The sequence below is a fragment of the Calliopsis andreniformis genome, unplaced genomic scaffold, assembly GCF_051401765.1.
Source record: "Calliopsis andreniformis isolate RMS-2024a unplaced genomic scaffold, iyCalAndr_principal scaffold0106, whole genome shotgun sequence".
NCBI lineage: Eukaryota > Metazoa > Arthropoda > Insecta > Hymenoptera > Andrenidae > Calliopsis > Calliopsis andreniformis.
The window spans coordinates 248,386-320,474 of NW_027480515.1; positions in this window are offsets into that span (position 1 = coordinate 248,386).

The window sequence follows — 72,089 nt, forward strand, 5'->3', positions numbered from 1 at the left end:
AGATTGAGGATTGTGGACTGAGTGTTGAGGGTTGTGTGATGAGGATTGATGTTTGTGTATAGATATTTGAAGATTGAAGATTGAGGATTGGGTATAGAAAACTGAGAATTCAGGATCTTCTATTGAGTATTGAGAATTTTGGATTGATGGCTGAGGGTTGTGTGTTGAATATTGAGGATTGACGGATTAAGTTTTGAAGAATGAGGACTGAGGACAGAGGATTGAGTATTGAGGATTGAGGATTGAAGATTGAGTATTGATGAGTGAAGATTGCGGTATGATTATTGAGGGTTGAGGTTTGAGGACGAGGACTGAGGGTTGAGGATTGAGGTTTGAGGACAGAGGATTGAGGACTGAGGATTGAGAATTGATAATTGAGGATTGAGGATTGAAGATTTAGGATTGGGTTTTGAGGATTGAAGATTGAGGATTGAGGTTGAGGATTGAGGATTGAGGATGAGGGCTGAGGGTTGAGGATTGAGGTTTGAGGACTGAGGTCTGAGGATTGAGTATTGAGAATTGAGGATTGAGGATTGAGTATTGAAGGTTGAGGATTGGGTATTGAGGATTGAAGAATGAGGATTGAGGATTGAGGATCCAGGATTGTGGATTGAATATTGAGTATTGAGGATTGAAGACTGACGATTGAGTATTGAGGATTGAGGATTGAGGATTGAGAATTGAGGACTGATGAATGAGTATTGATGGTTGAAGATTGAGGATTGAGGATTGAGGATTGAGGATTGAGGATTGAAGATTGAGGATTGTGGACTGAGTGTTGAGGGTTGTGTGATGAGGATTGATGTTTGTGTATAGATATTTGAAGATTGCAGATTGAGCATTGAGTATTGAAAACTGTGAATTTGATGATATTCTATTGAGGATTGAGAATTGACAGCTGATTGTTGAGGACTGAGGGCTGAAGATTGAGGATTCAGGATTGAGAATTCAGAATTGAGGATTGAGGACTGAGGACTGAGGATTGAAGATTGAGTATTGAGGATTGAAAATTGAGGATTAAGGATGGAGGATTGGGGATTGAGGATCTAGGACTGAAAATTGATTATAGAGGATCGAAGATTGAGGATTGAGGATTGAGGATTGAGAATTGAGAATTGAGGATAAGGACTGAGGGTTGAGGATTGAGGTTTGAGGAATGAGGATTGAGGATTGAGTGTTGAGGATTGAAGATTGAGTATTGATGATTGAAGATTGAGGATTGAGGACTGAGGGTTGAGGATTGAGGACGAGGACTGACAGTTGAGGATTGTGGTTTGAGGATTGAGGATTGAGGATTGAAGATTGAGGATTGGGTATTGAGGATTGAAGAATGAGGATTGAGTATTGAGGATTGAGGATTGAGGATTGAAGATTGAGTATTGAGGATTGAAGATGGTGGATTGAAGATTGATGATTGAGGATTGAGTGTTGAGGATTGAGGATTGAATATTGAGGATTGGGGACTGCGTGTTGAGGGTTGAGTGATGAGAGTTGATGTCTGTCGATAGAGATTTGCAGATTAGAAGATTGCAGATTGAGTGTTGAGTAGTGAAAACTGTGAATTGAGGATATTCTATTGAGGATTGAGGATTGGCAACTGATTGTTGAGGACTGAGGGCTGAAGATTGAGGATTCAGGATTGAGGATTCAGAATTGTGGTTTGAGGACTGAGGATTGAGGATTGAAGATTGAGTATTGAGGATTGAAGATTGAGGAGTGAGGTTGAGGATTGAGGATTAAGGATGAGGGCTGAGGGTTGAGGACTGATGATTGAGCATTGAGGATTGAAGATTGAGGATTGAGGATTGAGGATTGAGGATTGAGGATTGAGGACTGAGGATTGAGGATTGAATATTGAGGATTGGGGATTGAGGATTGAGGATTGAGTACTGAGGATTGAGGACTGAGGATTGAGCATTGAGGATTGAAGATTGAGGACTGGGGATTGAGGATTGAAGATTGAGGATAAAGGATTGAGGATTAGGGATTGGGGATCTAGGATTGGAGATTGATTATTGGGAATTCAAGATTGAGGGTTGAGGATTGAGGGTTGAAAGTTGAGAGTTGAGGATGGGGACTTAGGGTTGATGATTGAGGTTTGTGATACGAGGATTGAGGATTGAGGATTGAGGACTGAGGATTGACGATTGAGTATTGAAGATTGCGGATTGATGACTGAGGATTGAGGATTGAGAATTGATGATTGCGGATTGAGGATTGAAGGTTGAGTATTCAGGATTGAATACTGAGGATTGAGGATTGAGGATTCAGGATTGAAGGTTGAGTATTGTGGATTGATGATTGAGGATTGAGGATTGACGATTGAGGTTTGAGGATTGAGGTTTGAGGATTGACGATGAGGGCTGAGGGTTGAGGATTGAGGTTTGATGTCTGAGGTCTGAAGATTGAGGATTGAGAGTTGAGGATTGTGGATTGAGGATTGAGGATTGAAGATTGAGGATTGGGTATTGAGGATTGAAGAATGAGGATTGAGGATTGAGGATTGAGGATTGGGGACTGAGGATTGAATTTTCAGGATTGAGGATTGAGGATTGAGGATTGAGGATTGAGGATTGAAGATTCAGCATTGAGGATCGAGGATGGAGAATTGGGGATTGAGGATTGAACATTGAGGACTGAGTGTTGAGTGTTGAGTGATGAGAATTGATGACTGTGGATAGAGATTTGAAGATTGCAGATTGAGTATTGAGTATTGAAAACTGTGAATTGAGGATATTCTATTGAGGATTGAGGATTGGCAACTGATTGTTGAGGACAGAGGGCTGAAGTTTGAGGATTCAGGATTGAGGATTCAGAATTGGGGTTTGAGGACTGAGGATTGAGGATTGGAGATTGAGTATTGAGGATTGAAGATTGAGGATTGAGGATTGAAGATTGAGGATTGGGGACTGAGTGTTGAGTGTTGTGTGATGAGTATTGATGTTTGTGGATAGATATTTGAAGATTGCAGATTGAGCATTGAGTATTGAAAACTGTGAATTGATGATATTCTATTGAGGATTGAGAATTGACAACTGATTGTTGAGGACTGAGGGCTGAAGATTGAGGATTCAGGATTGACAATTCAGAATTGATGATTGAGGACTGAGGACTGAGGATTGAAGATTGAGGATTGAGGATTGAGGATTGAGGATTAAGGATTGAGGATTGAAGATTGATGATTGGGTATTGCGGATTGAACGTTGAGGATTGAGGATTGAGGATTGAGGACTGAGGATTGATTACTGAAGATTGAATGTTGATGATTGAAGATTGAGGATTGAGGATTGAGGGCTGTGGATTGAGCACGAGGACTGACGGTTGAGTATTGATGTTTGAGGTCTGAGGTTTGAGGATTGAGGATTGAGAATTGGGGATTGAGGATTGAGGATTGAAGATTGCGGATTGGGTATTGGGGATTGAAGAATGAGGATTGAGGATTGAGGAATGAGGATTGAGGATTGAAGATTGTGTATTGAGGATTGAAGATCGAGGATTGAGGATTGAGGGCTGAGGATTGAGGATTGAGTAATGAGGATTGAGGATTGAGGATTGAGGATTGAGGATTGAAGATTGAAGATTGAGGATTGGGGACTGAGTGTTGAGGGTTGTGTGATGAGAATTGATGTTTGTGGATAGGTATTTGAAGATTGCAGATTGAGCATTGAGTATTGAAAACTGTGAATTGATGATATTCTATAGAGGGTTGAGAATTGACAACTGATTGTTGAGGACTTAGGGCTGAAGATTGAGGATTCCGGATTGAGAATTCAGAATTGAGGATTGCGGACTGAGGACTGAGGATTGAAGATTGAGTATTGCGGATTGGAGATTGAGGATTAAGGATTGAGGATTGGGGATTGAGGATCTAGGATTGAAAATTGATTATTGAGGATTGAAGATTGAGGATTGGGGATTGAGGATTGAGAATTGAGAATTGAGGATAAGGACTGAGGGTTGAGGATTGAGGTTTGAGGAATGTGGATTGAGGATTGAGGATTGTGGATTGAAGATTGAGTATTGATGATTGAAGATTGAGGATTGAGGATTGAGTATTGAGGGTTGAAGATTGAGTATTGAGGATTGAAGATTGAGGATTGAGGATCCAGGATGAGGGCTGAAGGTTGAGGATTGAGGTTTGAGGACTGAGGACTGAGGATGGAGGGTTGAGAATTAAGGATTGAGGATTGAGTATTGAAGATTGAGGATTGGGTATTGAGGATTGAAGAATGAGGATCGAGGATTGAGTATTGAGGACTGAGGATTGAAGATTGAGTATTGAGGATTGAAGACTGACGATTGAGGCTTGAGGATTGAGGATTGAGGATTGAGGATAGAGGATTGAGGATTGATGATTGAGTATTGAGGATTGAAGATTGAGGATTGAGGATTGAGGACTGAGGATTGAGGATTGAGGATTGAAGATTGAGGATTGGGGACTGAGTCTTGAGGGTTGAGTTATGAGACTTGATGTTTGTGGATAGAGGTTTAAAGATTGCTGATTGAGTATTGAGTATTGAAAACCGTGAATTGATGGTATTCTATTGTGGATTGTGAATTGACAACTGATTGTTGAGGACTTAGGTCTGAAGATTGAGGATTCAGGATTGAGGATTCAGGATTGAGGTTTGAGGACTGAGGATTGAGGATTGAGGATTGAGGATTGAGGATTGAGGATTGAGGATTGACAATTGAGGATTGAATATTGAGGATTGGGTATTGCGGATTGAAGATTGAGGATTAAGGATTGAGGATTGGGGATTGAGGATCTAGGACTGAATATTGATTATTGAGGATTAAAGATTGAGGATTGAGGATTGAGGATTGAGAATTGACAATTGAGGATAAGGACTGAGGGTTGAGGATTGAAGGTTGAATATTGAGGATTGAAGATTGAGGATTGAGGTTTGAGGACTGAGGATTGAGGATTGAAGATTGAGTATTGAGGATTGAAGATTGAGGGTTGAGGTTGAGGATTGAGGATTGAGGATGAGGGCTGAGGGTTGAGGATTGATGATTGAGTATTGATGATTGAAGATTGAGGTTTGAGGATTGAGGATTGAGGATTGAGGATTGAAGATTGAGGATTGGGGACTGAGTGTTGAGGGTTGTGTGATGAGAATTGATGTTTGTGGATAGAGGTTTAAAGATTGCTGATTGAGTATTGAGTATTGAAAACTGTGAATTGATGATATTCTATTGAGGATTGAGGATTGTCACCTGATTGTTGAGGACTGAGGGCTGAAGATTGAGGATTCAGGATTGAGGATTCAGAATTGAGGATTGAGGTTTGAGGAATAAGGATTGAGGATTGAGGATTGAGGATTGAAGATTGAGTATTGATGATTGAAGATTGAGGATTGAAGTTTGATGTTTGAGGATGATGGCTGAGGTTTGAGGTTTGAGGTTTGAGTAGTGAATCCTGAGAATTCAGGATGTTCTATTGAGTATTCAGAATTGAGGATTGATGCTTTAGTATTGAGGATTCAGGATTGAGGATTGAGGATTGAGTATTGAAGATTGAGGATTGATGATTGAGGATTTAGGATTGAGGATTGAGGATTGAGGATTGAGGATTGAAAATTGAGTATTGAGGATTGAAGGTTGCGGACTGAGGAATAAGGATTGAGGATTGAGGATGAGGGCTGAGGGTTGAGGATTGAGGTTTGAGGACTGAGGACTGAGGATTGAGGATTGAGAATTGAGGATTGAGGATTGAGGATTGAAGATTGAGTATTGAAGATTGAGGATTGATGACTGAGGATTGAGGATTGAGGATTGATGATTGCGGATTGAGGATTGAAGATTGAGTATTGAGGATTGAATATTGAGGATTGAGGATTGAGGATTGAGTATTGATGATTGAAGATTGAGGATTGAGGTTTGATGTTTGAGGATGATGGCTGAGGTTTGAGGTTTGAGCTTTGAGTATTGAATCCTGAGAATTCAGGATGTTCTATTGAGTATTCAGAATTGAGGATTGATGCTTTAGTATTGAGGATTCAGGATTGAGGATTGAGGATTGAGGATTGGGTATTGAGGATTGAAGAATGAGGATTGAGGATTGAGGATTGAGGATTGAGGATTCATGATTGAGTATTGAGTACTGAAGATTGAGGATTGAGGATTGAGGGTTGAGGATTGAGGATTGAGGATTGAGGATTGAGGATTGAGGATTGAGGATTGAAGATTGATTATTGAGGATTGAAGATTGAGGATTGAGTATTGAGGATAGAGGATTGAGGATTGAATATTGAGGATTGGGGATTGAGAATTGAGGATTGAGGACTCAGGATTGAGGATTGAGGATTGAGCGTTGAGGATTGAAGATTGAGGACCGGGGATTGAGGATTGAAGATTGAGTATTCAGGATTGAGGATTAGGGATTGGGGATCTAGGATTGGAGATTGATTATTGAGGATTGAAGATTGAGGGTTGAGTATTGAGGGTTGAGAATTGAGAATTGAGGATGGGGACTGAGGGTTGAGGATTGAGGTTTGAGGACTGAGGACTGAGGATTGAGGATTGAGAATTGAGGATTGAGGATTGAGGATTGAAGATTGAGGATTGGGTATTGAGGATTGAAGTATGAGGATTGAGGATTGAGGATTGAGGATTGAGGATTCATGATTGAGTATTGAGTACTGAAGATTGAGGATTGAGGATTGAGGGTTGAGGATTGAGGATTGAGGATTGAGGATTGAGGATTGAGGATTGAGGATTGAAGATTGATTATTGAGAATTGAAGATTGAGGATTGAGTATTGAGGATAGAGGATTGAGGATTGAATATTGAGGATTGGGGATTGAGAATTGAGGATTGAGGACTGAGGATTGAGGATTGAGGATTGAGCGTTGAGGATTGAAGATTGAGGACCGGGGATTGAGGATTGAAGATTGAGTATTCAGGATTGAGGATTAGGGATTGGGGATCTAGGATTGGAGATTGATTATTGAGGATTGAAGATTGAGGGTTGAGTATTGAGGGTTGAGAATTGAGAATTGAGGATGGGGACTGAGGGTTGAGGATTGAGGTTTGAGATACGAGGATCGAGGATTGAGGATTGAGGACTGAGGATTGACGATTGAGTATTGAAGATTGAGGATTGATGACTGAGGATTGAGGATTGAGGATTGATGATTGCGGAATGAGGATTGAAGATTGAGTATTGAGGATTGAATATTGTGGATTGAGGATTGAGGGTTGAGGATTGAGGATTGAGAATTGACGATTGAGGATTGAAGATCGAGTATTGAGGATTGAGAATTGAGGATTGAAAATTGAGGACTGAGTATTGAGGGCTGAGAGATGAGAATTGATGTTTGTGGACGGAGATTTGAAGATTGAAGATTGAGGATTGAGTATTGAAAACTGAGAATTCAGGATATTCAACTGAGTATTGAGAATTGAGGATTGACGGTTGAGTATTGAGGATTGATGGTTGAGGGTTGTGTGTTGAATATTGAGGATTGGCGGGTTGAGTATTGAAGATTGAGGACTGAGGACTGGGGATTGAGTATTGATGATTGAGGATTGAGTATTGAGGATTGAAGATTGAAGATTGAGTATTGATGATTGAAGATTGCGGACTGATTATTGAGGGTTGAGGATTGATGACGAGGACTGAGGTCTGAGGATTGAGAACTGAGGATTGAGGATTGAGGACTGGGCATTGAGGATTGAAGATTGAGGACTGGGTATTGAGGATTGAAGATTGAGGATTAAGGATTGAGAATTGGGGATTGGGGATCTAGGATTGGAGATTGATTATTGAGGATTGAAGATTGAGGGTTGAGGATTGAAAATTGAGTATTGAGGATTGAAGGTGGAGGACTGAGGAATAAGGACTGATGATTGAGGATGAGGGCTGAGGGTTGAGGGTTGAGGTTTGAAGATTGAGGATTGGGGACTGAGTGTTGAGGGTTGAGTGATGAGAATTAATGTTTGTGGATAGAGATTTGAAGATTGCAGATTGAGTATCGAGTATTGAAAACTGTGAATTGAGGATATTCTATTGAGGATTGAGGATTGACAATTGATTGTCGAAGACTGAGGGCTGAAGATTGAGGATTCAGGATTGAGGATTCAGAATTGGGATTTGAGGACTGAGGACTGAGGATTGAAGATTGAGTATTGAGGATTGAAGATTGAGGATTGAGGTTGAGGATTGATGACTGAGGATTGAGGATTGAGGATTGATGATTGCGGATTGAGGACTGAAGATTGAGTATTGAGGATTGAATATTGAGGATTGAGGATTGAGTATTGAGGATTGAAGATTGGGTATTGAGGATTGAAGAATGAGGATTGAGGATTGAGGATTGAGGAATGGGGACCGAGGATTGAAGGTTGAGGGTTGAGGATTGGGTATTGAGCATTGAAGAATGAGTATTGAGTATTGAGGATTGATGATTGAGTATTGAGGATTGAAGGTTGAGGGTTGAGGATTGAGGATAGAGGATTGAGGATGATGGCTGAGGTTTGAGGTTTGAAATTTGAGTATTTAATCCTGAGTATTCGGGATGTTCTATTGAGGATTGAGGATTGAGGGTTGAGGGTTGATGATTGAGGATTGAAGATTGAGTATTGTGGATTGAAGATTGTGGATTGAGGATTGAGGATTGAGGATTGAGGATTGAAGATTGAGGATTGGGGATTGAGGATTGACGATTGAGGATTGAGTATTGAGGATTCAGAATTGAGGATTGAGGATTCAAGATTGAGTATTGAGGATTGAAGGTTGAGGATGGAGGGTTGAGGATTGAAGATTGAGGACTTAGTGTTGAGGGTTGAGTGATGGGAATTGATGTTTGTGGATTGAGATTTGAAGATCGAAGAATGGGGTTGAGTATTGAAAGCTGTGAATTGAGGATATTCTATTGAGGATTGAGGATTGACAATTGATTGTTGAGGACTGAGGGCTAAAGATTGAGGATTCAGGATTGAGGATTCGGGATTGAGGCTTAAGGACTGACGACTGAGGGTTGAGGATTGAGGTTCGAGGATTGACGCTTGAGGATTGGGGGTTGAGGATGGAGGATTGAAAAGAGTGGACTGAGTGTTGAGGATTGAGTGTTGAGAATTGATGTTTGATGATTGAGATTTGATTATTGAATATTGTGCATTGAGTATTGAACCATGAGAATTCAGGATACTCTATTGAGTATTGAGAATTGAGGATTGACGGTTGAGTATTGAGGATTGGTCGTTGAGGGTTGTGTGTTGAATATTGGGGATTGAGGATTGATGATTGAGGATTGAAGATTGAGGATTGAATATTGAGTATTGATAATTGAAGATTGAGGATTGAGGATTGAGTGTTGAGGATTGAGGAAGAGGACTGACGGTTGAGGATTGAGGTTTGAGGATTGAGGATTGAGGATTGAGGACTAGGGATTGAGGATTTAGGATTGAGCATTGAGGATTGAAGATTGCGGACTGGGGATTGAGGATTGAAGATTGACGATTGAGGATTTTGTATTGAGGATTGAGGATTGATCGTTGAGGGCTGAGCCTTGAGGGTTGAGTGATGAGAATTGATGTTTGTGGATACAGGTTTGAAGATTGCAGATTGAGTAATGAGTATTGAAAACTGTGAACTGAGGATATCCTATTGAGGATTCAGGGTTGACAACTGATTGTTGAGGACTGAGGGCTGAAGATTGAGGAATCAGGATTGAGGATTCAGAATTGAGGTTTGAGGACTGAGGATTGAGGATTGAAGATTGAGTATCGAGGATTGAAGATTGAGGATTGAGGATTGAGGATTGAGGATTGAGGATGAGGGCTGAGGGTTGAGTATTGAGGTTTGAGTACTGAGGACTGAGGATTGAGGATTGAGAATTGAGGATTGAGGATAGAGTGTTGAAGATTGAGGATTGGGTATTGAGGATTGAAGAACGAGGATTGAGGATTGAGGGTTGAGGATTGAGGATTGAAGATTGAGTATTGAGGTTTGAAGACTGACGATTGAGGGTTGAGGATTGAGGATTGAGGATTGAGGATTGAGGATTGATGATTGAGTATTGAGGATTGAGGATTGCGCATTGAGGATTGAGGATTGAGTATTGAGGGCTGAGGATTGAAGATTGAGGGTTGAGGATTGAGGATTAAAGATTGAGTATTGAGGATTGAAGATTGAGGATTGAGGATTGAGGATTGAGGATTGAGGATTGAGGATTGAGGATGAGGGCTGAGGGTTGAGGATTGAGGTTTAAGCACTGAGGACTGAGGATTGAGGATTGAGAATTGAGGATTGAGGATTGAGGATTGAAGATTGAGGATTGGGTATTTAGGATTGACGAATGAGGATTGAGGATTGAGGATTGAGGATTGAGGATTGAAGATTGAGTATTGAGGATTGAAGATTGACGATTGAGGATTGTGCATTGAAGATTGAGGATTGAACATTGAGGACTGAGTGTCGACGGTTGTGTGATGAGAATTGATGTTTGTGGATAGAGGATTGAAGATTGCAGATTGAGTATTGAGTATTGAAAGCTGTGAATTGAGGATATTCTATTGAGGATTGAGGATTGTCAACTGATTGTTGAGGACTGAGTGCTGAAGATTGAGGATTCAGGATTGAGGATTCAGGATTGAGGTTTGAGGACTGAGGATTGAGGATTGAAGATTGAGTATCGAGGATTGAAGATTGAGGATTGAGGATTGAGGATTGAGGATTGAGGATGAGGGCTGAGGGTTGAGTATTGAGGTTTGAGTACTGAGGACTGAGGATTGAGGATTGAGAATTGAGGATTGAGGATAGAGTGTTGAAGATTGAGGATTGGGTATTGAGGATTGAAGAACGAGGATTGAGGATTGAGGGTTGAGGATTGAGGATTGAAGATTGAGTATTGAGGTTTGAAGACTGACGATTGAGGGTTGAGGATTGAGGATTGAGGATTGAGGATTGAGGATTGATGATTGAGTATTGAGGATTGAGGATTGCGCATTGAGGATTGAGGATTGAGTATTGAGGGCTGAGGATTGAAGATTGAGGGTTGAGGATTGAGGATTAAAGATTGAGTATTGAGGATTGAAGATTGAGGATTGAGGATTGAGGATTGAGGATTGAGGATTGAGGATTGAGGATGAGGGCTGAGGGTTGAGGATTGAGGTTTAAGCACTGAGGACTGAGGATTGAGGATTGAGAATTGAGGATTGAGGATTGAGGATTGAAGATTGAGGATTGGGTATTTAGGATTGACGAATGAGGATTGAGGATTGAGGATTGAGGATTGAGGATTGAAGATTGAGTATTGAGGATTGAAGATTGACGATTGAGGATTGTGCATTGAAGATTGAGGATTGAACATTGAGGACTGAGTGTCGACGGTTGTGTGATGAGAATTGATGTTTGTGGATAGAGGATTGAAGATTGCAGATTGAGTATTGAGTATTGAAAGCTGTGAATTGAGGATATTCTATTGAGGATTGAGGATTGTCAACTGATTGTTGAGGACTGAGTGCTGAAGATTGAGGATTCAGGATTGAGGATTCAGGATTGAGGTTTGAGGACTGAGGGTTGAGGATTGAGGATTGAGGATTGAGGATTGACGACTGAGTATTGAAGATTGGGTATTGCGGATTGAACATTGGGGATTGGGTATTGAGGAATGAAGATTGAGTATTGATGATTGAAGATTGAGGATTGGGTATTTAGGGTTGACGAATGAGGATTGAGGATTGAGGATTGAGGATTGAGGATTGAAGATTGATTATTGAGGATTGAGCATTGAGTATTGAAGATTGAGGGTTGGGTATTGAGGATTGAAGGATGAGGCTTGAGGATTGAGGATTGAGGATTGAGGATTGAAGATTGAGTATTGAGGTTTGAAGACAGACGATTGAGGATTGAGGATTGAGGATTGAGGATTGAGGATTGAGGATTGATGATTGAGTATTGAGGATTGAAGATTGAGGATTGAGGATTGAGGATTGAGGATTGAAGATTGAGGATTGGGGACTGAGTGTTGAGGGTTGAGTGATGAGAATTGATGTTTGTGGATAGTGATTTAAAGATTGCAGATTGAGTATTGAGTACTGAAAACTGTGAATTGATGATATTCTATTGAGGATTGAGAATTGACAACTGATTGTTGAGGACTGAGTGCTGAAGATTGAGGATTCAGGATTGAGGATTCAGGATTGAGGTTTGAGGACTGAGGGTTGAGGATTGAGGATTGAGGATTGAGGATTGACGACTGAGTATTGAAGATTGGGTATTGCGGATTGAACATTGGGGATTGGGTATTGAGGAATGAAGATTGAGGATTGAGGATTGAGGATTGAGGATTGAGGATTGAAAATTGATTATTGAGGATTGAAGATTGAGGATTGAGGATTGAGGGTTGTGGACTGACGACGAGGACTCAGGGTTGAGTACTGATGTTTGAGGTCTGAGGATTGGGGATTGCTGATTGAGAATTGAGGATTGAGCATTGAGGATTGAAGATTGAGTATTGGGTATTGAGGATTGAAGAATGAGGATTGAGGATTGAGGATTGAGGATTGAGGGTTGAAGATTGAGTATTGGGGATTGAAGATTGAGAATTGAGGATTGAGGATTGAGGATTGAGGATTGAGGATTGAAGGTTGAGGATTGGGGATTGGGGATTGACGATTGAGTATTGAGGATTGAGGATCGAGAATTGAGGATTGAGGATTCAAGATTGAGTATTGAGGATTGAAGGTTGAGGATGGAGGGTTGAGGATTGAAGATTGAGGACTTAGTGTTGAGGGTTGAGTGATGGGAATTGATGTTTGTGGATTGAGATTTGAAGATCGAAGAATGGGGTTGAGTATTGAAAGCTGTGAATTGAGGATATTCTATTGAGGATTGAGGATTGACAATTGATTGTTGAGGACTGAGGGCTAAAGATTGAGGATTCAGGATTGAGGATTCGGGATTGAGGCTTAAGGACTGACGACTGAGGGTTGAGGATTGAGGTTCGAGGATTGACGCTTGAGGATTGGGGGTTGAGGATGGAGGATTGAAAAGAGTGGACTGAGTGTTGAGGATTGAGTGTTGAGAATTGATGTTTGATGATTGAGATTTGATTATTGAATATTGTGCATTGAGTATTGAACCATGAGAATTCAGGATACTCTATTGAGTATTGAGAATTGAGGATTGACGGTTGAGTATTGAGGATTGGTCGTTGAGGGTTGTGCGTTGAATATTGGGGATTGAGGATTGATGATTGAGGATTGAAGATTGAGGATTGAATATTGAGTATTGATAATTGAAGATTGAGGATTGAGGATTGAGTGTTGAGGATTGAGGAAGAGGACTGACGGTTGAGGATTGAGGTTTGAGGATTGAGGATTGAGGATTGAGGACTAGGGATTGAGGATTTAGGATTGAGCATTGAGGATTGAAGATTGAGGACTGGGGATTGAGGATTGAAGATTGACGATTGAGGATTTTGTATTGAGGATTGAGGATTGATCGTTGAGGGCTGAGCCTTGAGGGTTGAGTGATGAGAATTGATGTTTGTGGATACAGGTTTGAAGATTGCAGATTGAGTAATGAGTATTGAAAACTGTGAACTGAGGATATCCTATTGAGGATTCAGGGTTGACAACTGATTGTTGAGGACTGAGGGCTGAAGATTGAGGAATCAGGATTGAGGATTCAGAATTGAGGTTTGAGGACTGAGGATTGAGGATTGAAGATTGAGTATCGAGGATTGAAGATTGAGGATTGAGGATTGAGGATTGAGGATTGAGGATGAGGGCTGAGGGTTGAGTATTGAGGTTTGAGTACTGAGGACTGAGGATTGAGGATTGAGAATTGAGGATTGAGGATAGAGTGTTGAAGATTGAGGATTGGGTATTGAGGATTGAAGAACGAGGATTGAGGATTGAGGGTTGAGGATTGAGGATTGATGATTGAGTATTGAGGTTTGAAGACTGACGATTGACGGTTGAGGATTGAGGATTGAGGATTGAGGATTGAGGATTGATGATTGAGTATTGAGGATTGAGGATTGCGCATTGAGGATTGAGGATTGAGTATTGAGGGCTGAGGATTGAAGATTGAGGGTTGAGGATTGAGGATTAAAGATTGAGTATTGAGGATTGAAGATTGAGGATTGAGGATTGAGGATTGAGGATTGAGGATTGAGGATTGAGGATGAGGGCTGAGGGTTGAGGATTGAGGTTTAAGCACTGAGGACTGAGGATTGAGGATTGAGAATTGAGGATTGAGGATTGAGGATTGAAGATTGAGGATTGGGTATTTAGGATTGACGAATGAGGATTGAGGATTGAGGATTGAGGATTGAGGATTGAAGATTGAGTATTGAGGATTGAAGATTGACGATTGAGGATTGTGCATTGAAGATTGAGGATTGAACATTGAGGACTGAGTGTCGACGGTTGTGTGATGAGAATTGATGTTTGTGGATAGAGGATTGAAGATTGCAGATTGAGTATTGAGTATTGAAAGCTGTGAATTGAGGATATTCTATTGAGGATTGAGGATTGTCAACTGATTGTTGAGGACTGAGTGCTGAAGATTGAGGATTCAGGATTGAGGATTCAGGATTGAGGTTTGAGGACTGAGGGTTGAGGATTGAGGATTGAGGATTGAGGATTGACGACTGAGTATTGAAGATTGGGTATTGCGGATTGAACATTGGGGACTGGGTATTGAGGAATGAAGATTGAGTATTGATGATTGAAGATTGAGGATTGGGTATTTAGGGTTGACGAATGAGGATTGAGGATTGAGGATTGAGGATTGAGGATTGAAGATTGATTATTGAGGATTGAGCATTGAGTATTGAAGATTGAGGGTTGGGTATTGAGGATTGAAGGATGAGGCTTGAGGATTGAGGATTGAGGATTGAGGATTGAAGATTGAGTATTGAGGTTTGAAGACAGACGATTGAGGATTGAGGATTGAGGATTGAGGATTGAGGATTGAGGATTGATGATTGAGTATTGAGGATTGAAGATTGAGGATTGAGGATTGAGGATTGAGGATTGAAGATTGAGGATTGGGGACTGAGTGTTGAGGGTTGAGTGATGAGAATTGATGTTTGTGGATAGTGATTTAAAGATTGCAGATTGAGTATTGAGTACTGAAAACTGTGAATTGATGATATTCTATTGAGGATTGAGAATTGACAACTGATTGTTGAGGACTGAGTGCTGAAGATTGAGGATTCAGGATTGAGGATTCAGGATTGAGGTTTGAGGACTGAGGGTTGAGGATTGAGGATTGAGGATTGAGGATTGACGACTGAGTATTGAAGATTGGGTATTGCGGATTGAACATTGGGGATTGGGTATTGAGGAATGAAGATTGAGGATTGAGGATTGAGGATTGAGGATTGAGGATTGAAAATTGATTATTGAGGATTGAAGATTGAGGATTGAGGATTGAGGGTTGTGGACTGACGACGAGGACTCAGGGTTGAGTACTGATGTTTGAGGTCTGAGGATTGGGGATTGCTGATTGAGAATTGAGGATTGAGCATTGAGGATTGAAGATTGAGTATTGGGTATTGAGGATTGAAGAATGAGGATTGAGGATTGAGGATTGAGGATTGAGGGTTGAAGATTGAGTATTGGGGATTGAAGATTGAGAATTGAGGATTGAGGATTGAGGATTGAGGATTGAGGATTGAAGGTTGAGGATTGGGGATTGGGGATTGACGATTGAGTATTGAGGATTGAGGATCGAGAATTGAGGATTGAGGATTGAAGGTTGAGTATTGAGGATTGAAGATTGAGGATTGAGGATTGAGGATTGAAGATTGAGGACTGTGTGTTGAGGGTTGAGAGATGAGAATTGATGTTTGTGGATGGAGATTTGAAGATTGATGATTGAGGATTGAGTATTGAAAACCGAGGATTCAGGATATTCTACTGAGTATTGAAAATTGAGGATTGATGGTTGAGTATTGAGGATTGATGGTTGAGGGTTGTGTGCTGTATATTGAGGACTGGCGGATCGAGTATTGAAGATTGATGACTGAGGACTGGGTATTGAGTATTGAGGATTGAGGATTGAGAATTGAGGATTGAGGATTGATTGAGTATTGATGATTGAATATTGCGGATTGATTATTTAGGGTTGAGGATTGAGGACGAGGTCTGAGGGTTGAGAATTGAGGACTGAGGATTGAGGCTTGAGGATTGGGCATGGAGGATTGAAGATTGAGGACTGGGGATTGAGGATTGAAGATTGAGGATTAAGGATTGAGGATTGAGAATTGAGGATTGAGGATTGATGATTGAGTATTGAGGATTGAAGATTGAGGATTGAGGATTGAGGATTGAGGATTGAGGATTGAGGTTCGAAGGTTGAGGATTGGGGATTGGGGATTGACGATGGAGTATTGGGGATTGCGGATTGAGGATTGATGATTAAGGATTGAAGATTGAGTACTGTGGATTGAAGATTGAGGTTTGAGGATGGAGGATTGGGGATTGAGGATTGAAGATTGAGGATTGGGGATTGAGGATTGACGATTGAGGATTGAGTATTGAGGATTGAGGATTGAGGATTGAGGATTGAGGATTGAGGATTGAAGATTGAGTATTGAGGATTGAAGGTTGAGGATTGAGGGTTGTGGATTGAGGATTGAGGATTGAAGATTGAGGATTGGGGATTGAGGATTGACGATTGAGGATTGAGTATTGACGATCGAGAATTGAGGATTGAAGATTGAGTATTGAGGATTGAAGTTTGAGGATTGAGGGTTGAGGATTTAGGATTGAGGACTGAGGATTGAGGATGATGGCTGAGGTTTGAGGTTTGATGTTTGAGTATTGAATCCTGAGAATTCGGGATGTTCTATTGAGGATTGAGGATTGAGGCCTGAGGATTGAGGATTGAGGATTGAGCATTGAGGATTGAAGGTTGGGGACTGGGGATTGAGGATTGAAGATTGAGGATTAAGGATTGAGGATTGGGGATAGGGGATCTAGGATTGGAGATTGATTCTTGAGGATTGAAGATTGAGGGATGAGGATTGAGGATTGAGAATTGAGAATTGAGGATGAGGACTGAGGGTTGAGGATTGAGGTTTGAGGTACGAGGATTGAAGATTGAGTATTGAGGATTGAAGATTGACGATTGAGGATTGTGCATTGACGATTGAGGATTGAACATTGAGGACTGAGTGTCGAGGGTTGTGTGATGAGAATTGATGTTTGTGGATAGAGGTTTGAAGATTGCAGATTGAGTATTGAGTATTGAAAGCTGTGAATTGAGGATATTCTATTGAGGATTGAGGATTGTCAACTGATTGTTGAGGACTAAGGGCTGAATGTTAAGGATTCAGGATTGAGGATTCAGAATTGAGGATTGAGCATTGAGGATTGAAGATTGAGGATTGGGTATTGAGGATTGAAGAATGAGGATTGAGGATTGAGGATTGAGGATTGAGGGTTGACGATTGAGTATTGGGGATTGAAGATTGAGAATTGAGGATTGAGGATTGAGGATTGAGGATTGAGGATTGAAGGTTGAGGATTGGGGATTGGGGATTGACGATTGAGGATTGAAGGTTGAGGATTGAGGATTGAGGATTGAGGATTGAGGATTGAGGTTTGAGTATTGAGGATTGAGGGTTGAAGATTGAGTATTGATGATTGAAGATTGAGGATTGGGTATTTAGGGTTGACGAATGAGGATTGAGGATTGAGGATTGAGGATTGAGGATTGAAGATTGATTATTGAGGATTGAGGATTGAGTATTGAAGATTGAGGGTTGGGTATTGAGGATTGAAGGATGAGGCTTGAGGATTGAGGATTGAGGATTGAGGATTGAAGATTGAGTATTGAGGTTTGAAGACAGACGATTGAGGATTGAGGATTGAGGATTGAGGATTGAGGATTGAGGATTGATGATTGAGTATTGAGGATTGAAGATTGAGGATTGAGGATTGAGGATTGAGGATTGAAGATTGAGGATTGGGGACTGTGTGTTGAGGGTTGAGTTATGAGAATTGATGTTTGTGGATAGTGATTTAAAGATTGCAGATTGAGTATTGAGTACTGAAAACTGTGAATTGATGATATTCTATTGAGGATTGAGAATTGACAACTGATTGTTGAGGACTGTGTGCTGAAGATTGAGGATTCAGGATTGAGGATTCAGGATTGAGGTTTGAGGACTGAGGGTTGAGGATTGAGTATTGAGGATTGAGGATTGACGACTGAGTATTGAAGATTGGGTATTGCGGATTGAACATTGGGTATTGGGTATTGAGGAATGAAGATTGAGGATTGAGGATTGAGGATTGAGGATTGAGGATTGAAAATTGAGTATTGAGGATTGAAGATTGAGGATTGAGGATTGAGGGTTGTGGACTGACGACGAGGACTCAGGGTTGAGTACTGATGTTTGAGGTCTGAGGATTGGGGATTGCTGATTGAGAATTGAGGATTGAGCATTGAGGATTGAAGATTGAGGATTGGGTATTGAGGATTGAAGAATGAGGATTGAGGATTGAGGATTGAGGATTGAGGGTTGACGATTGAGTATTGGGGATTGAAGATTGAGAATTGGGATTGAGGATTGAGGATTGAGGATTGAGGATTGAAGGTTGAGGATTGGGGATTGGGGATTGACGATTGAGTATTGAGGATTGAGGATCGAGAATTGAGGATTGAGGATTGAAGGTTGAGTATTGAGGATTGAAGATTGAGGATTGAGGATTGAGGATTGAAGATTGAGGACTGTGTGTAGAGGGTTGAGAGATGAGAATTGATGTTTGTGCATGGAGATTTGAAGATTGATGATTGAGGATTGAGTATTGAAAACCGAGTATTCAGGATATTCTACTGAGTATTGAGAATTGAGGATTGATGGTTGAGTATTGAGGATTGATGGTTGAGGGTTGTGTGCTGTATATTGAGGACTGGCGGATCGAGTATTGAAGATTGATGACTGAGGACTGGGGATTGAGTATTGAGGATTGAGGATTGAGAATTGAGGATTGAGGATTGATTGAGTATTGATGATTGAATATTGCGGATTGATTATTGAGGGTTGAGGATTGAGGACGAGGTCTGAGGGTTGAGAATTGAGGACTGAGGATTGAGGCTTGAGGATTGGGCATTGAGGATTGAAGATTGAGGACTGGGGATTGAGGATTGAAGATTGAGGATTAAGGATTGAGGATTGAGAATTGAGGATTGAGGATTGATGATTGAGTATTGAGGATTGAAGATTGAGGATTGAGGATTGAGGATTGAGGATTGAGGATTGAGGTTCGAAGGTTGAGGATTGAGGTTCGAAGGTTGAGGATTGGGGATTGGGGATTGACGATGGAGTATTGAGGATTGAGGATTGAGAATTGAGGATTGAGGATTGAGTGTTGAGTATTGAGGATTGAAGATTGAGGATTGAGGATTGAGGATTGAAGATTGAGGACTGAGCGTTGAGGGTTGAGTGATGAGAATTGATGTTTGTGGATGGAGATTTGAAGATCGAAGATTGAGGATTGAGTATTGAAAACTGAGAATTCAGGATATTCTATTGAGTATTGAGAATTTTGGATTGATGGTTGAGGGTTGTGTGTTGAATATTGGGGATTGGAGGATTGAGTATTGAAGACTGCGGACTGAGGACTGAGGATTGAGTATTGAGGATTGAGGTTTGAGTATTGAGGATTGAGGGTAGAAGTTTGAGTATTGATGATTGAAGATTGCGGATGGATTATTGAGGGTTGAGGATTGAGGACGAGGACTGAGGGTTGAGGATTGAGGTTCTAGGGCTGAGGACTGAGGATTGAGGATTGAGAATTGAGGATTGAGGATTGAGAATTGAAGATTGGGGATTGGATATTGAGGATTGAAGAATGAGGATTGAGGTTTGAGGATTGAGGATTGAGGATTGAGTATTGAGTATTGAGGATTGAAAATTGAGGATTAAAGATTGAGGATTGGGGATTGAGGATCTAGGATTGAAAATTGATTATAGAGGATCGAAGATTGAGGATTGAAGATTGAGGATTGAGAATTGAGAATTGAGGATAAGGACTGAGGGTTGAGGATTGAGGTTTGAGGAATGAGGTTTGAGGATTGAGTGTTGAGGATTGAAGATTGAGTATTGATGATTGAAGATTGAGGATTGAGGACTGAGGGTTGAGGATTGAGGACGAGGACTGACAGTTGAGGATTGTGGTTTGAGGATTGAGGGTTGAGGATTGAGAATTGAGGATGAGGACTGAAGTTTGAGGATTGATGACTGAGGATTGAGGATTGAGGATTGATGATTGCGGATTGAGGACTGAAGATTGAGTATTGAGGATTGAATATTGAGGATTGAGGGTTGAGTATTGAGGATTGAAGATTGAGTATTGAGGATTGAAGATTGAGGATTGAGGATTGAGGATTGAGGATTGAGGATTGAGGGTCGAAGGCTGAGTGTTGAGGATTGAAGGTTGAGGATTGACGATTGAGGATTGAGGATTGAGTATGATGGCTGAGGTTTGAGGTTTGAGGTTTGAGTATTGGATCCTGAGAATTCAGGATGTTCTTTTGAGTATTGAGAATTGAGTATTGATGCTTTAGTATTGAGGATTCAGGATTGAGGATTGAGGATTGAGTATTGAAGATTGAGTATTGATGATTGAGGATTTAGCATTGAGGATTGAGGATTGAGGATTGAGGATTGAGGATTGAAAATTGAGTATTGAGGATTGATGGTTGAGGACTGAGGAGTAAGGATTGAGGATTGAGGATGAGGGCTGAGGGTTGAGGATTCTGGTTTGAGGACTGACGACTGAGGATTGAGGATTGAGAATTGGTTATTGAGGTTTGAGGATTGAAGATTGAGGATTGGGTATTGAGCATTGAAGAATGAGGATTGAGGATTGAGGATTGAGGATTGAGGATTGAAGATTGAGTATTGAGGATTGAAGATTGAGGAATGAGGATTGAGGGTTGAGGATTGAGGATTGAGTATTGAGGATTGAGGATTGAGGATTGAGGATTGAAGATTGACTATTGAGGATTGAAGATTGAGGATTGAGTATTGAGGATTGAGGATTGAGGATTGAGGATTGAATATTGGGGATTGGGGATTGAGGATTGAGGATTGAGGACTGAGGATTGAGGATTGAGGATTGAGCATTGAGGATTGAAGATTGAGGACTGGGGATTGAGGATTGAAGATTGAGGATTAAGGATTGAGGATTAGGGATTGGGGATCTAGGATTGGAGATTGATTATTGAGGATTCAAGATTGAGGGTTGAGGATTGAGGGTTGAGTATTGAGAGTTGAGGATGGGGACTTAGGGTTGAGGATTGAGGTTTGTGATACGAGGATTGAGGATTGAGGATTGAGGACTGAGGATTGACGATTGAGTATTGAAGATTGAGGATTGATGACTGAGGATTGAGGATTGAGGATTGATGATTGCGGATTGAGGATTGAAGATTGAGTATTGAGGATTGAATATTGAGGATTGAGGATTGAGTGTTGAGGATTGAAGATTGAGAATTGACGATTGAGGATTGAAGATTGAGTATTGAGGATTGAAGATTGAGTATTGAGGATTGAAGATTGAGGATTGAGGATTGAGGATTGAATATTGAGGACTGAGTGTTGGGGGTTGAGAGATGAGAATTGATGTTTGTGGATGGAGATTTGAAGATTGAAGATTGAGGATTGAGTATTGAAAACTGAGAATTCAGGATATTCAACTGAGTATTGAGAATTGAGGGTTGATGGTTGAGTGTTGAGGATTGATGGTTGAGGGTTGTGTGTTGAATATTGAGGATTGGCGGATTGAGTATTGAAGATTGAGGCCTGAGGACTGGGGATTGAGTATTGAGGATTGAGTATTGAGGATTGAGGATTGAAGATTGAGTATTGATGATTGAAGGTTGCGGGTTGATTATTGAGGATGGAGGATTGATGACAAGGACTGTGGACTGAGGATTGAGGACTGAGGATTGACGATTGAGTATTGAAGATTGAGGCTTGATGAGTGTGGATTCAGGATTGAGGATTGATGATTGCGGATTGAAGATTGAGGATTGTGTATTGAGGATTGAAGAATGAGGATTGAGGATTGAGGATTGAGGATTGGGGACTGAGGATTGAATATTCAGGATTGAGGATTGAGGATTGAGGATTGAGTATTGAGGATTGAAGATTCAGTATTGAGGATCGAAGGTTGAGAATTGAGGATTGAGGATTGAACATTGAGTACTGAGTGTTGGGGGTTGACTGATGAGAACTGATATTTGTGGATAGAGATTTGAAGATTGCAGATTGAGTATTGAGTATTGAAAACTGTGAGTTGAGGATATTATACTGAGGATTGAGGATTGACAACTGATTGTTGAGGACTGAGGGCTGTAGGTTGAGGCTTCAGTATTGAGGATTCAGAATTGAGGTTTGAGGACTGAGGATTGAAGATTGAAGATTGAGTAATGAGGATTGAAGATTGAGGATTGAGGTTGAGGATTGAGGATTGAGGATGAGGGCTGAGGGCTGAGGATTGAGGTTTGAGGACTGAGGTCTGAGGATTGAGTATTGAGAATTGAGGATTGAGGATTGAGGATTGAAGATTGAGGATTGGGTATTGAGGATTGAAGAATGAGGATTGAGGATTGAGGATTCAGGATTGTGGATTGCATATTGAGTATTGAGGATTGAAGACTGACGACTGAGGATTGAGGATTGAGGATTGAAGATTGAGGATTGAGGATTGAGCATTGAATATTGAGGACTGAGTGTTGAGGGTTGAGAGATAAGAATTGATGTCTGTGGATGGAGATTTGAAGATTGAAGATTGAGGATTGAGTATTGAAAGCTGAGAATTCAGGATATTCAACTGAGTATTGTGAATTAAGGATTGATGGTTGAGTATTGAGGATTGATGGTTGAGGGTTGTGTGTTGAATATTGAGGATTGGCGGATTGAGTATTGAAGATTGAGGACTGAGGACTGGGGATTGAGTATTGAGGATTGAGTTTGAGGATTGAGGATTGAAGATTAAGTATTGATGATTGAAGATTGCGGGTTGATTATTGAGGGTTGAGGATTGATGACGAGGACGGAGGGCTGAGGATTGAGTACTGAGGATTGAGGATTGAGGACTGGGCATTCAGGATTGAAGATTGAGGACTGGGGATTGTGGATTGAAGATTGAGGATTAAGGATTGAGGATTGGGGATTGGGGATCTAGGGTTGGAGATTGATTATTGATGATAGAAGATTGAGGGTTGAGGATTGAGGATTGAGAATTGAGAATTGAGGATGAGGACTGAGGGTTGAGGATTGAGGTTTGAGGTACGAGGATTGAGGTTTGAGGATTGAGGTCTGAGGATTGACGATTGAGTATTGAAGATTGAGGCTTGATGACTGAGGATTCAGGATTGAGGATTGATGATTGCGGATTGAGTATTTAAAGTTGAGTATTCAGGATTGAATATTGAGGATTGAGGATTGAGGATTCAGGATTGAAGGTTGAGTATTGTGGATTGATGATTGAGGATTGAGGATTGACGATTGAGGTTTGAGGATTGAAGTTTGAGGATTGACGATGAGGGCTGAGGGTTGAGGATTGAGGTTTGATGTCTGAGGTCTGAGGATTGAGGATTGAGAGTTGAGGATTGTGGATTGAGGATTGAGGATTGAAGATTGAGGATTGGGTATTGAGGATTGAAGAATGAGGATTGAGGATTGAGGATTGAGGATTGGGGACTGAGGATTGAATATTCAGGATTGAGGATTGAGGATTGAGGATTGAGGATTGAGGATTGAGGATTGAAGATTCAGCATTGAGGATCGAGGATTGAGAATTGGGGATTGAGGATTGAACATTGAGGACTGAGTGTTGAGGGTTGAGTGATGAGAATTGATGACTGTGGATAGAGATTTGAAGATTGCAGATTGAGTATTGAGTATTGAAAACTATGAATTGAGAATATTATACTGAGGATTGAGGATTGACAACTGATTGTTGAGGACTGAGGGTTGAAGATTGAGGATTCAGGATTGAGGGTTCAGAATTGAGGTTTGAGGACTGAGGATTGAGGATTGAAGATTGAGTATTGAGGATTGAAGATTGAGGATTGAGGTTGAGGATTGAGGATTGAGGATGAGGGCTGAGGGTTGAGGATTGAGGTTTGAGGACTGAGGTCTGAGGATTGAGTATTGAGAATTGAGGATTGAGGATTGAGTATTGAAGGTTGAGGATTGGGTATTGAGGATTGAAGAATGAGGATTGAGGATTGAGGATCCAGGATTGTGGATTGAATATTGAGTATTGAGGATTGAAGACTGACGATTGAGTATTGAGGATTGAGGATTGAGGATTGAGAATTGAGGACTGATGAATGAGTATTGATGGTTGAAGATTGAGGATTGAGGATTGAGGATTGAGGATTGAGGATTGAAGATTGAGGATTGTGGACTGAGTGTTGAGGGTTGTGTGATGAGGATTGATGTTTGTGTATAGATATTTGAAGATTGAAGATTGAGGATTGAGTATAGAAAACTGAGAATTCAGGATCTTCTATTGAGTATTGAGAATTTTGGATTGATGGCTGAGGGTTGTGTGTTGAATATTGAGGATTGACGGATTAAGTTTTGAAGAATGAGGACTGAGGACAGAGGATTGAGTATTGAGGATTGAGGATTGAGTATTGAGGATTGAGGATTGAAGATTGAGTATTGATGAGTGAAGATTGCGGTATGATTATTGAGGGTTGAGGTTTGAGGACGAGGACTGAGGATTGAGGATTGAGTATTGAAGATTGAGTATTGATGATTGAGGATTTAGCATTGAGGATTGAGGATTGAGGATTGAGGATTGAGGATTGAAAATTGAGTATTGAGGATTGATGGTTGAGGACTGAGGAGTAAGGATTGAGGATTGAGGATGAGGGCTGAGGGTTGAGGATTCTGGTTTGAGGACTGACGACTGAGGATTGAGGATTGAGAATTGGTTATTGAGGTTTGAGGATTGAAGATTGAGGATTGGGTATTGAGCATTGACGAATGAGGATTGAGGATTGAGGATTGAGGATTGAGGATTGAAGATTGAGTATTGAGGATTGAAGATTGAGGAATGAGGATTGAGGGTTGAGGATTGAGGATTGAGTATTGAGGATTGAGGATTGAGGATTGAGGATTGAAGATTGACTATTGAGGATTGAAGATTGAGGATTGAGTATTGAGGATTGAGGATTGAGGATTGAGGATTGAATATTGAGGATTGGGGATTGAGGATTGAGGATTGAGGACTGAGGATTGAGGATTGAGGATTGAGGATTGAGGATTGAGGACTGAGGATTGAGGATTGAGGATTGAGCATTGAGGATTGAAGATTGAGGACTGGGGATTGAGGATTGAAGATTGAGGATTAAGGATTGAGGATTAGGGATTGGGGATCTAGGATTGGAGATTGATTATTGAGGATTCAAGATTGAGGGTTGAGGATTGAGGGTTGAGAATTGAGAGTTGAGGATGGGGACTTAGGGTTGAGGATTGAGGTTTGTGATACGAGGATTGAGGAGTGAGGATTGAGGACTGAGGATTGACGATTGAGTATTGAAGATTGAGGATTGATGACTGAGGATTGAGGATTGAGGATTGATGATTGCGGATTGAGGATTGAAGATTGAGTATTGAGGATTGAATATTGAGGATTGAGGATTGAGTGTTGAGGATTGAAGATTGAGAATTGACGATTGAGGATTGAAGATTGAGTATTGAGGATTGAAGATTGAGGATTGAGGATTGAGGATTGAATATTGAGGACTGAGTGTTGGGGGTTGAGAGATGAGAATTGATGTTTGTGGATGGAGATTTGAAGATTGAAGATTGAGGATTGAGTATTGAAAACTGAGAATTCAGGATATTCAACTGAGTATTGAGAATTGAGGGTTGATGGTTGAGTATTGAGGATTGATGGTTGAGGGTTGTGTGTTGAATATTGAGGATTGGCGGATTGAGTATTGAAGATTGAGGCCTGAGGACTGGGGATTGAGTATTGAGGATTGAGTATTGAGGATTGAGGATTGAAGATTGAGTATTGATGATTGAAGGTTGCGGGTTGATTATTGAGGATGGAGGATTGATGACAAGGACTGTGGACTGAGGATTGAGGACTGAGGATTGACGATTGAGTATTGAAGATTGAGGATTGATGAGTGTGGATTCAGGATTGAGGATTGATGATTGCGGATTGAAGATTGAGGATTGTGTATTGAGGATTGAAGAATGAGGATTGAGGATTGAGGATTGAGGATTGGGGACTGAGGATTGAATATTCAGGATTGAGGATTGAGGATTGAGGATTGAGTATTGAGGATTGAAGATTCAGTATTGAGGATCGAAGGTTGAGAATTGAGGATTGAGGATTGAACATTGAGTACTGAGTGTTGGGGGTTGACTGATGAGAACTGATATTTGTGGATAGAGATTTGAAGATTGCAGATTGAGTATTGAGTATTGAAAACTGTGAGTTGAGGATATTATACTGAGGATTGAGGATTGACAACTGATTGTTGAGGACTGAGGGCTGTAGGTTGAGGATTCAGTATTGAGGATTCAGAATTGAGGTTTGAGGACTGAGGATTGAAGATTGAAGATTGAGTAATGAGGATTGAAGATTGAGTATTGAGGTTGAGGATTGAGGATTGAGGATGAGGGCTGAGGGTTGAGGATTGAGGTTTGAGGACTGAGGTCTGAGGATTGAGTATTGAGAATTGAGGATTGAGGATTGAGGATTGAAGATTGAGGATTGGGTATTGAGGATTGAAGAATGAGGATTGAGGATTGAGGATTCAGGATTGTGGATTGCATATTGAGTATTGAGGATTGAAGACTGACGACTGAGGATTGAGGATTGAGGATTGAAGATTGAGGATTGAGGATTGAGCATTGAATATTGAGGACTGAGTGTTGAGGGTTGAGAGATAAGAATTGATGTTTGTGGATGGAGATTTGAAGATTGAAGATTGAGGATTGAGTATTGAAAGCTGAGAATTCAGGATATTCAACTGAGTATTGTGAATTAAGGATTGATGGTTGAGTATTGAGGATTGATGGTTGAGGGTTGTGTGTTGAATATTGAGGATTGGCGGATTGAGTATTGAAGATTGAGGACTGAGGACTGGGGATTGAGTATTGAGGATTGAGTTTGAGGATTGAGGATTGAAGATTAAGTATTGATGATTGAAGATTGCGGGTTGATTATTGAGGGTTGAGGATTGATGACGAGGACTGAGGGCTGAGGATTGAGTACTGAGGATTGAGGATTGAGGACTGGGCATTCAGGATTGAAGATTGAGGACTGGGGATTGTGGATTGAAGATTGAGGATTAAGGATTGAGGATTGGGGATTGGGGATCTAGGGTTGGAGATTGATTATTGATGATAGAAGATTGAGGGTTGAGGATTGAGGATTGAGAATTGAGAATTGAGGATGAGGACTGAGGGTTGAGGATTGAGGTTTCAGGTACGAGGATTGAGGTTTGAGGATTGAGGTCTGAGGATTGACGATTGAGTATTGAAGATTGAGGCTTGATGACTGAGGATTCAGGATTGAGGATTGATGATTGCGGATTGAGTATTTAAAGTTGAGTATTCATTATTGAATATTGAGGATTGAGGATTGAGGATTCAGGATTGAAGGTTGAGTATTGTGGATTGATGATTGAGGATTGAGGATTGACGATTGAGGTTTGAGGATTGAAGTTTGAGGATTGACGATGAGGGCTGAGGGTTGAGGATTGAGGTTTGATGTCTGAGGTCTGAAGATTGAGGATTGAGAGTTGAGGATTGTGGATTGAGGATTGAGGATTGAAGATTGAGGATTGGGTATTGAGGATTGAAGAATGAGGATTGAGGATTGAGGATTGAGGATTGGGGACTGAGGATTGAATATTCAGGATTGAGGATTGAGGATTGAGGATTGAGGATTGAGGATTGAGGATTGAAGATTCAGCATTGAGGATCGAGGATTGAGAATTGGGGATTGAGGATTGAACATTGAGGACTGTGTGTTGAGGGTTGAGTGATGAGAATTGATGACTGTGGATAGAGATTTGAAGATTGCAGATTGAGTATTGAGTATTGAAAACTATGAATTGAGAATATTATACTGAGGATTGAGGATTGACAACTGATTGTTGAGGACTGAGGGCTGAAGATTGAGGATTCAGGATTGAGGGTTCAGAATTGAGGTTTGAGGACTGAGGATTGAGGATTGAAGATTGAGTATTGAGGATTGAAGATTGAGGATTGAGGTTGAGGATTGAGGATTGAGGATGAGGGCTGAGGGTTGAGGATTGAGGTTTGAGGACTGAGGTCTGAGGATTGAGTATTGAGAATTGAGGATTGAGGATTGAGTATTGAAGGTTGAGGATTGGGTATTGAGGATTGAAGAATGACGATTGAGGATTGAGGATCCAGGATTGTGGATTGAATATTGAGTATTGAGGATTGAAGACTGACGATTGAGTATTGAGGATTGAGGATTGAGGATTGAGAATTGAGGACTGATGAATGAGTATTGATGGTTGAAGATTGAGGATTGAGGATTGAGGATTGAGGATTGAGGATTGAAGATTGAGGATTGTGGACTGAGTGTTGAGGGTTGTGTGATGAGGATTGATGTTTGTGTATAGATATTTGAAGATTGAAGATTGAGGATTGAGTATAGAAAACTGAGAATTCAGGATCTTCTATTGAGTATTGAGAATTTTGGATTGATGGCTGAGGGTTGTGTGTTGAATATTGAGGATTGACGGATTAAGTTTTGAAGAATGAGGACTGAGGACAGAGGATTGAGTATTGAGGATTGAGGATTGAGTATTGAGGATTGAGGATTGAAGATTGAGTATTGATGAGTGAAGATTGCGGTATGATTATTGAGGGTTGAGGTTTGAGGACGAGGACTGAGGGTTGAGGATTGAGGTTTGAGGACAGAGGATTGAGGACTGAGGATTGAGAATTGATAATTGAGGATTGAGGATTGAAGATTTAGGATTGGGTTTTGAGGATTGAAGATTGAGGATTGAGGTTGAGGATTGAGGATTGAGGATGAGGGCTGAGGGTTGAGGATTGAGGTTTGAGGACTGAGGTCTGAGGATTGAGTATTGAGAATTGAGGATTGAGGATTGAGTATTGAAGGTTGAGGATTGGGTATTGAGGATTGAAGAATGAGGATTGAGGATTGGGGATCCAGGATTGTGGATTGAATATTGAGTATTGAGGATTGAAGACTGACGATTGAGTATTGAGGATTGTGGATTGAGGATTGAGAATTGAGGACTGATGAATGAGTATTGATGGTTGAAGATTGAGGATTGAGGATTGAGGATTGAGGATTGAGGATTGAAGATTGAGGATTGTGGACTGAGTGTTGAGGGTTGTGTGATGAGGATTGATGTTTGTGTATAGATATTTGAATATTGCAGATTGAGCATTGAGTATTGAAAACTGTGAATTGATGATATTCTATTGAGGATTGAGAATTGACAGCTGATTGTTGAGGACTGAGGGCTGAAGATTGAGGATTCAGGATTGAGAATTCAGAATTGAGGATTGAGGACTGAGGACTGAGGATTGAAGATTGAGTATTGAGGATTGAAAATTGAGGATTAAGGATTGAGGATTGGGGATTGAGGATCTAGGACTGAAAATTGATTATAGAGGATCGAAGATTGAGGATTGAGGATTGAGGATTGAGAATTGAGAATTGAGGATAAGGACTGAGGGTTGAGGATTGAGGTTTGAGGAATGAGGATTGAGGATTGAGTGTTGAGGATTGAAGATTGAGTATTGATGATTGAAGATTGAGGATTGAGGACTGAGGGTTGAGGATTGAGGACGAGGACTGACAGTTGAGGATTGTTGTTTGAGGATTGAGGATTGAGGATTGAAGATTGAGGATTGGGTATTGAGGATTGAAGAATGAGGATTGAGTATTGAGGATTGAGGATTGAGGATTGAAGATTGAGTATTGAGGATTGAAGATGGTGGATTGAGGATTGAATATTGAGGATTGGGGACCGCGTGTTGAGGGTTGAGTGATGAGAGTTGATGTCTGTCGATAGAGATTTGCAGATTAGAAGATTGCAGATTGAGTGTTGAGTAGTGAAAACTGTGAATTGAGGATATTCTATTGAGGATTGAGGATTGGCAACTGATTGTTGAGGACTGAGGGCTGACGATTGAGGATTCAGGATTGAGGATTCAGAATTGTGGTTTGAGGACTGAGGATTGAGGATTGAAGATTGAGTATTGAGGATTGAAGATTGAGGAGTGAGGTTGAGGATTGAGGATTAAGGATGAGGGCTGAGGGTTGAGGACTGATGATTGAGCATTGAGGATTGAAGATTGAGGATTGAGGATTGAGGATTGAGGATTGAGGATTGAGGACTGAGGATTGAGGATTGAATACTGAGGATTGGGGATTGAGGATTGAGGATTGAGTACTGGGGATTGAGGACTGAGGATTGAGCATTGAGGATTGAAGATTGAGGACTGGGGATTGAGGATTGAAGATTGAGGATAAAGGATTGAGGATTAGGGATTGGGGATCTAGGATTGGAGATTGATTATTGGGAATTCAAGATTGAGGGTTGAGGATTGAGGGTTGAAAATTGAGAGTTGAGGATGGGGACTTAGGGTTGAGGATTGAGGTTTGTGATACGAGGATTGAGGATTGAGGATTGAGGACTGAGGATTGACGATTGAGTATTGAAGATTGCGGATTGATGACTGAGGATTGAGGATTGAGAATTGATGATTGCGGATTGAGGATTGAAGGTTGAGTATTCAGGATTGAATACTGAGGATTGAGGATTGAGGATTCAGGATTGAAGGTTGAGTATTGTGGATTGATGATTGAGGATTGAGGATTGACGATTGAGGTTTGAGGATTGAGGTTTGAGGATTGACGATGAGGGCTGAGGGTTGAGGATTGAGGTTTGATGTCTGAGGTCTGAGGATTGTGGATTGAGAATTGAGGATTGTGGATTGAGGATTGAGGATTGAAGATTGAGGATTGGGTATTGAGGATTGAAGAATGAGGATTGAGGATTGAGGATTGAGGATTGGGGACTGAGGATTGAATTTTCAGGATTGAGGATTGAGGATTGAGGATTGAGGATTGAGGATTGAAGATTCAGCATTGAGGATCGAGGATTGAGAATTGGGGATTGAGGATTGAACATTGACGACTGAGTGTTGAGTGTTGAGTGATGAGAATTGATGACTGTGGATAGAGATTTGAAGATTGCAGATTGAGTATTGAGTATTGAAAACTGTGAATTGAGGATATTCTATTGAGGATTGAGGATTGGCAACTGATTGTTGAGGACAGAGGGCTGAAGTTTGAGGATTCAGGATTGAGGATTCAGAATTGGGGTTTGAGGACTGAGGATTGAGGATTGAAGATTGTGTATTGAGGATTGAAGATTGAGGATTGAGGATTGAAGATTGAGGATTGGGGACTGAGTGTTGAGTGTTGTGTGATGAGAATTGATGTTTGTGGATAGATAATTGAAGATTGCAGATTGAGCATTGAGTATTGAAAACTGTGAATTGATGATATTCTATTGAGGATTGAGAATTGACAACTGATTGTTGAGGACTGAGGGCTGAAGATTGAGGATTCAGGATTGACAATTCAGAATTGATGATTGAGGACTGAGGACTGAGGATTGAAGATTGAGGATTGAGGATTGAGGATTGAGGATTAAGGATTGAGGATTGAAGATTGATGATTGGGTATTGCGGATTGAACGTTGAGGATTGAGGATTGAGGATTGAGGACTGAGGATTGATTACTGAAGATTGAATGTTGATGATTGAAGATTGAGGATTGAGGATTGAGGGCTGTGGATTGAGCACGAGGACTGACGGTTGAGTATTGATGTTTGAGGTCTGAGGTTTGAGGATTGAGGATTGAGAATTGGGGATTGAGGATTGAGGATTGAAGATTGCGGATTGGGTATTGGGGATTGAAGAATGAGGATTGAGGATTGAGGAATGAGGATTGAGGATTGAAGATTGTGTATTGAGGATTGAAGATCGAGGATTGAGGATTGAGGGCTGAGGATTGAGGATTGAGTAATGAGGATTGAGGATTGAGGATTGAGGATTGAGGATTGAAGATTGATTATTGTGGATTGTGGATTGAGGATTGAGTATTGAGGATTGTTGGTTGAGGATTGAATATTGAGGATTGGGGATTGAGGATTGAGGATTGAGGGTTGAGGAGTGTGGATTGAGTGTTGAGGATTGAGGATGAGGGCTGAGGTTTGTGGTTTGAGGTTTGAGTATTGAATCCTGAGAATTCAGGATATTCTATTGAGTATTGAGAGTTGAGGATTGATGGTTGAGTATTGAGGATTGAGGATTGAGGATTGAGGATTGAGTATTGAAGATTGAGGATTGATGATTGAGGATTGAGGATTGAGTATTGAGGATGAGGACTGGGGTTTGAGGATTGAGGTTTGAGGAATGAGGATTGAGGATTGAGGATTGAGGATTCAGGATTGAGGATTGAGTATTGAAGGTTGAGGATTGATGACTGAGGATTGAGGATTGCGGATTGACGATTGAGGATTGAGGATTGAGCATTGAGGATTGAAGATTGAGGATTGGGGATTGAGGACTGACGATTGAGGATTGAGTACAGACGATTGAGAATTGAGGATTGAGGACTGAAGGTTGAGGATTGAGTACTGAAGGTTGAGGATTGATGACTGGGGATTGAGGATAGAGGATTGAGAATTGAGGATTGAGGATTGAAGGTTGAGTGTTGAGGATTGAGGGTTGAGGAGTGTGGATTGAGTGTTGAGGATTGAGGATGAGGGCTGAGGTTTAAGGTGTGAGGTTTGAGTATTGAATCCTGAGAATTCAGGATATTCTATTGAGTATTGAGAGTTGAGGATTGATGGTTGAGTATTGAGGATTGAGGATTGAGGATTGAGGATTGAGTATTGAAGATTGAGGATTGATGATTGAGGATTGAGGATTGAGTATTGAGGATGAGGACTGGGGTTTGAGGATTGAGGTTTGAGGAATGAGGATTGAGGATTGAGGATTGAGGATTCAGGATTGAGGATTGAGTATTGAAGGTTGAGGATTGATGACTGAGGATTGAGGATTGCGGATTGACGATTGAGGATTGAGGATTGAGGGTTGAGGGTTGAAGGTTGAGTGTTGAGGATTGAAGGTTGAGGATTGACGATTGAGGGTTGAGGATTGAGGATTATGGCTGAGGTTTGAGGTTTGAGGTTTGAGGTTTGAGAATTGAATCCTGAGAATTCAGGATGTTCCATTGAGTATTCAGAATTGAGGATTGATGGTTTAGTATTGAGGATTCAGGATTGAGGATTGAGGATTGAGTATTGAAGATTGAGGATTGATGGTTGAGGATTTAGAATTGAGTATTGAGGATTGAGGATTGAGGATTGAGAATTGAGTATTGAGGATTGAAGATTGAGGACTGAGGAATAAGGATTGAGGATTGAGGATGAGGGCTGAGGGTTGAGGATTGAGGATTCAGTATTGAGGATTGAGGATTGAAGATTGAGTATTGATGATTGAAGGTTGCGGATTGATTATTGAGGGTTGAGGATTGATGACGAGGATTAAGGATTGAGGATTGGGGATTGAGGATCTAGGGTTGAGAATTGATGATTGAGGACTGAGGACTGAGGTTTGAAGATTGAGTATTGAGGATTGAAGATTGAGGATTGAGGATTGAGGATTGAGGATTGAGGATTGAGGATGAGGGCTGAGGTTTGAGGTTTGAGGTTTGAGTATTGAATCCTGAGAACTCAGGATATTCTATTGAGTATTGGGAATTGAGGATTGATGGTTGAGTATTGAGGATTGAGGATTGAGGATTGAGGGTTGAGTATTTAAGATTGAGGATTGACGATTGAGGATTGAAGACTGACGATTGAGGATTGAAGATTGAGGTTTGAGGATTGAGGATTGAGGATTGAGGACTGAGGATTCAGAATTGAGGATTGAAGAATGAAGATTGTGGATTGAGGATTGATGATTAAAGATTGAGTATTGAGGATTGAAGATTGAGGATTGATGATTGAGGATTGAGGATTGAGGATTGGTGGATTGAGGATTGCGGATTGAGTATTGAAGAATGAGGATTGATGATTGAGGATTGAGGATTGAGGATTGAGGATTGAGTATTGAGGACTGAGGATTGAAGATTGAGGGTTGAGGATTGAGTATTGAGAATTGAGGATTGAGGATTGAGGATTGAAGATTGATGATTGGGTATTGAGGATTGACGAATGAGGATTGAGGATTGAGGATTCAGGATTGTGGATTGAATATTGAGTATTGAGGATTGAAGACTGACGATTGAGGATTGAGGATTGAGGATTGAGGATTGAGAATTGAGGATTGATGATTGAGTATTGATGATTGAAGATTGAGGATTGAGGATTGAGGATTGAGGATTGAGGATTGAGGATTGAAGATTGAGGATTGGGGACTGAGTGTTGAGGGTTGTGTGATGAGAATTGATGTTTGTGGATAGATTTTTGAGGATTGCAGATTGAATATTGAGTATTGATAACTGTGAATTGATGATATTCTATTGAGGATTGAGAATTTACAACTGATTGTTGAGGACTGAGGGCTGAAGATTGAGGATTCAGGATTGAGAATTCAGAATTGAGGATTGAGGACTGAGGACCGAGGATTGAAGATTGAGTATTGCGGATTGGAGATTGAGGATTAAGGATTGAGGATTGGGGATTGAGGATCTAGGATTGAAAATTGATTATTGAGTATTGAGGATTGAAGACTGACGATTGAGGCGTGAGGATTGAGGATTGAGGATAGACGATTGAGGATTGATGATTGAGTATTGAGGGTTGAAGATTGAGGATAGAGGATTGACGATTGAGGATTGAGGATTGAGGATTGAAGATTGAGGATTGGGGACTGAGTGTTGAGGGTTGAGTTATGAGAATTGATGTTTGTGGATAGAGGTTTAAAGATTGCTGATTGAGTATTGAGTATTGAAAACTGTGAATTGATGATATTCTATTGAGGATTGAGGATTGTCACCTGATTGTTGAGGACTGAGGGCTGAAGATTGAGGATTCAGGATTGAGGATTCAGAATTGAGGATTGAGGTTTGAGGAATAAGGATTGAGGATTGAGGATTGAGGATTGAAGATTGAGTATTGATGATTGAAGATTGAGGATTGAAGTTTGATGTTTGAGGATGATGGCTGAGGTTTGAGGTTTGAGGTTTGAGTAGTGAATCCTGAGAATTCAGGATGTTCTATTGAGTATTCAGAATTGAGGATTGATGCTTTAGTATTGAGGATTCAGGATTGAGGATTGAGGATTGAGTATTGAAGATTGAGGATTGATGATTGAGGATTTAGCATTGAGGATTGAGGATTGAGGATTGAGGATTGAAAATTGAGTATTGAGGATTGAAGGTTGCGGACTGAGGAATAAGGATTGAGGATTGAGGATGAGGGCTGAGGGTTGAGGATTGAGGTTTGAGGACTGAGGACTGAGGATTGAGGATTGAGAATTGAGGATTGAGGATTGAGGATTGAAGATTGAGGATTGGGTATTGAGGATTGAAGAATGAGGATTGAGGATTGAGGATTGAGGATTGAGGATTCATGATTGAGTATTGAGTACTGAAGATTGAGGATTGAGGATTGAGGGTTGAGGATTGAGGATTGAGGATTGAGGATTGAGGATTGAGGATTGAGGATTGAAGATTGATTATTGAGGATTGAAGATTGAGGATTGAGTATTGAGGATAGAGGATTGAGGATTGAATATTGAGGATTGGGGATTGAGGATTGAGGATTGAGGACTGAGGATTGAGGATTGAGGATTGAGCGTTGAGGATTGATGATTGAGGACTGAGGATTGAGGATTGAGGATTGAGCATTGAGGATTGAAGATTGAGGATTGGGGATTGAGGACTGACGATTGAGGATTGAGTACAGACGATTGAGAATTTAGAATTGAGGATTGAAGGTTGAGGATTGAGTATTGAAGGTTGAAGATTGATGACTGGGGATTGAGGATTGAGGATTGAGAATTGAGGATTGAGGATTGAAGGTTGAGTGTTGAGGATTGAGGGTTGAGGAGTGTGGATTGAGTGTTGAGGTTTGAGGATGAGGGCTGAGGTTTGAGGTTTGAGGTTTGAGTATTGAATCCTGAGAATTCAGGATATTCTATTGAGTATTGAGAATTGAGGATTGATGGTTGAGTATTGAGGATTGAGGATTGAGGATTGAGGATTGAGTATTGAAGATTGAGGATTGATGGTTGAGGATTTAGAATTGAGTATTGAGGATTGAGGATTGAGGATTGAGAATTGAGTATTGAGGATTGAAGATTGAGGACTGAGGAATAAGGATTGAGGATTGAGGATGAGGGCTGAGGGTTGAGGATTGAGGATTCAGTATTGAGGATTGAGGATTGAAGATTGAGTATTGATGATTGAAGGTTGCGGATTGATTATTGAGGGTTGAGGATTGATGACGAGGATTAAGGGTTGAGGATTGGGGATTGAGGATCTAGGGTTGAGAATTGATGATTGAGGACTGAGGACTGAGGTTTGAAGATTGAGTATTGAGGATTGAAGATTGAGGATTGAGGATTGAGGATTGAGGATTGAGGATTGAGGATGAGGGCTGAGGTTTGAGGTTTGAGGTTTGAGTATTGAATCCTGAGAACTCAGGATATTCTATTGAGTATTGGGAATTGAGGATTGATGGTTGAGTATTGAGGATTGAGGATTGAGTATTGAGGGTTGAGTATTTAAGATTGAGGATTGATGATTGAGGATTGAAGACTGACGATTGAGGATTGAAGATTGAGGTTTGAGGATTGAGGATTGAGGATTGAGGATTGAAGATTGAGGATTGGGGACTGAGTGTTGAGGGTTCTGTGATGAGAATTGATGTTTGTGGATAGGTATTTGAAGATTGCAGATTGAGCATTGAGTATTGAAAACTGTGAATTGATGATATTCTATAGAGGGTTGAGAATTGACAACTGATTGTTGAGGACTTAGGGCTGAAGATTGAGGATTCAGGATTGAGAATTCAGAATTGAGGATTGCGGACTGAGGACTGAGGATTGAAGATTGAGTATTGCGGATTGGAGATTGAGGATTAAGGATTGAGGATTGGGGATTGAGGATCTAGGATTGAAAATTGATTATTGAGGATTGAAGATTGAGGATTGGGGATTGAGGATTGAGAATTGAGAATTGAGGATAAGTACTGAGGGTTGAGGATTGAGGTTTGAGGAATGTGGATTGAGGATTGAGGATTGCGGATTGAAGATTGAGTATTGATGATTGAAGATTGAGGATTGAGGATTGAGTATTGAGGGTTGAAGATTGAGTATTGAGGATTGAAGATTGAGGATTGAGGATCCAGGATGAGGGCTGAAGGTTGAGGATTGAGGTTTGAGGACTGAGGACTGAGGATGGAGGGTTGAGAATTAAGGATTGAGGATTGAGTATTGAAGATTGAGGATTGGGTATTGAGGATTGAAGAATGAGGATCGAGGATTGAGTATTGAGGACTGAGGATTGAAGATTGAGTATTGAGGATTGAAGACTGACGATTGAGGCTTGAGGATTGAGGATTGAGGATTGAGGATAGAGGATTGAGGATTGATGATTGAGTATTGAGGATTGAAGATTGAGGATTGAGGATTGAGGACTGAGGATTGAGGATTGAGGATTGAAGATTGAGGATTGGGGACTGAGTCTTGAGGGTTGAGTTATGAGAATTGATGTTTGTGGATAGAGGTTTAAAGATTGCTGATTGAGTATTGAGTATTGAAAACCGTGAATTGATGGTATTCTATTGTGGATTGTGAATTGACAACTGATTGTTGAGGACTTAGGTCTGAAGATTGAGGATTCAGGATTGAGGATTCAGGATTGAGGTTTGAGGACTGAGGATTGAGGATTGAGGATTGAGGATTGAGGATTGAGCATTGAGGATTGACAATTGAGGATTGAATATTGAGGATTGGGTATTGCGGATTGAACGTTGAGGATTGAGGATTGAGGATTGAGGACTGAGAATTGAGGACTGAAGATTGAATATTAAAGATGGAATATTGAGGATTGAGGATTGAGGGCTGTGGTTTGAGCACGAGGACTGAGGGTTGAGTATTTATGTTTGAGGTCTGAGGAATGAGGATTGAGGATTGAGAATTGAGGACTGAGGATTGAGGATTGAAGATTGGGGATTGGGTATTGAGGATTGAAGAATGAGGATTGAGGATTGAGGATTGAGGATTGAGGATTGAAAGTTGAGTATTGAGGATTGATGATTGAGGATTGAGGATTGAGGTTTGAGGATTGAGGATTGAGGATTGAGGATTGAAGATTGAGTGTTCAGGATTGAGGGTTGAGGATAGAGGATTGAGTATTGAGGAGTGAGGATGTGGGCTGAGGTTTGAGGTTTGAGGTTTGAGCATTGAATCCTGAGAATTCAGGATATTCTATTGAGTATTGAGAATTGAGTTTTGATGGTTGAGTATTGAGGATTGAGGATTCAGGATTGAGGATTGAGTATTGAAGATTGTGGATTGATGATTCAGGATTGAGGATTGAGGATTGAGGATTGAGGATTGAGGATTGAAGATTGAGAACTGAGGATTGAAGGCTCAGGATTGGGGAATGAGGATTGAGGATTGAGGATGAAGGCTAATGGTTGATGGTTGAGGCTTTAGGACTGAGGACTGAGGACTGAGGATTGAGGATTGAGAATTGAGAATTGAGGATTGAGGATTGAGGATTGAGGATTGAAGATTGAGGATTCGGTATTGAGGATTGAACATTGAGGATTGAGGATTGAGGATTGAGGATTGAGGACTGAGGATTCAGAATTGAGGATTGAAGAATGAAGATTGTGGATTGAGGATTGATGATTAAAGATTGAGTATTGAGGATTGAAGATTGAGGATTGATGATTGAGGATTGAGGATTGAGGATTGGTGGATTGAGGATTGCGGATTGAGTATTGAAGAATGAGGATTGATGATTGAGGATTGAGGATTGAGGATTGAGGATTGAGTATTGAGGACTGAGGATTGAAGATTGAGGGTTGAGGATTGAGTATTGAGAATTGAGGATTGAGGATTGAGGATTGAAGATTGATGATTGGGTATTGAGGATTGACGAATGAGGATTGAGGATTGAGGATTCAGGATTGTGGATTGAATATTGAGTATTGAGGATTGAAGACTGACGATTGAGGATTGAGGATTGAGGATTGAGGATTGAGAATTGAGGATTGATGATTGAGTATTGATGATTGAAGATTGAGGATTGAGGATTGAGGATTGAGGATTGAGGATTGAGGATTGAAGATTGAGGATTGGGGACTGAGTGTTGAGGGTTGTGTGATGAGAATTGATGTTTGTGGATAGATTTTTGAGGATTGCAGATTGAATATTGAGTATTGATAACTGTGAATTGATGATATATTATTGAGGATTGAGAATTTACAACTGATTGTTGAGGACTGAGGGCTGAAGATTGAGGATTCAGGATTGAGAATTCAGAATTGAGGATTGAGGACTGAGGACCGAGGATTGAAGATTGAGTATTGCGGATTGGAGATTGAGGATTAAGGATTGAGGATTGGGGATTGAGGATCTAGGATTGAAAATTGATTATTGAGTATTGAGGATTGAAGACTGACGATTGAGGCGTGAGGATTGAGGATTGAGGATAGACGATTGAGGATTGATGATTGAGTATTGAGGATTGAAGATTGAGGATAGAGGATTGACGATTGAGGATTGAGGATTGAGGATTGAAGATTGAGGATTGGGGACTGAGTGTTGAGGGTTGAGTTATGAGAATTGATGTTTGTGGATAGAGGTTTAAAGATTGCTGATTGAGTATTGAGTATTGAAAACTGTGAATTGATGATATTCTATTGAGGATTGAGGATTGTCACCTGATTGTTGAGGACTGAGGGCTGAAGATTGAGGATTCAGGATTGAGGATTCAGAATTGAGGATTGAGGTTTGAGGAATAAGGATTGAGGATTGAGGATTGAGGATTGAAGATTGAGTATTGATGATTGAAGATTGAGGATTGAAGTTTGATGTTTGAGGATGATGGCTGAGGTTTGAGGTTTGAGGTTTGAGTAGTGAATCCTGAGAATTCAGGATGTTCTATTGAGTATTCAGAATTGAGGATTGATGCTTTAGTATTGAGGATTCAGGATTGAGGATTGAGGATTGAGTATTGAAGATTGAGGATTGATGATTGAGGATTTAGCATTGAGGATTGAGGATTGAGGATTGAGGATTGAAAATTGAGTATTGAGGATTGAAGGTTGCGGACTGAGGAATAAGGATTGAGGATTGAGGATGAGGGCTGAGGGTTGAGGATTGAGGTTTGAGGACTGAGGACTGAGGATTGAGGATTGAGAATTGAGGATTGAGGATTGAGGATTGAAGATTGAGGATTGGGTATTGAGGATTGAAGAATGAGGATTGAGGATTGAGGATTGAGGATTGAGGATTCATGATTGAGTATTGAGTACTGAAGATTGAGGATTGAGGATTGAGGGTTGAGGATTGAGGATTGAGGATTGAGGATTGAGGATTGAGGATTGAGGATTGAAGATTGATTATTGAGGATTGAAGATTGAGGATTGAGTATTGAGGATAGAGGATTGAGGATTGAATATTGAGGATTGGGGATTGAGGATTGAGGATTGAGGACTGAGGATTGAGGATTGAGGATTGAGCGTTGAGGATTGATGATTGAGGACCGGGGATTGAGGATTGAAGATTGAGTATTCAGGATTGAGGATTAGGGATTGGGGATCTAGGATTGGAGAGTGATTATTGAGGATTGAAGATTGAGGGTTGAGTATTGAGGGTTGAGAATTGAGAATTGAGGATGGGGACTGAGGGTTGAGGATTGAGGTTTGAGATACGAGGGTCGAGGATTGAGGATTGAGGACTGAGGATTGACGATTGAGTATTGAAGATTGAGGATTGATGACTGAGGATTGAGGATTGAGGATTGATGATTGCGGATTGAGGATTGAAGATTGAGTATTGAGGATTGAATATTGAGGATTGAGGATTGAGGATTGAGGATTGATGATTGAGGATTGAAGACTGACGATTGAGGATTGAGGATTGAGGATTGAGGATTGAAGATTGAGTATTGATGATTGAAGATTGAGGATTGAGGTTTGATGTTTGAGGATGATGGCTGAGGTTTGAGGTTTGAGCTTTGAGTATTGAATCCTGAGAATTCAGGATGTTCTATTGAGTATTCAGAATTGAGGATTGATGCTTTAGTATTGAGGATTCAGGATTGAGGATTGAGGATTGAGGATTGGGTATTGAGGATTGAAGAATGAGGATTGAGGATTGAGGATTGAGGATTGAGGATTCATGATTGAGTATTGAGTACTGAAGATTGAGGATTGAGGATTGAGGGTTGAGGATTGAGGATTGAGGATTGAGGATTGAGGATTGAGGATTGAGGATTGAAGATTGATTATTGAGGATTGAAGATTGAGGATTGAGTATTGAGGATAGAGGATTGAGGATTGAATATTGAGGATTGGGGATTGAGAATTGAGGATTGAGGACTGAGGATTGAGGATTGAGGATTGAGCGTTGAGGATTGAAGATTGAGGACCGGGGATTGAGGATTGAAGATTGAGTATTCAGGATTGAGGATTAGGGATTGGGGATTTAGGATTGGAGATTGATTATTGAGGATTGAAGATTGAGGGTTGAGTATTGAGGGTTGAGAATTGAGAATTGAGGATGGGGACTGAGGGTTGAGGATTGAGGTTTGAGGACTGAGGACTGAGGATTGAGGATTGAGAATTGAGGATTGAGGATTGAGGATTGAAGATTGAGGATTGGGTATTGAGGATTGAAGAATGAGGATTGAGGATTGAGGATTGAGGATTGAGGATTCATGATTGAGTATTGAGTACTGAAGATTGAGGATTGAGGATTGAGGGTTGAGGATTGAGGATTGAGGATTGAGGACTGAGGATTGAGGATTGAGGATTGAAGATTGATTATTGAGGATTGAAGATTGAGGATTGAGTATTGAGGATAGAGGATTGAGGATTGAATATTGAGGATTGGGGATTGAGAATTGAGGATTGAGGACTGAGGATTGAGGATTGAGGATTGAGCGTTGAGGATTGAAGATTGAGGACCGGGGACTGAGGATTGAAGATTGAGTATTCAGGATTGAGGATTAGGGATTGGGGATCTAGGATTGGAGATTGATTATTGAGGATTGAAGATTGAGGGTTGAGTATTGAGGGTTGAGAATTGAGAATTGAGGATGGGGACTGAGGGTTGAGGATTGAGGTTTGAGATACGAGGATCGAGGATTGAGGATTGAGGACTGAGGATTGACGATTGAGTATTGAAGATTGAGGATTGATGACTGAGGATTGAGGATTGAGGATTGATGATTGCGGAATGAGGATTGAAGATTGAGTATTGAGGATTGAATATTGTGGATTGAGGATTGAGGGTTGAGGATTGAGGATTGAGAATTGACGATTGAGGATTGAAGATCGAGTATTGAGGATTGAGAATTGAGGATTGAAAATTGAGGACTGAGTATTGAGGGCTGAGAGATGAGAATTGATGTTTGTGGATGGAGATTTGAAGATTGAAGATTGAGGATTGAGTATTGAAAACTGAGAATTCAGGATATTCAACTGAGTATTGAGAATTGAGGATTGACGGTTGAGTATTGAGGATTGATGGTTGAGGGCTGTGTGTTGAATATTGAGGATTGGCGGGTTGAGTATTGAAGATTGAGGACTGAGGACTGGGGATTGAGTATTGATGATTGAGGATTGAGTATTGAGGATTAAAGATTGAAGATTGAGTATTGATGATTGAAGATTGCGGACTGATTATTGAGGGTTGAGGATTGATGACGAGGACTGAGGTCTGAGGATTGAGAACTGAGGATTGAGGATTGAGGACTGGGCATTGAGGATTGAAGATTGAGGACTGGGTATTGAGGATTGAAGATTGAGGATTAAGGATTGAGAATTGGGGATTGGGGATCTAGGATTGGAGATTGATTATTGAGGATTGAAGATTGAGGGTTGAGGATTGAAAATTGAGTATTGAGGATTGAAGGTGGAGGACTGAGGAATAAGGATTGATGATTGAGGATGAGGGCTGAGGGTTGAGGATTGAGGTTTGAAGATTGAGGATTGGGGACTGAGTGTTGAGGGTTGAGTGATGAGAATTAATGTTTGTGGATAGAGATTTGAAGATTGCAGATTGAGTATCGAGTATTGAAAACTGTGAATTGAGGATATTCTATTGAGGATTGAGGATTGACAATTGATTGTCGAAGACTGAGGGCTGAAGATTGAGGATTCAGGATTGAGGATTCAGAATGGGGATTTGAGGACTGAGGACTGAGGATTGAAGATTGAGTATTGAGGATTGAAGATTGAGGATTGAGGTTGAGGATTGATGACTGAGGATTGAGGATTGAGGATTGATGATTGCGGATTGAGGACTGAAGATTGAGTATTGAGGATTGAATATTGAGGATTGAGGATTGAGTATTGAGGATTGAAGATTGGGTATTGAGGATTGAAGAATGAGGATTGAGGATTGAGGATTGAGGAATGGGGACCGAGGATTGAAGGTTGAGGGTTGAGGATTGGGTATTGAGCATTGAAGAATGAGTATTGAGTATTGAGGATTGATGATTGAGTATTGAGGATTGAAGGTTGAGGGTTGAGGATTGAGGATAGAGGATTGAGGATGATGGCTGAGGTTTGAGGTTTGAAATTTGAGTATTGAATCCTGAGAATTCGGGATGTTCTATTGAGGATTGAGGATTGAGGGTTGAGGGTTGATGATTGAGGATTGAAGATTGAGTATTGTGGATTGAAGATTGAGGATTGAGGATTGAGGATTGAGGATTGAGGATTGAAGATTGAGGATTGGGGATTGAGGATTGACGATTGAGGATTGAGTATTGAGGATTCAGAATTGAGGATTGAGGATTCAAGATTGAGTATTGAGGATTGAAGGTTGAGGATGGAGGGTTGAGGATTGAAGATTGAGGACTTAGTGTTGAGGGTTGAGTGATGGGAATTGATGTTTGTGGATTGAGATTTGAAGATCGAAGAATGGGGTTGAGTATTGAAAACTGTGAATTGAGGATATTCTATTGAGGATTGAGGATTGACAATTGATTGTTGAGGACTGAGGGCTAAAGATTGAGGATTCAGGATTGAGGATTCGGGATTGAGGCTTAAGGACTGACGACTGAGGGTTGAGGATTGAGGTTCGAGGATTGACGCTTGAGGATTGGGGGTTGACGATGGAGGATTGAAAAGAGTGGACTGAGTGTTGAGGATTGAGTGTTGAGAATTGATGTTTGATGATTGAGATTTGATTATTGAATATTGTGCATTGAGTATTGAACCATGAGAATTCAGGATACTCTATTGAGTATTGAGAATTGAGGATTGACGGTTGAGTATTGAGGATTGGTGGTTGAGGGTTGTGTGTTGAATATTGGGGATTGAGGATTGATGATTGAGGATTGAAGATTGAGGATTGAATATTGAGTATTGATAATTGAAGATTGAGGATTGAGGATTGAGTGTTGAGGATTGAGGAAGAGGACTGACGGTTGAGGATTGAGGTTTGAGGATTGAGGATTGAGGATTGAGGACTAGGGATTGAGGATTTAGGATTGAGCATTGAGGATTGAAGATTGAGGACTGGGGATTGAGGATTGAAGATTGACGATTGAGGATTTTGGATTGAGGATTGAGGATTGAACGTTGAGGGCTGAGCCTTGAGGGTTGAGTGATGAGAATTGATGTTTGTGGATACAGGTTTGAAGATTGCAGATTGAGTAATGTGTATTGAAAACTGTGAACTGAGGATATTCTATTGAGGATTCAGGGTTGACAACTGATTGTTGAGGACTGAGGGCTGAAGATTGAGGAATCAGGATTGAGGATTCAGAATTGAGGTTTGAGGACTGAGGATTGAGGATTGAAGATTGAGTATCGAGGATTGAAGATTGAGGATTGAGGATTGAGGATTGAGGATTGAGGATGAGGGCTGAGGGTTGAGTATTGAGGTTTGAGTACTGAGGACTGAGGATTGAGGATTGAGAATTGAGGATTGAGGATAGAGTGTTGAAGATTGAGGATTGGGTATTGAGGATTGAAGAACGAGGATTGAGGATTGAGGGTTGAGGATTGAGGATTGAAGATTGAGTATTGAGGTTTGAAGACTGACGATTGAGGGTTGAGGATTCAGGATTGAGGATTGAGGATTGAGGATTGATGATTGAGTATTGAGGATTGAAGATTGAGGATTGAGGATTGAGGATTGAGGATTGAGGATTGAGGATTGAGGATTGAGTATTGAAGATTGAGGATTGATGATTGAGGATTGCGCATTGAGGATTGAGGATTGAGTATTGAGGGCTGAGGATTGAAGATTGAGGGTTGAGGATTGAGGATTAAAGATTGAGTATTGAGGATTGAAGATTGAGGATTGAGGATTGAGGATTGAGGATTGAGGATTGAGGATTGAGGATGAGGGCTGAGGGTTGAGGATTGAGGTTTAAGCACTGAGGACTGAGGATTGAGGATTGAGAATTGAGGATTGAGGATTGAGGATTGAAGATTGAGGATTGGGTATTTCGGATTGACGAATGAGGATTGAGGATTGAGGATTGAGGATTGAGGATTGAAGATTGAGTATTGAGGATTGAAGATTGACGATTGAGGATTGTGCATTGAAGATTGAGGATTGAACATTGAGGACTGAGTGTCGCGGGTTGTGTGATGAGAATTGATGTTTGTGGATAGAGGTTTGAAGATTGCAGAGTATTGAGTATTGAGTATTGAAAGCTGTGAATTGAGGATATTCTATTGAGGATTGAGGATTGTCAACTGATTGTTGAGGACTGAGTGCTGAAGATTGAGGATTCAGGATTGAGGATTCAGGATTGAGGTTTGAGGACTGAGGGTTGAGGATTGAGGATTGAGGATTGAGGATTGACGACTGAGTATTGAAGATTGGGTATTGCGGATTGAACATTGGGGATTGGGTATTGAGGAATGAAGATTGAGTATTGATGATTGAAGATTGAGGATTGGGTATTTAGGGTTGACGAATGAGGATTGAGGATTGAGGATTGAGGATTGAGGATTGAAGATTGATTATTGAGGATTGAGCATTGAGTATTGAAGATTGAGGGTTGGGTATTGAGGATTGAAGGATGAGGCTTGAGGATTGAGGATTGAGGATTGAGGATTGAAGATTGAGTATTGAGGTTTGAAGACAGACGATTGAGGATTCAGGATTGAGGATTGAGGATTGAGGATTGAGGATTGATGATTGAGTATTGAGGATTGAAGATTGAGGATTGAGGATTGAGGATTGAGGATTGAAGATTGAGGATTGGGGACTGAGTGTTGAGGGTTGAGTGATGAGAATTGATGTTTGTGGATAGTGATTTAAAGATTGCAGATTGAGTATTGAGTACTGAAAACTGTGAATTGATGATATTCTATTGAGGATTGAGAATTGACAACTGATTGTTGAGGACTGAGTGCTGAAGATTGAGGATTCAGGATTGAGGATTCAGGATTGAGGTTTGAGGACTGAGGGTTGAGGATTGAGGATTGAGGATTGAGGATTGACGACTGAGTATTGAAGATTGGGTATTGCGGATTGAACATTGGGGATTGGGTATTGAGGAATGAAGATTGAGGATTGAGGATTGAGGATTGAGGATTGAGGATTGAAAATTGATTATTGAGGATTGAAGATTGAGGATTGAGGATTGAGGGTTGTGGACTGACGACGAGGACTCAGGGTTGAGTACTGATGTTTGAGGTCTGAGGATTGGGGATTGCTGATTGAGAATTGAGGATTGAGCATTGAGGATTGAAGATTGAGTATTGGGTATAGAGGATTGAAGAATGAGGATTGAGGATTGAGGATTGAGGATTGAGGGTTGAAGATTGAGTATTGGGGATTGAAGATTGAGAATTGAGGATTGAGGATTGAGGATTGAGGATTGAGGATTGAAGGTTGAGGATTGGGGATTGGGGATTGACGATTGAGTATTGAGGATTGAGGATCGAGATTTGAGGATTGAGGATTGAAGGTTGAGTATTGAGGATTGAAGATTGAGGATTGAGGATTGAGGATTGAAGATTGAGGACTGTGTGTTGAGAGTTGAGAGATGAGAATTGATGTTTGTGGATGGAGATTTGAAGATTGATGATTGAGGATTGAGTATTGAAAACCGAGGATTCAGGATATTCTACTGAGTATTGAGAATTGAGGATTGATGGTTGAGTATTGAGGATTGATGGTTGAGGGTTGTGTGCTGTATATTGAGGACTGGCGGATCGAGTATTGAAGATTGATGACTGAGGACTGGGTATTGAGTATTGAGGATTGAGGATTGAGAATTGAGGATTGAGGATTGATTGAGTATTGATGATTGAATATTGCGGATTGATTATTTAGGGTTGAGGATTGAGGACGAGGTCTGAGGGTTGAGAATTGAGGACTGAGGATTGAGGCTTGAGGATTGGGCATGGAGGATTGAAGATTGAGGACTGGGGATTGAGGATTGAAGATTGAGGATTAAGGATTGAGGATTGAGAATTGAGGATTGAGGATTGATGGTTGAGTATTGAGGATTGAAGATTGAGGATTGAGGATTGAGGATTGAGGATTGAGGATTGAGGTTCGAAGGTTGAGGATTGGGGATTGGGGATTGACGATGGAGTATTGAGGATTGCGGATTGAGGATTGATGATTAAGGATTGAAGATTGAGTACTGTGGATTGAAGATTGAGGTTTGAGGATGGAGGATTGGGGATTGAGGATTGAAGATTGATGATTGGGGATTGAGGATTGACGATTGAGGATTGAGTATTGAGGATTGAGGATTGAGGATTGAGGATTGAGGATTGAGGATTGAAGATTGAGTATTGAGGATTGAAGGTTGAGGATTGAGGGTTGTGGATTGAGGATTGAGGATTGAAGATTGAGGATTGGGGATTGAGGATTGACGATTGAGGATTGAGTATTGACGATCGAGAATTGAGGATTGAAGATTGAGTATTGAGGATTGAAGGTTGAGGATTGAGGGTTGAGGATTTAGGATTGAGGACTGAGGATTGAGGATGATGGCTGAGGTTTGAGGTTTGATGTTTGAGTATTGAATCCTGAGAATTCGGGATGTTCTATTGAGGATTGAGGATTGAGGCCTGAGGATTGAGGATTGAGGATTGAGCATTGAGGATTGAAGGTTGGGGACTGGGGATTGAGGATTGAAGATTGAGGATTAAGGATTGAGGATTGGGGATAGGGGATCTAGGATTGGAGATTGATTATTGAGGATTGAAGATTGAGGGATGAGGATTGAGGATTGAGAATTGAGAATTGAGGATGAGGACTGAGGGTTGAGGATTGAGGTTTGAGGTACGAGGATTGAAGATTGAGTATTGAGGATTGAAGATTGACGATTGAGGATTGTGCATTGACGATTGAGGATTGAACATTGAGGACTGAGTGTCGAGGGTTGTGTGATGAGAATTGATGTTTGTGGATAGAGGTTTGAAGATTGCAGATTGAGTATTGAGTATTGAAAGCTGTGAATTGAGGATATTCTATTGAGGATTGAGGATTGTCAACTGATTGTTGAGGACTAAGGGCTGAATGTTAAGGATTCAGGATTGAGGATTCAGAATTGAGGATTGAGCATTGAGGATTGAAGATTGAGGATTGGGTATTGAGGATTGAAGAATGAGGATTGAGGATTGAGGATTGAGGATTGAGGGTTGACGATTGAGTATTGGGGATTGAAGGTTGAGAATTGAGGATTGAGGATTGAGGATTGAGGATTGAGGATTGAAGGTTGAGGATTGGGGATTGGGGATTGACGATTGAGGATTGAAGGTTGAGGATTGAGGATTGAGGATTGAGGATTGAGGATTGAGGTTTGAGTATTGAGGATTGAGGGTTGAAGATTGAGTATTGATGATTGAAGATTGAGGATTGGGTATTTAGGGTTGACGAATGAGGATTGAGGATTGAGGATTGAGGATTGAGGATTGAAGATTGATTATTGAGGATTGAGGATTGAGTATTGAAGATTGAGGGTTGGGTATTGAGGATTGAAGGATGAGGCTTGAGGATTGAGGATTGAGGATTGAGGATTGAAGATTGAGTATTGAGGTTTGAAGACAGACGATTGAGGATTGAGGATTGAGGATTGAGGATTGAGGATTGAGGATTGATGATTGAGTATTGAGGATTGAAGATTGAGGATTGAGGATTGAGGATTGAGGATTGAAGATTGAGGATTGGGGACTGTGTGTTGAGGGTTGAGTTATGAGAATTGATGTTTGTGGATAGTGATTTAAAGATTGCAGATTGAGTATTGAGTACTGAAAACTGTGAATTGATGATATTCTATTGAGGATTGAGAATTGACAACTGATTGTTGAGGACTGTGTGCTGAAGATTGAGGATTCAGGATTGAGGATTCAGGATTGAGGTTTGAGGACTGAGGGTTGAGGATTGAGTATTGAGGATTGAGGATTGACGACTGCGTATTGAAGATTGGGTATTGCGGATTGAACATTGGGTATTGGGTATTGAGGAATGAAGATTGAGGATTGAGGATTGAGGATTGAGGATTGAGGATTGAAAATTGAGTATTGAGGATTGAAGATTGAGGATTGAGGATTGAGGGTTGTGGACTGACGACGAGGACTCAGGGTTGAGTACTGATGTTTGAGGTCTGAGGATTGGGGATTGCTGATTGAGAATTGAGGATTGAGCATTGAGGATTGAAGATTGAGGATTGGGTATTGAGGATTGAAGAATGAGGATTGAGGATTGAGGATTGAGGGTTGAGGGTTGACGATTGAGTATTGGGGATTGAAGATTGAGAATTGAGGATTGAGGATTGAGGATTGAGGATTGAGTATTGAAGGTTGAGGATTGGGGATTGGGGATTGACGATTGAGTATTGAGGATTGAGGATCGAGAATTGAGGATTGAGGATTGAAGGTTGAGTATTGAGGATTGAAGATTGAGGATTGAGGATTGAGGATTGAAGATTGAGGACTGTGTGTTGAGGGTTGAGAGATGAGAATTGATGTTTGTGCATGGAGATTTGAAGATTGATGATTGAAGATTGAGGATTGAGGATTGAGGATTGAAGATTGAGGACTGTGTGTTGAGGGTTGAGAGATGAGAATTGATGTTTGTGCATGGAGATTTGAAGATTGATGATTGAGGATTGAGTATTGAAAACCGAGTATTCATGATATTCTACTGAGTATTGAGAATTGAGGATTGATGGTTGAGTATTGAGGATTGATGGTTGAGGGTTGTGTGCTGTATATTGAGGACTGGCGGATCGAGTATTGAAGATTGATGACTGAGGACTGGGGATTGAGTATTGAGGATTGAGGATTGAGAATTGAGGATTGAGGATTGATTGAGTATTGATGATTGAATATTGCGGATTGATTATTGAGGGTTGAGGATTGAGGACGAGGTCTGAGGGTTGAGAATTGAGGACTGAGGATTGAGGCTTGAGGATTGGGCATTGAGGATTGAAGATTGAGGACTGGGGATTGGGGATTGACGATGGAGTATTGAGGATTGAGGATTGAGAATTGAGGATTGAGGATTGAGTGTTGAGTATTGAGGATTGAAGATTGAGGATTGAGGATTGAGGATTGAAGATTGAGGACTGAGCGTTGAGGGTTGAGTGATGAGAATTGATGTTTGTGGATGGAGATTTGAAGATCGAAGATTGAGGATTGAGTATTGAAAACTGAGAATTCAGGATATTCTATTGAGTATTGAGAATTTTGGATTGATGGTTGAGGGTTGTGTGTTGAATATTGGGGATTGGAGGATTGAGTATTGAAGACTGCGGACTGAGGACTGAGGATTGAGTATTGAGGATTGAGGTTTGAGTATTGAGGATTGAGGGTAGAAGTTTGAGTATTGATGATTGAAGATTGCGGATGGATTATTGAGGGTTGAGGATTGAGGACGAGGACTGAGGGTTGAGGATTGAGGTTCTAGGGCTGAGGACTGAGGATTGAGGATTGAGAATTGAGGATTGAGGATTGAGAATTGAAGATTGGGGATTGGATATTGAGGATTGAAGAATGAGGATTGAGGATTGAGGATTGAGGATTGAGGATTGAGGATTGAGGATTGAGGATGAGGGCTGAGGGTTGAGTATTGAGGTTTGAGTACTGAGGACTGAGGATTGAGGATTGAGAATTGAGGATTGAGGATAGAGTGTTGAAGATTGAGGATTGGGTATTGAGGATTGAAGAACGAGGATTGAGGATTGAGGGTTGAGGATTGAGGATTGAAGATTGAGTATTGAGGTTTGAAGACTGACGATTGAGGGTTGAGGATTCAGGATTGAGGATTGAGGATTGAGGATTGATGATTGAGTATTGAGGATTGAAGATTGAGGATTGAGGATTGAGGATTGAGGATTGAGGATTGAGGATTGAGGATTGAGTATTGAAGATTGAGGATTGATGATTGAGGATTGCGCATTGAGGATTGAGGATTGAGTATTGAGGGCTGAGGATTGAAGATTGAGGGTTGAGGATTGAGGATTAAAGATTGAGTATTGAGGATTGAAGATTGAGGATTGAGGATTGAGGATTGAGGATTGAGGATTGAGGATTGAGGATGAGGGCTGAGGGTTGAGGATTGAGGTTTAAGCACTGAGGACTGAGGATTGAGGATTGAGAATTGAGGATTGAGGATTGAGGATTGAAGATTGAGGATTGGGTATTTCGGATTGACGAATGAGGATTGAGGATTGAGGATTGAGGATTGAGGATTGAAGATTGAGTATTGAGGATTGAAGATTGACGATTGAGGATTGTGCATTGAAGATTGAGGATTGAACATTGAGGACTGAGTGTCGCGGGTTGTGTGATGAGAATTGATGTTTGTGGATAGAGGTTTGAAGATTGCAGAGTATTGAGTATTGAGTATTGAAAGCTGTGAATTGAGGATATTCTATTGAGGATTGAGGATTGTCAACTGATTGTTGAGGACTGAGTGCTGAAGATTGAGGATTCAGGATTGAGGATTCAGGATTGAGGTTTGAGGACTGAGGGTTGAGGATTGAGGATTGAGGATTGAGGATTGACGACTGAGTATTGAAGATTGGGTATTGCGGATTGAACATTGGGGATTGGGTATTGAGGAATGAAGATTGAGTATTGATGATTGAAGATTGAGGATTGGGTATTTAGGGTTGACGAATGAGGATTGAGGATTGAGGATTGAGGATTGAGGATTGAAGATTGATTATTGAGGATTGAGCATTGAGTATTGAAGATTGAGGGTTGGGTATTGAGGATTGAAGGATGAGGCTTGAGGATTGAGGATTGAGGATTGAGGATTGAAGATTGAGTATTGAGGTTTGAAGACAGACGATTGAGGATTCAGGATTGAGGATTGAGGATTGAGGATTGAGGATTGATGATTGAGTATTGAGGATTGAAGATTGAGGATTGAGGATTGAGGATTGAGGATTGAAGATTGAGGATTGGGGACTGAGTGTTGAGGGTTGAGTGATGAGAATTGATGTTTGTGGATAGTGATTTAAAGATTGCAGATTGAGTATTGAGTACTGAAAACTGTGAATTGATGATATTCTATTGAGGATTGAGAATTGACAACTGATTGTTGAGGACTGAGTGCTGAAGATTGAGGATTCAGGATTGAGGATTCAGGATTGAGGTTTGAGGACTGAGGGTTGAGGATTGAGGATTGAGGATTGAGGATTGACGACTGAGTATTGAAGATTGGGTATTGCGGATTGAACATTGGGGATTGGGTATTGAGGAATGAAGATTGAGGATTGAGGATTGAGGATTGAGGATTGAGGATTGAAAATTGATTATTGAGGATTGAAGATTGAGGATTGAGGATTGAGGGTTGTGGACTGACGACGAGGACTCAGGGTTGAGTACTGATGTTTGAGGTCTGAGGATTGGGGATTGCTGATTGAGAATTGAGGATTGAGCATTGAGGATTGAAGATTGAGTATTGGGTATAGAGGATTGAAGAATGAGGATTGAGGATTGAGGATTGAGGATTGAGGGTTGAAGATTGAGTATTGGGGATTGAAGATTGAGAATTGAGGATTGAGGATTGAGGATTGAGGATTGAGGATTGAAGGTTGAGGATTGGGGATTGGGGATTGACGATTGAGTATTGAGGATTGAGGATCGAGATTTGAGGATTGAGGATTGAAGGTTGAGTATTGAGGATTGAAGATTGAGGATTGAGGATTGAGGATTGAAGATTGAGGACTGTGTGTTGAGAGTTGAGAGATGAGAATTGATGTTTGTGGATGGAGATTTGAAGATTGATGATTGAGGATTGAGTATTGAAAACCGAGGATTCAGGATATTCTACTGAGTATTGAGAATTGAGGATTGATGGTTGAGTATTGAGGATTGATGGTTGAGGGTTGTGTGCTGTATATTGAGGACTGGCGGATCGAGTATTGAAGATTGATGACTGAGGACTGGGTATTGAGTATTGAGGATTGAGGATTGAGAATTGAGGATTGAGGATTGATTGAGTATTGATGATTGAATATTGCGGATTGATTATTTAGGGTTGAGGATTGAGGACGAGGTCTGAGGGTTGAGAATTGAGGACTGAGGATTGAGGCTTGAGGATTGGGCATGGAGGATTGAAGATTGAGGACTGGGGATTGAGGATTGAAGATTGAGGATTAAGGATTGAGGATTGAGAATTGAGGATTGAGGATTGATGGTTGAGTATTGAGGATTGAAGATTGAGGATTGAGGATTGAGGATTGAGGATTGAGGATTGAGGTTCGAAGGTTGAGGATTGGGGATTGGGGATTGACGATGGAGTATTGAGGATTGCGGATTGAGGATTGATGATTAAGGATTGAAGATTGAGTACTGTGGATTGAAGATTGAGGTTTGAGGATGGAGGATTGGGGATTGAGGATTGAAGATTGATGATTGGGGATTGAGGATTGACGATTGAGGATTGAGTATTGAGGATTGAGGATTGAGGATTGAGGATTGAGGATTGAGGATTGAAGATTGAGTATTGAGGATTGAAGGTTGAGGATTGAGGGTTGTGGATTGAGGATTGAGGATTGAAGATTGAGGATTGGGGATTGAGGATTGACGATTGAGGATTGAGTATTGACGATCGAGAATTGAGGATTGAAGATTGAGTATTGAGGATTGAAGGTTGAGGATTGAGGGTTGAGGATTTAGGATTGAGGACTGAGGATTGAGGATGATGGCTGAGGTTTGAGGTTTGATGTTTGAGTATTGAATCCTGAGAATTCGGGATGTTCTATTGAGGATTGAGGATTGAGGCCTGAGGATTGAGGATTGAGGATTGAGCATTGAGGATTGAAGGTTGGGGACTGGGGATTGAGGATTGAAGATTGAGGATTAAGGATTGAGGATTGGGGATAGGGGATCTAGGATTGGAGATTGATTATTGAGGATTGAAGATTGAGGGATGAGGATTGAGGATTGAGAATTGAGAATTGAGGATGAGGACTGAGGGTTGAGGATTGAGGTTTGAGGTACGAGGATTGAAGATTGAGTATTGAGGATTGAAGATTGACGATTGAGGATTGTGCATTGACGATTGAGGATTGAACATTGAGGACTGAGTGTCGAGGGTTGTGTGATGAGAATTGATGTTTGTGGATAGAGGTTTGAAGATTGCAGATTGAGTATTGAGTATTGAAAGCTGTGAATTGAGGATATTCTATTGAGGATTGAGGATTGTCAACTGATTGTTGAGGACTAAGGGCTGAATGTTAAGGATTCAGGATTGAGGATTCAGAATTGAGGATTGAGCATTGAGGATTGAAGATTGAGGATTGGGTATTGAGGATTGAAGAATGAGGATTGAGGATTGAGGATTGAGGATTGAGGGTTGACGATTGAGTATTGGGGATTGAAGGTTGAGAATTGAGGATTGAGGATTGAGGATTGAGGATTGAGGATTGAAGGTTGAGGATTGGGGATTGGGGATTGACGATTGAGGATTGAAGGTTGAGGATTGAGGATTGAGGATTGAGGATTGAGGATTGAGGTTTGAGTATTGAGGATTGAGGGTTGAAGATTGAGTATTGATGATTGAAGATTGAGGATTGGGTATTTAGGGTTGACGAATGAGGATTGAGGATTGAGGATTGAGGATTGAGGATTGAAGATTGATTATTGAGGATTGAGGATTGAGTATTGAAGATTGAGGGTTGGGTATTGAGGATTGAAGGATGAGGCTTGAGGATTGAGGATTGAGGATTGAGGATTGAAGATTGAGTATTGAGGTTTGAAGACAGACGATTGAGGATTGAGGATTGAGGATTGAGGATTGAGGATTGAGGATTGATGATTGAGTATTGAGGATTGAAGATTGAGGATTGAGGATTGAGGATTGAGGATTGAAGATTGAGGATTGGGGACTGTGTGTTGAGGGTTGAGTTATGAGAATTGATGTTTGTGGATAGTGATTTAAAGATTGCAGATTGAGTATTGAGTACTGAAAACTGTGAATTGATGATATTCTATTGAGGATTGAGAATTGACAACTGATTGTTGAGGACTGTGTGCTGAAGATTGAGGATTCAGGATTGAGGATTCAGGATTGAGGTTTGAGGACTGAGGGTTGAGGATTGAGTATTGAGGATTGAGGATTGACGACTGCGTATTGAAGATTGGGTATTGCGGATTGAACATTGGGTATTGGGTATTGAGGAATGAAGATTGAGGATTGAGGATTGAGGATTGAGGATTGAGGATTGAAAATTGAGTATTGAGGATTGAAGATTGAGGATTGAGGATTGAGGGTTGTGGACTGACGACGAGGACTCAGGGTTGAGTACTGATGTTTGAGGTCTGAGGATTGGGGATTGCTGATTGAGAATTGAGGATTGAGCATTGAGGATTGAAGATTGAGGATTGGGTATTGAGGATTGAAGAATGAGGATTGAGGATTGAGGATTGAGGGTTGAGGGTTGACGATTGAGTATTGGGGATTGAAGATTGAGAATTGAGGATTGAGGATTGAGGATTGAGGATTGAGTATTGAAGGTTGAGGATTGGGGATTGGGGATTGACGATTGAGTATTGAGGATTGAGGATCGAGAATTGAGGATTGAGGATTGAAGGTTGAGTATTGAGGATTGAAGATTGAGGATTGAGGATTGAGGATTGAAGATTGAGGACTGTGTGTTGAGGGTTGAGAGATGAGAATTGATGTTTGTGCATGGAGATTTGAAGATTGATGATTGAAGATTGAGGATTGAGGATTGAGGATTGAAGATTGAGGACTGTGTGTTGAGGGTTGAGAGATGAGAATTGATGTTTGTGCATGGAGATTTGAAGATTGATGATTGAGGATTGAGTATTGAAAACCGAGTATTCATGATATTCTACTGAGTATTGAGAATTGAGGATTGATGGTTGAGTATTGAGGATTGATGGTTGAGGGTTGTGTGCTGTATATTGAGGACTGGCGGATCGAGTATTGAAGATTGATGACTGAGGACTGGGGATTGAGTATTGAGGATTGAGGATTGAGAATTGAGGATTGAGGATTGATTGAGTATTGATGATTGAATATTGCGGATTGATTATTGAGGGTTGAGGATTGAGGACGAGGTCTGAGGGTTGAGAATTGAGGACTGAGGATTGAGGCTTGAGGATTGGGCATTGAGGATTGAAGATTGAGGACTGGGGATTGGGGATTGACGATGGAGTATTGAGGATTGAGGATTGAGAATTGAGGATTGAGGATTGAGTGTTGAGTATTGAGGATTGAAGATTGAGGATTGAGGATTGAGGATTGAAGATTGAGGACTGAGCGTTGAGGGTTGAGTGATGAGAATTGATGTTTGTGGATGGAGATTTGAAGATCGAAGATTGAGGATTGAGTATTGAAAACTGAGAATTCAGGATATTCTATTGAGTATTGAGAATTTTGGATTGATGGTTGAGGGTTGTGTGTTGAATATTGGGGATTGGAGGATTGAGTATTGAAGACTGCGGACTGAGGACTGAGGATTGAGTATTGAGGATTGAGGTTTGAGTATTGAGGATTGAGGGTAGAAGTTTGAGTATTGATGATTGAAGATTGCGGATGGATTATTGAGGGTTGAGGATTGAGGACGAGGACTGAGGGTTGAGGATTGAGGTTCTAGGGCTGAGGACTGAGGATTGAGGATTGAGAATTGAGGATTGAGGATTGAGAATTGAAGATTGGGGATTGGATATTGAGGATTGAAGAATGAGGATTGAGGATTGAGGATTGAGGATTGAGGATTGAGTATTGAGGATTGATGATTGTGTATTGAGGATTGAAGATTGAGGATTGAGGATTGAGGATTGAGGATTGAGAATTGAGGATTGAAGATTGAGCATTGGGGACAGAGTGTTGAGGGTTGAGTTATGAGAATTGATGTTTGTGGATACAGGTTTAAAGATTGCAGATTGAGTATTGAGTATTGAAAACCGTGAATTGATGATATTCTATTGAGGATTGAGAATTGTCAACTGATTGTTGAGGACTAAGGGCTGAAGATTAAGGATTCAGGATTGAGGATTCAGAATTGAGGTTTGAGGACTGAGGATTGAGGATTGAAGATTGATTATTGAGGATTGAGGATTGAGTATTGTAGATTGAGGATTGGGTATTGAGGATTGAGGATTGAGGTTTGAGTATTAAGGATTGAGGGTTGAAGATTGAGTATTGATGATTGAAGATTGAGGATTGGGTATTTAGGGTTGACGAATGAGGATTGAGGATTGAGGATTGAGGATTGAGGATTGAAGATTGATTATTGAGGATTGAGGATTGAGTATTGAAGATTGAGGGTTGGGTATTGAGGATTGAAGGATGAGGCTTGAGGATTGAGGATTGAAGATTGAGGATTGGGGACTGAGTGTTGAGGGTTGAGTGATGAGAATTGATGTTTGTGGATAGTGATTTAAAGATTGCAGATTGAGTATTGAGTACTGAAAACTGTGAATTGATGATATTCTATTGAGGATTGAGAATTGACAACTGATTGTTGAGGACTGAGTGCTGAAGATTGAGGATTCAGGATTGAGAATTCAGAATTGAGGTTTGAGGACTGAGGATTGAGGATTGAAGATTGATTATTGAGGATTGAGGATTGAGTATTGAAGATTGAGGATTGGGTATTGAGGATTGAATGATGAGGCGTGAAGATTGAGGATTGAGGATTGTGGATTGAAGATTGAGTATTGAGGTTTGAAGACTGACGATTGAGGGTTGAGGATTGAGGATTGAGGATTGAGGATTGAGGATTGATGATTGAGTATTGAGGATTGAAGATTGAGGATTGAGGATTGAGGATTGAGGATTGAGGATTGAGGTTTGAGTATTGAGGATTGAGGGTTGAAGATTGAGTATTGATGATTGAAGATTGAGGATTGGGTATTTAGGGTTGACGAATGAGGATTGAGGATTGAGGATTGAGGATTGAGGATTGAAGATTGATTATTGAGGATTGAGGATTGAGTATTGAAGATTGAGGGTTGGGTATTGAGGATTGAAGGATGAGGCTTGAGGATTGAGGATTGAGGATTGAGGATTGAATATTGAGGACTGAGGATTGAAGATTGAGGGTTGAGGATTGAGGATTAAAGATTGAGGATTGAGGATTGAGGATTGATGATTGAGTATTGAGGATTGAAGATTGTGGATTGAGGATTGAGGATTGAAGATTGAGGATTGGGGACTGTGTGTTGAGGGTTGAGTTATGAGAATTGATGTTTGTGGATAGTGATTTAAAGATTGCAGATTGAGTATTGAGTACTGAAAACTGTGAATTGATGATATTCTATTGAGGATTGAGAATTGACAACTGATTGTTGAGGACTGTGTGCTGAAGATTGAGGATTCAGGATTGAGGATTCAGGATTGAGGTTTGAGGACTGAGGGTTGAGGATTGAGTATTGAGGATTGAGGATTGACGACTGAGTATTGAAGATTGGGTATTGCGGATTGAACATTGGGGATTGGGTATTGAGGAATGAAGATTGAGGATTGAGGATTGAGGATTGAGGATTGAGGATTGAAAATTGAGTATTGAGGATTGAAGATTGAGGATTGAGGATTGAGGGTTGTGGACTGACGACGAGGACTCAGGGTTGAGTACTGATGTTTGAGGTCTGAGGATTGGGGATTGCTGATTGAGAATTGAGGATTGAGCATTGAGGATTGAAGATTGAGGATTGGGTATTGAGGATTGAAGAATGAGGATTGAGGATTGAGGATTGAGGATTGAGGGTTGACGATTGAGTATTGGGGATTGAAGATTGAGAATTGAGGATTGAGGATTGAGGATTGAGGATTGAGGATTGAAGGTTGAGGATTGGGGATTGGGGATTGACGATTGAGTATTGAGGATTGAGGATCGAGAATTGAGGATTGAGGATTGAAGGTTGAGTATTGAGGATTGAAGATTGAGGATTGAGGATTGAGGATTGAAGATTGAGGACTGTGTGTTGAGGGTTGAGAGATGAGAATTGATGTTTGTGCATGGAGATTTGAAGATTGATGATTGAGGATTGAGTATTGAAAACCGAGTATTCAGGATATTCTACTGAGTATTGAGAATTGAGGATTGATGGTTGAGTATTGAGGATTGATGGTTGAGGGTTGTGTGCTGTATATTGAGGACTGGCGGATCGAGTATTGAAGATTGATGACTGAGGACTGGGGATTGAGTATTGAGGATTGAGGATTGAGAATTGAGGATTGAGGATTGATTGAGTATTGATGATTGAATATTGCGGATTGATTATTGAGGGTTGAGGATTGAGGACGAGGTCTGAGGGTTGAGAATTGAGGACTGAGGATTGAGGCTTGAGGATTGGGCATTGAGGATTGAAGATTGAGGACTGGGGATTGAGGATTGAAGATTGAGGATTAAGGATTGAGGATTGAGAATTGAGGATTGAGGATTGATGATTGAGTATTGAGGATTGAAGATTGAGGATTGAGGATTGAGGATTGAGGATTGAGGATTGAGATTCGAAGGTTGAGGATTGGGGATTGGGGATTGACGATGGAGTATTGAGGATTGAGGATTGAGAATTGAGGATTGAGGATTGAGTGTTGAGTATTGAGGATTGAAGATTGAGGATTGAGGATTGAGGATTGAAGATTGAGGACTGAGCGTTGAGGGTTGAGTGATGAGAATTGATGTTTGTGGATGGAGATTTGAAGATCGAAGATTGAGGATTGAGTATTGAAAACTGAGAATTCAGGATATTCTATTGAGTATTGAGAATTTTGGATTGATGGTTGAGGGTTGTGTGTTGAATATTGGGGATTGGAGGATTGAGTATTGAAGACTGCGGACTGAGGACTGAGGATTGAGTATTGAGGATTGAGGTTTGAGTATTGAGGATTGAGGGTAGAAGTTTGAGTATTGATGATTGAAGATTGCGGACGGATTATTGAGGGTTGAGGATTGAGGACGAGGACTGAGGGTTAAGGATTGAGGTTCTAGGGCTGAGGACTGAGGATTGAGGATTGAGAATTGAGGATTGAGGATTGAGAATTGAAGATTGGGGATTGGATATTGAGGATTGAAGAATGAGGATTGAGGATTGAGGATTGAGGATTGAGGATTGAGTATTGAGGATTGAGGATTGAGAATTGAGGATTGCGGATTGAGGATTGAGGATTGAGTATTGAGGGCTGAGGATTGAACATTGAGGGTTGAGGATTGAGGATTAAAGATTGAGTATTGAGGATTGAGGATTGAGGATTGAGGATTGAGGATTGAGGATTGAGGATTGAGGATGAGGGCTGAGGGTTGAGGATTGAGGTTTAAGCACTGAGGACTGAGGATTGAGGATTGAGAATTGAGGATTGAGGATTGAGTATTGAAGATTGAGGATTGGGTATTGAGGATTGAAGGATGAGGCTTGAGGATTGAGGATTGAGGATTGTGGATTGAAGATTGAGTATTGAGGTTTGAAGACTGACGATTGAGGGTTGAGGATTGAGGATTGAGGATTGAGGATTGAGGATTGATGACTGAGGATTGAGGATTGAGGATTGAAGATTGAGGATTGATGATTGAGGATTGAGGATTGAGGATTGAGGATTGAGGATGAGGGCTGAAGGTTGAGGGTTGAGGTTTTAGGACTGAGGACTGAGGACTGAGGATTGAGAATTGAGGATTGAGGATTAAGGAATGAAGATAGAGGATTGGGTATTGAGGATTGAAGAATGAGGATGGAGGATTGAGGATTGATGATTGGGGATTGAAGATTGAGTATTGGGGATTGAAGCTTGAGTATTGATGACTGAAGATTGAGGATTGAGTATTGAGGGTTGAGGGTTGAGGACGAGGACTGACGTTTGAGGATTGAGGTTTGAGGATTGAGGTTTGAGGACTGAGGACTGAGGATAGAGGATTGAGGATGGAGCATTGAGGATTGAAGATTGAGGACTGGGTATTGAGGATTGAAGATTGAGGATTAAGGATTGAGGATTGGGTATTGAGGATATAGGATTGATTATTGATTACTGAGGATTGAAGATTGAGGATTGAGGATTGAGGATTGAGAATTGAGAATTGAGGATAAGGGCTGAGGGTTTAGGATTGAGGATTGAGGATTGAGGATTGAGGATTGAGGATTGAGGATTGAGGATTGGGGATTCAGGATTGAGGATAGAGGATTGAGTATTGAAGGTTGAGGATTGATGACTGAGGATTGAGGATTGCGGATTGACGATTGAGGATTGAGGATTGAGGGTTGAAGGCTGAGTGTTGAGGATTGAAGGTTGAGGATTGACGATTGAGGATTGAGGATTGAGGATGATGGCTGAGGTTTGAGGTTTGATGTTTGAGTATTGGATCCTGAGAATTCAGGATGTTCTTTTGAGTATTGAGAATTGAGTATTGATGCTTTAGTATTGAGGATTCAGGATTGAGGATTGAGGATTGAGTATTGAAGATTGAGTATTGATGACTGAGGATTTAGCGTTGAGGATTGAGGATTGAGGATTGAGGATTGAGGATTGAAAATTGAGTATTGAGGATTGATGGTTGAGGACTGAGGAATAAGGATTGAGGATTGAGGATGAGGGCTGAGTGTTGAGGATTGTGGATTGAGGACTGACGACTGAGGATTGAGGATTGAGAATTGAGGATTGAGGATTGAGGATTGAAGATTGAGGATTGGGTATTGAGGATTGAAGAATGAGGATTGAGGATTGAGGATTGAGGATTGAGGATTGAAGATTGAGTATTGAGGATTGAAGATTGAGGATTGAGGATTGAGGGTTGAGCATTGAGGATTGAGTATTGAGGATTGAGGATTGAGGATTGAGGATTGAAGATTGACTATTGAGGATTGAAGATTGAGGATTGAGGATTGAGGATAGAGGATTGAGTATTGAAGGTTGAGGATTGATGACTAAGGATTGAGGATTGCGGATTGACGATTGAGGATTGAGGATTGAGGGTTGAAGGCTGAGTGTTGAGGATTGGGTATTGAGGATTGAAGAACGAGGATTGAGGATTGAGGATTGAGGATTGAGGATTGAAGATTGAGTATTGAGGATTGAAGATTGAGGATTGAGGATTGAGGGTTGAGGATTGAGGATTGAGTATTGAGGATTGAGGATTGAGGATTGAGGATTGAAGATTGACCATTGAGGATTGAAGATTGAGGATTGAGTATTGAGGATTGAGGATTGAGGATTGAATATTGAGGATTGGGGATTGAGGATTGAGGATTGAGGAATGAGGATTGAGGATTGTGGATTGAGGATTGAGGATTGAGGACTGAGGATTGAGGATTGAGGATTGAGCATTGAGGATTGAAGATTGAGGACTGGGGATTGAGGATTGAAGATTGAGGATTAAGGATTGAGGATTAGGGATTGGGGATCTAGGATTGGAGATTGATTATTGAGGATTCAAGATTGAGGGTTGAAGGCTGAGTGTTGAGGATTGGGTATTGAGGATTGACGATTGAGTATTGAAGATTGAGGCTTGATGAGTGAGGATTCAGGAGTAAGGATTGATGATTGCGGATTGAGTATTGAAAGTTGAGTATTGAGGATTGAATATTGAGTATTGAGGATTGAGGATTGAGGTTTGAAGGTTGAGTATTGTGGATTGAACATTGAGGATTGAGGATTGACGATTGAGGATTTAGGATTGAGGTTTGAGGATTGACGATGAGGGCTGAGGGTTGAGGATTGAGGTTTGAGGTCTGAGGACTGAGGATTGAGGATTGAGAATTGAGGATTGAGGATTGAGGATTGAAGATTGAGGATTGTGTATTGAGGATTGAAGAATGAGGATTGAGGATTGAGGATTGAGGATTGGGGACTGAGGATTGAATATTCAGGATTGAGGATTGAGGATTGAGGATTGAGTATTGAGGATTGAAGATTCAGTATTGAGGATCGCAGATTGAGAATTGAGGATTGAGGATTGAACATTGAGTACTGAGTGTTGAGGGTTGACTGATGAGAATTGATATTTGTGGATAGAGATTTGAAGATTGCAGATTGAGTATTGAGTATTGAAAACTGTGAATTGAGGACATTATACTGAGGATTGAGGATTGACAACTGATTGTTGAGGACTGAGGGCTGTAGGTTGAGGATTCAGTATTGAGGATTCAGAATTGAGGTTTGAGGACTGAGGATTGAAGATTGAAGATTGAGTATTGAGGATTGAAGATTGAGGATTGAGGTTGAGGATTGAGGATTGAGGATGAGGGCTGAGGGTTGAGGATTGAGGTTTGAGGACTGAGGTCTGAGGATTGAGTATTGAGAATTGAGGATTGAGGATTGAGTATTGAAGGTTGAGGATTGGGTATTGAGGATTGAAGAATGAGGATTGAGGATTGAGGATCCAGGATTGTGGATCGAATATTGAGTATTGAGGATTGAAGACTGACGATTGAATATTGAGGATTGAGGATTGAGGATTGAGGATTGTGGACTGAGTGTTGAGGGTTGTGTGATGAGGATTGATGTTTGTGTATAGATATTTGAAGATTGCAGATTGAGCATTGAGTATTGAAAACTGTGAATTGATGATATTCTATTGAGGATTGAGAATTGACAGCTGATTGTTGAGGACTGAGGGCTGAAGATTGAGGATTCAGGATTGAGAATACAGAATTGAGGATTGAGGACTGAGGACTGAGGATTGAAGATTGAGTATTGAGGATTGAAAATTGAGGATTAAGGATTGAGGATTGGGGATTGAGGATCTAGGATTGAAAATTGATTATAGAGGATCGAAGATTGAGGATTGAGGATTGAGGATTGAGAATTGAGAATTGAGGATAAGGACTGAGGGTTGAGGATTGACGTTTGAGGAATGAGGATTGAGGATTGAGAATTGAGAATTGAGGATAAGGACTGAGGGTTGAGGATTGACGTTTGAGGAATGAGGATTGAGGATTGAGTGTTGAGGATTGAAGATTGAGTATTGATGATTGAAGATTGAGGATTGAGGACTGAGGGTTGAGGATTGAGGACGAGGACTGACAGTTGAGGATTGTGGTTTGAGGATTGAGGGTTGAGGATTGAGAATTGAGGATGAGGACTGAAGTTTGAGGATTGATGACTGAGGATTGAGGATTGAGGATTGATGATTGCGGATTGAGGACTGAAGATTGAGTATTGAGGATTGAATATTGAGGATTGAGGATTGAGTATTGAGGATTGAAGATTGAGTATTGAGGATTGAAGATTGAGGATTGAGGATTGAGGATTGAGGATTGAGGATTGAGGGTTGAAGGCTGAGTGTTGAGGATTGAAGGTTGAGGATTGACGATTGAGGATTGATGATTGAGGATGATGGCTGAGGTTTGAGGTTTGAGGTTTGAGTATTGGATCCTGAGAATTCAGGATGTTCTTTTGAGTATTGAGAATTGAGTATTGATGCTTTAGTATTGAGGATTCAGGATTGAGGATTGAGGATTGAGTATTGAGGATTGAAAATTGAGTATTGAGGATTGATGGTTGAGGACTGAGGAGTAAGGATTGAGGATTGAGGATGAGGGCCGATGGTTGAGGATTGTGGTTTGAGGACTGACGACTGAGGATTGAGGATTGAGAATTGGTTCTTGAGGTTTGAGGATTGAAGATTGAGGATTGGGTATTGAGGATTGAAGAATGAGGATTGAGGATTGAGGATTGAGGATTGAGGATTGAAGATTGAGTATTGAGGATTGAAGATTGAGGAATGAGGATTGAGGGTTGAGGATTGAGGATTAAGTATTGAGGATTGAGGATTGAGGATTGAGGATTGAAGATTGACTATTGAGGATTGAAGATTGAGGATTGAGTATTGAGGATTGAGGATTGAGGATTGAGGATTGAATATTGAGGATTGGGGATTGAGGATTGAGGATTGAGGACTGAGGATTGAGGATTGAGGATTGAGGATTGAGGATTGAGGACTGAGGATTGAGGATTGAGGATTGAGCATTGAGGATTGAAGATTGAGGACTGGGGATTGAGGATTGAAGATTGAGGATTAAGGATTGAGGATTAGGGATTGGGGATCTAGGATTGGAGATTGATTATTGAGGATTCAAGACTGAGGGTTGAGGATTGAGGGTTGAGAATTGAGAGTTGAGGATGGGGACTTAGGGTTGAGGATTGAGGTTTGTGATACGAGGATTGAGGATTGAGGATTGAGGACTGAGGATTGAAGATTGACTATTGAGGATTGAAGATTGAGGATTGAGGATTGAGGATAGAGGATTGAGTATTGAAGGTTGAGGATTGATGACTAAGGATTGAGGATTGCGGATTGACGATTGAGGATTGAGGATTGAGGGTTGAAGGCTGAGTGTTGAGGATTGAAGGTTGAGGATTGACGATTGAGGATTGAGGATTGAGGATGATGGCTGAGGTTTGAGGTTTGAGGTTTGAGTATTGGATCCTGAGAATTCTGGATGTTCTTTTGAGTATCGAGAATTGAGTATTGATGCTTTAGTATTGAGGATTCAGGATTGAGGATTGAGGATTGAGTATTGAAGATTGAGTATTGATGATTGAGGATTTAGCATTGAGGATTGAGGATTGAGGATTGAGGATTGAGGATTGAAAATTGAGTATTGAGGATTGATGGTTGAGGACTGAGGAATAAGGATTGAGGATTGAGGATGAGGGCTGAGGGTTGAGGATTGTGGTTTGAGGACTGACGACTGAGGATTGAGGATTGAGAATTGAGGATTGAGGATTGAAGATTTAGGATTGGGTATTGAGGATTGAAGATTGAGGATTGAGGTTGAGGATTGAGGATTGAGGATGAGGGCTGAGGGTTGAGGATTGAGGTTTGGGGACTGAGGACTGAGGATTGAGTATTGAGAATTGAGGATTGAGGATTGAGTATTGAAGGTTGAGGATTGGGTATTGAGGATTGAAGAATGAGGATTGAGGATTGAGGATCCAGGATTGTGGATTGAATATTGAGTATTGAGGATTGAAGACTGACGATTGAGTATTGAGGATTGAGGATTGAGGATTGAGAATTCAGGACTGATGAATGAGTATTGATGGTTGAAGATTGAGGATTGAGGATTGAGGATTGAGGATTGAGGATTGAAGATTGAGGATTGTGGACTGAGTGTTGAGGGTTGTGTGATGAGGATTGATGTTTGTGTATAGATATTTGAAGATTGCAGATTGAGCATTGAGTATTGAAAACTGTGAATTGATGATATTCTATTGAGGACTGAGAATTGACAGCTGATTGTTGAGGACTGAGGGCTGAAGATTGAGGATTCAGGATTGAGAATTCAGAATTGAGGATTGAGGACTGAGGACTGAGGATTGAAGATTGAGTATTGAGGATTGAAAATTGAGGATTAAGAATTGAGGATTGGGGATTGAGGATCTAGGATTGAAAATTGATTATAGAGGATCGAAGATTGAGGATTGAGGATTGAGGATTGAGAATTGAGAATTGAGGATAAGGACTGAGGGTTGAGGATTGAGGTTTGAGGAATGAGGATTGAGGATTGAGTGTTGAGGATTGAGGATTGAGTATTGATGATTGAAGATTGAGGATTGAGGACTGAGGGTTGAGGATTGAGGACGAGGACTGACAGTTGAGGATTGTGGTTTGAGGGTTGAGGATTGAGGATTGAAGATTGAGGATTGGGTATTGAGGATTGAAGATTGAGGAGTGAGGTTGAGGATTGAGGATTGAGGATTGAGGTTCGAAGGTTGAGGATTGGGGATTGGGGATTGACGATGGAGTATTGAGGATTGAGGATTGAGAATTGAGGATTGAGGATTGAGTGTTGAGTATTGAGGATTGAAGATTGAGGATTGAGGATTGAGGATTGAAGATTGAGGACTGAGCGTTGAGGGTTGAGTGATGAGAATTGATGTTTGTGGATGGAGATTTGAAGATCGAAGATTGAGGATTGAGTATTGAAAACTGAGAATTCAGGATATTCTATTGAGTATTGAGAATTTTGGATTGATGGTTGAGGGTTGTGTGTTGAATATTGGGGATTGGAGGATTGAGTATTGAAGACTGCGGACTGAGGACTGAGGATTGAGTATTGAGGATTGAGGTTTGAGTATTGAGGATTGAGGGTAGAAGTTTGAGTATTGATGATTGAAGATTGCGGACGGATTATTGAGGGTTGAGGATTGAGGACGAGGACTGAGGGTTGAGGATTGAGGTTCTAGGGCTGAGGACTGAGGATTGAGGATTGAGAATTGAGGATTGAGGATTGAGAATTGAAGATTGCGGATTGGATATTGAGGATTGAAGAATGAGGATTGAGGATTGAGGATTGAGGATTGAGGATTGAGTATTGAGGATTGATGATTGTGTATTGAGGATTGAAGATTGAGGATTGAGGATTGAGGATTGAGGATTGAGAATTGAGGATTGAAGATTGAGCATTGGGGACAGAGTGTTGAGGGTTGAGTTATGAGAATTGATGTTTGTGGATACAGGTTTAAAGATTGCAGATTGAGTATTGAGTATTGAAAACCGTGAATTGATGATATTCTATTGAGGATTGAGAATTGTCAACTGATTGTTGAGGACTAAGGGCTGAAGATTAAGGATTCAGGATTGAGGATTCAGAATTGAGGTTTGAGGACTGAGGATTGAGGATTGAAGATTGATTATTGAGGATTGAGGATTGAGTATTGAAGATTGAGGATTGGGTATTGAGGATTGAGGATTGAGGTTTGAGTATTAAGGATTGAGGGTTGAAGATTGAGTATTGATGATTGAAGATTGAGGATTGGGTATTTAGGGTTGACGAATGAGGATTGAGGATTGAGGATTGAGGATTGAGGATTGAGGATTGAAGATTGATTATTGAGGATTGAGGATTGAGTATTGAAGATTGAGGGTTGGGTATTGAGGATTGAAGGATGAGGCTTGAGGATTGAGGATTGAAGATTGAGGATTGGGGACTGAGTGTTGAGGGTTGAGTGATGAGAATTGATGTTTGTGGATAGTGATTTAAAGATTGCAGATTGAGTATTGAGTACTGAAAACTGTGAATTGATGATATTCTATTGTGGATTGAGGACTGACGACTGAGGATTGAGGATTGAGAATTGAGGATTGAGGATTGAGGATTGAAGATTGAGGATTGGGTATTGAGGATTGAAGAATGAGGATTGAGGATTGAGGATTGAGGATTGAGGATTGAAGATTGAGTATTGAGGATTGAAGATTGAGGATTGAGGATTGAGGGTTGAGCATTGAGGATTGAGTATTGAGGATTGAGGATTGAGGATTGAGGATTGAAGATTGACTATTGAGGATTGAAGATTGAGGATTGAGGATTGAGGATAGAGGATTGAGTATTGAAGGTTGAGGATTGATGACTAAGGATTGAGGATTGCGGATTGACGATTGAGGATTGAGGATTGAGGGTTGAAGGCTGAGTGTTGAGGATTGGGTATTGAGGATTGAGGATTGAAGATTGAGGATTGATGATTGAGGATTGAGGATTGAGGATTGAGGATTGAGGATGAGGGCTGAAGGTTGAGGGTTGAGGTTTTAGGACTGAGGACTGAGGACTGAGGATTGAGAATTGAGGATTGAGGATTAAGGAATGAAGATAGAGGATTGGGTATTGAGGATTGAAGAATGAGGATGGAGGATTGAGGATTGATGATTGGGGATTGAAGATTGAGTATTGGGGATTGAAGCTTGAGTATTGATGACTGAAGATTGAGGATTGAGTATTGAGGGTTGAGGGTTGAGGACGAGGACTGACGTTTGAGGATTGAGGTTTGAGGATTGAGGTTTGAGGACTGAGGACTGAGGATAGAGGATTGAGGATGGAGCATTGAGGATTGAAGATTGAGGACTGGGTATTGAGGATTGAAGATTGAGGATTAAGGATTGAGGATTGGGGATTGAGGATATAGGATTGATTATTGATTACTGAGGATTGAAGATTGAGGATTGAGGATTGAGGATTGAGAATTGAGAATTGAGGATAAGGGCTGAGGGTTTAGGATTGAGGATTGAGGATTGAGGATTGAGGATTGAGGATTGAGGATTGAGGATTGGGGATTCAGGATTGAGGATAGAGGATTGAGTATTGAAGGTTGAGGATTGATGACTGAGGATTGAGGATTGCGGATTGACGATTGAGGATTGAGGATTGAGGGTTGAAGGCTGAGTGTTGAGGATTGAAGGTTGAGGATTGACGATTGAGGATTGAGGATTGAGGATGATGGCTGAGGTTTGAGGTTTGATGTTTGAGTATTGGATCCTGAGAATTCAGGATGTTCTTTTGAGTATTGAGAATTGAGTATTGATGCTTTAGTATTGAGGATTCAGGATTGAGGATTGAGGATTGAGTATTGAAGATTGAGTATTGATGACTGAGGATTTAGCGTTGAGGATTGAGGATTGAGGATTGAGGATTGAGGATTGAAAATTGAGTATTGAGGATTGATGGTTGAGGACTGAGGAATAAGGATTGAGGATTGAGGATGAGGGCTGAGTGTTGAGGATTGTGGATTGAGGACTGACGACTGAGGATTGAGGATTGAGAATTGAGGATTGAGGATTGAGGATTGAAGATTGAGGATTGGGTATTGAGGATTGAAGAATGAGGATTGAGGATTGAGGATTGAGGATTGAGGATTGAAGATTGAGTATTGAGGATTGAAGATTGAGGATTGAGGATTGAGGGTTGAGCATTGAGGATTGAGTATTGAGGATTGAGGATTGAGGATTGAGGATTGAAGATTGACTATTGAGGATTGAAGATTGAGGATTGAGGATTGAGGATAGAGGATTGAGTATTGAAGGTTGAGGATTGATGACTAAGGATTGAGGATTGCGGATTGACGATTGAGGATTGAGGATTGAGGGTTGAAGGCTGAGTGTTGAGGATTGGGTATTGAGGATTGAAGAACGAGGATTGAGGATTGAGGATTGAGGATTGAGGATTGAAGATTGAGTATTGAGGATTGAGGGTTGAGGATTGAGGATTGAGTATTGAGGATTGAGGATTGAGGATTGAGGATTGAAGATTGACCATTGAGGATTGAAGATTGAGGATTGAGTATTGAGGATTGAGGATTGAGGATTGAATATTGAGGATTGGGGATTGAGGATTGAGGATTGAGGAATGAGGATTGAGGATTGTGGATTGAGGATTGAGGATTGAGGACTGAGGATTGAGGATTGAGGATTGAGCATTGAGGATTGAAGATTGAGGACTGGGGATTGAGGATTGAAGATTGAGGATTAAGGATTGAGGATTAGGGATTGGGGATCTAGGATTGGAGATTGATTATTGAGGATTCAAGATTGAGGGTTGAAGGCTGAGTGTTGAGGATTGGGTATTGAGGATTGACGATTGAGTATTGAAGATTGAGGCTTGATGAGTGAGGATTCAGGAGTGAGGATTGATGATTGCGGATTGAGTATTGAAAGTTGAGTATTGAGGATTGAATATTGAGTATTGAGGATTGAGGATTGAGGTTTGAAGGTTGAGTATTGTGGATTGAACATTGAGGATTGAGGATTGACGATTGAGGATTTAGGATTGAGGTTTGAGGATTGACGATGAGGGCTGAGGGTTGAGGATTGAGGTTTGAGGTCTGAGGACTGAGGATTGAGGATTGAGAATTGAGGATTGAGGATTGAGGATTGAAGATTGAGGATTGTGTATTGAGGATTGAAGAATGAGGATTGAGGATTGAGGATTGAGGATTGGGGACTGAGGATTGAATATTCAGGATTGAGGATTGAGGATTGAGGATTGAGTATTGAGGATTGAAGATTCAGTATTGAGGATCGCAGATTGAGAATTGAGGATTGAGGATTGAACATTGAGTACTGAGTGTTGAGGGTTGACTGATGAGAATTGATATTTGTGGATAGAGATTTGAAGATTGCAGATTGAGTATTGAGTATTGAAAACTGTGAATTGAGGACATTATACTGAGGATTGAGGATTGACAACTGATTGTTGAGGACTGAGGGCTGTAGGTTGAGGATTCAGTATTGAGGATTCAGAATTGAGGTTTGAGGACTGAGGATTGAAGATTGAAGATTGAGTATTGAGGATTGAAGATTGAGGATTGAGGTTGAGGATTGAGGATTGAGGATGAGGGCTGAGGGTTGAGGATTGAGGTTTGAGGACTGAGGTCTGAGGATTGAGTATTGAGAATTGAGGATTGAGGATTGAGTATTGAAGGTTGAGGATTGGGTATTGAGGATTGAAGAATGAGGATTGAGGATTGAGGATCCAGGATTGTGGATCGAATATTGAGTATTGAGGATTGAAGACTGACGATTGAATATTGAGGATTGAGGATTGAGGATTGAGGATTGTGGACTGAGTGTTGAGGGTTGTGTGATGAGGATTGATGTTTGTGTATAGATATTTGAAGATTGCAGATTGAGCATTGAGTATTGAAAACTGTGAATTGATG